At 48.8% G+C, this 71,067-nt stretch overlaps 3 long non-coding RNA genes across 6 annotated transcripts in view; 2 read left to right on the forward strand and 1 right to left on the reverse strand.

The window, feature by feature from the left end:
* Positions 1 to 12,059: 12,059 nt before the first annotated feature.
* Positions 12,060 to 24,795, reverse strand: LOC148006040 (uncharacterized). Of its 4 annotated transcripts, XR_015621451.1 has the most exons (5): positions 24,520 to 24,697; positions 19,667 to 19,748; positions 18,272 to 18,407; positions 16,587 to 16,985; positions 13,283 to 13,771 (listed from the first exon to the last, which is right to left on the reverse strand). It is a non-coding gene; the product is annotated as an uncharacterized LOC148006040 (long non-coding RNA). The 4 variants fall into 4 exon arrangements; XR_015621450.1 differs by lacking the exon at positions 18,272 to 18,407 and having other exon boundaries at positions 12,060 to 13,771; positions 24,520 to 24,713; XR_015621448.1 differs by lacking the exon at positions 18,272 to 18,407 and having other exon boundaries at positions 12,060 to 13,771; positions 16,847 to 16,985.
* Positions 23,705 to 28,550, forward strand: LOC148006041 (uncharacterized). Its single transcript, XR_015621452.1, has 3 exons — positions 23,705 to 23,944; positions 25,900 to 26,000; positions 26,346 to 28,550. It is a non-coding gene; the product is annotated as an uncharacterized LOC148006041 (long non-coding RNA).
* Positions 28,551 to 70,162: 41,612 nt separating this feature from the next.
* LOC120103126 (uncharacterized) overlaps positions 70,163 to 71,067 on the forward strand; it is a 10,493-nt gene continuing 9,588 nt past the window's right edge. Inside the window, exon 1 of the long non-coding RNA XR_015620485.1 lies at positions 70,163 to 70,339. This is a non-coding gene — a long non-coding RNA (uncharacterized LOC120103126). The remainder of the gene's footprint in view (positions 70,340 to 71,067) is intronic.

The following is a 71,067-nucleotide window of genomic DNA, read 5'->3' on the forward strand; positions in this document are numbered from 1 at the left end:
CGCCTCTCTCCTGCCCCGCCCCCCGGTAGGCCCGAACCGGTCCCGCCCCGTTTCTGAACAGATCCCGCCCCAGCATCTCTAGCCACGCCCCCGGCCACGCCAAGTATGGGCGGCCTCAGGCTTGTACCGCGACTGCTTAAGGCAGGCGCTGCAGAAGCAGGTTCCGTGCACCGGGCAAAACCGGAATAGAACGGCCTTGCAGGTTCACTTCAACCACTTGACAGGTCCACCCGCCTGGTCCAGGCTTCCAGTTGCACAAGCTGAGGCCACAGCCGTGGGAGGTCACACCTCCCTGCCTGGTGAGGAGCGGGACACTCCAGTTCAGTGACATAGGCTGTGAACTGAAGCCGGTTCAGAGATGGAGTCACACTCAGGTCCAGGGACACTTTTCTTGAAGTAAATACCTTCCCAAGACAGGAGTTGCACAGTGGTGGAGGAAATGCCAGGGAAAGAAGGGACATTGACACCAGTCGCTATGGGGGAGTCCATGAAGAATATTATTAAGCACACTGCAGAAAAGCATCCTGTCTCTTACTCTCAAGAGGTGACAGGTCACTGGTCACCATCCCTCAGTCGAGCACAGCCCTTTACACTATCAACCTGGGGCTTAGGTGATGGGCAGATCTTTGTGCTCGTGAAGCTTTATTTCCTTTGGCTTTTGTTCTTTCTGACACAAGGTCAAGCTACATAGCCCAGGCTAGCCTTAAACAACCCAGTGGCTCCATCCCTCGACTTTCTGTGTGCTGCAGTTACAGGGTCGAGCAATCATGGTGGCTCCATTTATCGCTGAGAAACGCAGAAAAAAGCTGAAGGGCCTCAGACAAACAGACCAAGGCCGGAGCTCCCCTTCCAGAGCACCAGGGACTACACTATGAGCATTCTGAGGGCCACTAGTGACCCAGAGCAGAGAGAGCCTGGCTGTGTGTGTGTGTGTGTGTGTGTGTGTGTGTGTGTGTGTGTGTGTGTGTGTGTGTATGCTAGAGAAGAGAGAGGCGCAAAGGAGAGGGAGAAAGGGAACAAGGGAACCCAGGACCTGCACCCAGGAGGACAAAGTCTTCCTTCTTTGCATAAAGGGAAACTGAGGCTCAGGAAGCTAAAACACTCAGAACAAAGCGCTTACTACTGGGTGCCAATACTTTGGTCATGTCTCACCTGTCTAAGCAAATGCAGGTGTCTTCTAAGGACATTGGTTGTTTCAATAAAATGGTTTTATAGTAAAAGACACCACCAACATAACTATATACCTTTAGCCTAAAAAGTGATAATATTTTTATTGACTTTATTTAGTTTTTAATTACCTTATTGATGTGCATGGGCATTTTGGATGCATGTCTGGTGCCCAAGGAGGCCACCAGGGGCTGGAATTGGAGTTATAGATGGTTGTGAGCTGTAATGTGGGTGTCGGAAACCAAACCAGGATCCTCTGGAAGAGCAGCCAGTGCTTTTTTTTTTTTTTTTTTGAGCTGAGGACTGAACCCAAGGCCTTGTGCTTGCTAGGCAAGCGCTCTACCACTGAGCCCCCAACCCTGTAGCCAGTGGTCTTAAACACTGAGTTCTCCCTCCAGTTCCCAATAACATTTTTTAAAACCGCGTCTCTGTCACCTCTTGCATTGTTTTTAAAGGTTTATTTTTATTTATGTAGATGAGTGTTTTGCTTTCATGTAATTTTGTGTACTACGTGAATGCCCGGTGCCCTGGGAGGTCAGAAGAGGGTGTCAGATCTCTGCAGAACTGGAGGATGGATTGTTGTGAGCTGCTGTGTGGGAACTGAACCTGGTTTCTCTGTACGAGCAGCAGGTGTTCTTAAGGGTTGGGCAATCTTTCCAGCCCTGTTTTGCTTTTCGAGACTGGGTCTTATGGAGCCTAACTTAGCTTTGAATTTACTATGTAGCAGAGGTTATCCTTGATTCTTAATCCTCGTCCCCCCAACTCTCGCATGCTGGGGTGACAAGAATGTGCCACCATGCCTGGCTTTCCATGTGTCCATCATCTAACTAGGTGCCTTTGAGGACTTCTGGGTGTCCCTACCACAGTGCCTTCCCTCTGGAGGAAGTGGTGTCTTGAATCTGTGCCAGTCATTCCCTCACGTTGCTGCCTTGTGTTGACACTGTATTGTTTAGAGTTTTAGGTAAATAGACTCCTTCTATAAGGACATGGCTTCCCTTTTCACACAGGCTTATGATGGTAAAAGTTCATGTCTGTTGCCTGCATACTTTTTTTTTTTTTACTGCCAAGAATCATCCTACTTCGTGGAGAAACTCAGAACTTTGTCCCTTCGATTATATTGGATTCTGTGTCTATGATTTGGATATTATCTGTCTTACTCTTGGGTTTGTTTCATTTTGTTTTTTTATTTATTTATTTATTTTTTAAAGACAGAGTCTCACTACACAGCCTTACCTCAGCAAGGACTAATTATGTAGGCAGTCTGATCTCAAATCGCCGAGACCCACCTCCCTCTGCTTCCCAAGTGCTGTGATAAAAGGCTTGGACCACACGCACACCAGCTTCCTTTCTTGTCTTATTTGCATATTAATCTATCGAAAGCGTCTTGCTGTGTAGATAAGGTTTGATTCCAACTCTTGGTCCTCCTGCCTTTGTCTCCCGAGTGCTGGGATTGCTGACACACGGCTTGCCCTCAGATAACTGAAGAGTTGAGAAAGTGTCACTCAGAGGTTGGGAAGGGTAAAGTTAAGACCTGGAGTTGGTGGGGCTGGAAATGCTGCAGCCTTCCTTACTACATCCTTAGATTCCTAGTTGTAGAGGCTTTGGGAGGCTGCAGGGAGGAAGGACGTGGGGTTAGTGGGCACCAAGACACACAGGCATGTGCTTGGTTGGTGCCTGGCGCTGGAGGGTGGAAGCAGAAGAGGGAACCCGATACATCCTTGTTGAGTGCCAATCTCATGACTGGTGCTGAGCACGTGGCAAGCTCATGGTTAGTCCTGCTGAACTCAGTGCACTGTCCTGTCATCTCCCCACTCCCCTCTTGTATCTGTGCTCAGTGTTAATAAGCATCATTCTCTGTGGCGAACCACCTTTCAGATGGACTATTAAGTGACATGTCTGAGTTAAAAACCACTTTACCTGCCTGGGTCCTCTTCTGGTGAGGGCACTAGACAGGAATTCCACCAGTGTTCCCAGGCCCTGTGCTGTCCAGCACTTAGCAGAGGCAGCTGGCAGGGCCAGTGATGAGTCATGCAGCAACCCGTAAGCCACAGTCTCCCTCTCTTCCGGTTTGTGACGATGATTCCTTCCTGAGACACCCTCTTCTGCAGAAAGCCCTGGGTCTTCCTGAGAAACCAAGCTCCATTTACAACTGGGTTTTGCAAGCTCTGGCCCGGTTCCCAGGAGCCCTATGGATCTGATGATCCCAAACCCACACCCACATGCCTGTCTTGGAGACTAGGCTTCACAATTTCCTTCCTAGATTCTTCCTGTCCTTTGTCACCTGGAGAAGGTCTAGGAACTTCTGGACTCTCACCACTTAGGGCTAAGTGGACAAGACTGGAGAGGGAAAGTCCCCAGAAACGACCCCAGCTTGGGGATGACGAAAGAGCTGGGCTCTTTCTACAGAACTGAACAGTGACCCTCATGCCTTAGTTAAGTGGCTATAGAGCCACCAGGCCTCCTGTAAGCCTCTGTGTTTTGAGTCTTTATGTAGGATCCAAGGATTAAATTTAAGTTGTCCTACTTGTGCATCAAGTGCCTTTGCATGCTGAGCCATCTTGCTGGATCTGGTGTATGTATAATTAAAAATAAAAAAAAACAACCAAGATTTTGTTGTTCCTGCTGTTTGAGTATTTTGCCTGCATGTAAGTCTGTGCACCACATGCATGCAGTATTCAAGATGGCCAGTAGAGAGCGCGATATCCCTTGGAATTGGTGTTACAGGCTGCTCTGACCATGTGGGTGCTAGAATTCAAATCTTAACTGGCTAAGCCTTCTCTCCAGCCTCTGTTTTAAAAAGAAACTGAACAATTAAAATTTTTTTATCAAGTTTTCAAATGTGACACAATATTTTTGTATTGTAAGTTTGTTTTTTCAAAAGGTTTCTTTTTGTTTTAATTTCTTGGTTCTTTTGAGACAATGTTTCACCTCTGTAGCTATACCAGTGGTCCTTGCCCGTCTAATGTTGGGACCCTTTAATACAGTTCCTCATGTTGTGGTGACCCCAACCATAAAATTATTTTCATTAGCACTTCAAAAATGTAATTTTGCTACTATTATGAACTTTAATGTAAATATCTGGTATAATGCCTCCAGCTTGAGAACCACTGCATTATATAGACCACGTTGGCCCCTAAATTGTGACAATCCTCCTGCCTCTGCTTCTGTCTCTTGAGTGCTGGGCTCACAGGCATATGTCACTATCTATGGCTAAAAGTATTTGTCTCTTTGGAGCAGTGTCTGATCCTAGGGCTGGGACAGGGAAAGGTGAGCCTGTGGTACTTTCTAGAGCCAGACGCTTAGGATAGCTTCAACCATGGAAGAAAGGCACAGGGTTAAGGGCCCTGGACTGGTCGGGTTTCAGCAGCTCCAGCTGGAGCAGTGTTCGCAAGGGACACAAGGCAGAACGGTTTGGTTCTAGATTCAGCTATCTCAAATGATAAACTGAAGGGGGCTGGAGAAATGGCTCAGGGGTTAAACTTTTGTTGTTGTTTTCCTTTTTTTAGACTTACTTATTATGTATATAGTCTTCTGCCTGTATATAGTCCTGTAGGCTAGAAGAGGGCACCAGATCCCTTGACAGATTGGAATGAGCTACCATGTGGTTGCTGGGAATCGAACTCAGGACCTCTGGAAGAGCAGCCGGTGCTCTTAACCTCTGAGCCACCTCTCCAGCCCAGCTCAGGGGCTAAAAGCACTGGCTGCCTGTTTGGAGGACCTGAATTTGATTACCAGCACCCACATGGTAGGTCACAATCTGTAACTCCAATCCCAGAGAATCTAATGGATTGGACACCCTCTTCTGCTCTCTGTGTATAGTAGACACATACATGGTACATAGATATACATGCAGACGAACACCCATACGCATAAAACAAATCCTCTTCTTCTTCTTCTTCTTCTTCTTCTTCTTCTTCTTCTTCTTCTTCTTCTTCTTCTTCCTCTTCCTCTTCCTCTTCTTCCTCTTCCGCCTCTTCCGCCTCTTCCGCCTCTTCCTCCTCTTCCTCCTCTTCCTCCTCTTCCTCCTCTTCCTCCTCTTCCTCCTCTTCCTCCTCTTCCTCCTCTTCCTCCTCTTCCTCCTCTTCCTCTTCTTCCTCTTCTTCCTCTTCTTCCTCTTCCTCTTCCTCTTCCTCTTCCTCTTCTTCTTCTTCTTCTTCTTCTTCTTCTTCTTCTTCTTCTTTTTCTTCTTCTTCTTCCTCCTCCTCCTCCTCTTCTTCCTCTTCCTCCTCCCCCTCTTTCTCTTCTCTCTCTCTCTCTCTCTCTCTCCTCCTTTTCTCCCCTTTCCCCCTCATTTTTTCTCCGCCCCCCTTCTCCTCTTTTTGGAATAGGATATTTCTATGCCACTCTGGTTAGCCTAAATGTAGACCAGGCTGCACTTGAACTCACAGAGTCTGCCTGCCTCTGTCTCCCGAGTGCTGTGATTGGAGGCATTCGCCACCTCTTGATCCAAAATAAATAAATATAAAAAAAGGAGATGGAGAGCAGTTGAAGAAGATATACAGTGTGTTCCTCACACATGCACAGGGCTTGGGTGTAGACACTCAGTCGCACATGCACACACACACATGTACACACACATACACACACAGGTGCACATGCACACACACATATACATACACACACAAGCGTACATGCACACATACACACACACACACACACACACACACACACACACACACACACACACACCGGAAAAAGAAAACACATATTTTCTGACTTGTACAAGAGGTGTGCTTCAGTGATTAGCCTGAGATGGTCATGCCTTCACTGATGTGTGCTGGTTATTTTTCCTGAACCTGAGTCAGACCCATGTCGGGAACAACATCTAAAATCAATACTTGAGGCCTATATCTGGGGTCTTTGATTAGATGACCCTTCTTTTCCCTGCCCTCCTCCTTGCTACCTGGTCCATTTGCCTCAGCTTCCTCCTTCCTGACCGTTGACTGGCCCAGCAGACTGGGAAGTCCCTGCAGGGTGGTCCACCGGAAACTGTTTTATAGACCAGGGGTTGATTAGTGTGTATTGGAGGCCTTGCCCTGGCTTGCTGGGTTCGTTTAGGTCATGCTGGGAACAGGGCGAGGCTGGATTTCTCCACCCCTGGCATCCCTGGCCCTTTTTGTACAAAGGTGAGCATCAGTTTCATACTGGGCCCATGTCCCTCTGACTCTTCTTGGACTTCCCTACCCTGCCCTACCCTACCCCACCCTACCCTACCCCACCCCACCCCCAAATAACAAGTGCTGGCTGGAAAGCAAGATTGAAGGCCTCACATTGACAACAGTGAACAGCCTTCATAGGGGACTTTCACCTGTTTGAACCTCCAAGAAGGGGTGGGCCTTAAGGCAGGTAAGAGGCTTTCACCCAAATCACTGCCCTGAAGGGTTCAGGGAGGATTGTGGGAGTCCCGAGTACCCACAACAGGGTTGGGCCCCAACTAGAGGTTGGATTCTCTAACTCTAGTAATATATAGGAAGCTTCCAGAAGACATAGTGTCCTCTTAAGAGCAGTTAGGAGGGGTCTGGCTGAGTTGCCCTATTGTGGAGAGATCTGGCTGCTTGGAGGATTTCCTTGCTGACTTGCCGGCCAAGGCATTGCCCTCTCCCTTCTGCCTGTGGCTGCTGAAGATTGGCCAAATCCCTGGTGAATTGGTGTGGAGAGTGCCCTGGTAGCTTTCATGGTGCTTGGCAATGGAAACATCTGTTGCCCATCCTTTCCGGCTCAGAGTTCCTGTCTGAAAACGCTGTGCATGTTCTGAGAACTCAACGCTGAAAGGGCGCTCGGGGGTCAAGGGGGCTCCAGCTTAGCTGTCTGTGAGGAAAGCCACAGGACTGGAGGACGGAGTGGGGCTAGGAGGACAGGTTGCTAGGCTGTATTTGACTGCCTTGTTGGATCTGAGGGTGTCCTGTGCTGACATCAGCTCATGTGAACCTCTGTAGCACTCTTTGTCTCACCCCGTCTACCAGGGGATTTCCTAGCCATGGGACTTGGTCAGAAGTGACCTACTCAAGGGAAGGGGTCTGGTCTGCAAAAGCAAGTTAGAAAAATCTCATCCTTCAGGCTATAATCAATGGTCCGGAAAAGATGCAGACACAATTCAGATGAGCCAGAGCTCATCAGTGTGACTCAATTCTGGGTCTTTTCTTTTTGATAACCAGGAAAACAAATTGTTTTCTGCTCATCGCAAATGAGGAAAGCCAGTGAAGCCTGGAATTTCTAGCTTCTATGGAGTCATCACAGAAGATGAAGCCAACAGTCTGAAAAAAAGCACGGGTCATTTGGAGCAGCTCCTGGATCAAGCTTTACCTGAAGCTATCACTCTTCTAGGTTTTTGGGCACTGTCTACTGTAAATACTGTTCCAGTTTTAAAATCCTTTCTAATAGTAATTACTTAATAATTATTGAGTGTATAACAATTATCTAAATAGAGCTTAAGGTAAAATCTTACAGACTATGGGGTCTGTGCTTGGAAATATCACAACGGGTATGCAGTGAAAAGGAGCAAAGTGTGCTGGTTCAGTTCAACCATAGCTGTTTGGCATAAGGTCACACTAGGAAAGTCACGAGACTTTCTCAGGGTTTTATAGCTCCTAGTAAGCCCTCCTCCTTTTCCGATTATTATTATAATTGCTGTTGTTTGTGTTATGTATCCCAGGCTGGTCTCAAGGTCATTATGCAGCTCCAGATGAACTTGAACTTCAACTTCTGATCCTCCTGCCTCTACCCTTTAGATTACAGGTCTAAACCCATGCTTTTTTTTTTTTTTTTTTTTAACGTGGTACTGGGGATTGAATTCAGAGCTTTGAGCACCCTGGGCAAGCAGTCTACCAATTCACTGGTATCCCCAGGCCCCCAGCCACTAACTATTACTATTCATTGAACTTCTCCACAGCCCCAGAGGAACCCTGACTGCCCACTTCCTTTCCTTTGGGTTTTTCCAATAGGAGGATGATCACGATTCCTTTTCTTTTCCAAAACGGGAAGCAGAAGCCCAGAGAGGCTGAAGGTTGACCAAAAATCACCCAGCATGTTGGTTGTAGAGCTGCTTAAGGTCCCAAATGCCCTGTAGGCATTTTGCCCTGCCCGCCTTGCTTTAGCTGCTTCTCCTCCATTCAGGTGGTGCTCAGGGCCTGCTGCGGCCTTCCTTCCCTGCACCGAGTGATTGAAGAGTTGCAGAGTTCAGAAAGGGGTTGTGTCACTGTGGCATGGGAAAGGCAGATGAGCCCTTTCTCACTTAGAAGGTCAGAACTTCTAAGCGAGCCTGGCTTCTTAAATCTGAGAATTTAATGTGAGGTTTCTAAACACACAACAACAGGGTTAAAACTCAGAGTCAAATTTGTCGGGGATCTGTGGTGTTTCTGGCAAAGCTCTGAGCACAGAGCTGGTGGGCTTTGCGCCTTAGTATATCTCTTCCTGAAGCACCCTGCTCAAATTCAAGAGCACTGTGGACAACAGATGTGGTGTGGAGTAGGTTCAAGCCTTTGTGTTCCTGTAGAAGCAGGGTAATTTCCTTATGGAAGCCAGAGGCTGTTGGCACTGCCCAGCAAGTTATAGCAAATCAGGCTGCCTTTGATTTGTGTTGTGTTAGAATGTTTCCTTTCCTTTCCTTTCCTTTCCTTTCCTTTCCTTTCCTTCCCTTCCCTTTCCTTTCCTTCCCTTTCCTTTCCTGTGTGGCACAAATGTCACTTCTCTCCTCTTCTCTCTCTCTCTCTCTCTCTCTCTCTCTCTCTCTCTCTCTCTCATTCATTTTATTTATGAGTACACTGTAGCTGTCTTCAGACACACCAGAAGAGGGCATCAGATCTCATCACAGATGGTTGTGAGCCACCATGTGGTTGCTGGGATTTGAACTCAGGACCTCTGGAAGAGCAGTCAGAGCTCTTAACCGCTGAGCCATAGCTTCAGCCCAGAATGTTTCAATTTAAAAGTTGCTGCTTGGAGGCAGGCATGGTGGCACATGGTTCTAATCCCAGCAGAGGTAGGGAGGTCTCTGGGTTTGAGGTCTGTCTGGTCTATAGAGTGAGTTCCACGCCAGGTCTACACGTTGAGATCCCATCTCAGAACTAATAATTCATTAAATTGCAGTCTGGGTTGCTGGCTCAAGTTTCACAACAAGTCCTTAAATGAATCCTGGATCGAGATTAGGACATGATGCTCTGTAGTTTCTGAAATGGCCCTCAGCACACCTCTGCCGTCTTGCACAACGCTTTTATGCAAAGTGATGATAAAAGGAAAACTGATTAACTCTGAAAAATATTGAAGAAGCCCCTTAGCCTGTCATGGCAGGTGTTTAATCAAGACTCAAGTCTTCACGTGAAAGTCAGCAAGCTCATCCGTCAGGGTAATGTGGGATTGCGTCCATCTTCAATAAGTGATAAAATTGTATCAATTTAAAATGTTTATCATATTTAGTCTCTCTCTCTCTCTCTCTCTCTCTCTCTCTCTCTCTCTCTCTCTCTCTCTCTCTGAGCTGGTGCCACATGAATGCATGTGGCCGTGAGACGATAACATATGGAAGTTAGTTCTCCTTCCACAATTGTTGGTCCTGGGGATGGAGAATCAGGTGTTTAAGTTTGGTGGCGAGAAACTGCCCACTGAGCCATCCCGCCAGCAAAAAGATCACTTTGTATTGTTTTCTGTTTAGTCAGTGAAATTTGCTGCTTGGAAGACGTTATATGAATTTTTATGAGGAGAAGCAGGGCTTATAGACAAGTGAATAACTGGCCACACGGGGTTCGGGAACTGAGCGGGTGCTGACATTCTCATTAAAGATTGAAACCGCACACCTAAGGATTTAAAACACGTTAAGGGTTTCTTTTCATACGCAGGTCTGGGATTCCTGCAAAGCATTTCAGTTCTGTGACCTACTCCTGTTGTTTCTAGATGAAGAGATAGGAGAGAGGCTGTGGCTTCCTCAAATTACCCACGTGGCTCTGAGTGGCTGTGATTTCCTAAAGATGTTTCCCTGCCCGGTGGCCCTGTTTGAAGTACTAGAGATACTCCGATGTTCTCCCGGAAAGTTTCTAAACGGATGAGGAATTAACAAATCAGGTGCACAGTGTTTGCAACTCCAGCTTCTATTTCCCAGTGTCCTTTAACACATTTCTGCTGGATAACTGGGGAGCCGAGCTCTCCAGGAAGAGTTCCCGTGGACAGACATGTGTGCCCTCATGGCAATTCTCCTGCCTCAGCCGAGAATTGCACTTTGGAAAGTGCAGGCATGAGCCTTCACCCCTGGCTTCCGCTTTTATTTTATTTCATTAAATTTTTTTTCGTAGTGTTGAGGACATTTGCACACTTGTTTTATTTTTAATTGTGTGTGTGTGTGCGCACACACAGAGTGCAGAAGAATGCAGGATCCCCATGGAGTGAGAGTTACAGGAAGTGATGAGGTAATTCTCTACAAGGGCAATAAGCACACTAAACTGCTGAGCCATCTTTCTACCCCCTGTTTTGGTGTGCTGTCTAGTTTTATGTCAACCTGACAGGGGCTAGCGTCATTGGACAGGAGGAGCACAGTTGAGAAAATGCCTTCGTAAGTCTAGCTGTAGGAGCCAGGCATGCTGGCCCACGGCCTTTAATCCCAGCACTCAGGAGGGAGAGGCAGTTGGATCTCTGTGTATTGAAAAACCAAACCAACCAACCAACCAACCAACCACCACCACCATCACCACCACCACCAACAAGACAAAACAAAACTGGGCTGTAGGCAAGCTTGTATTTAATTTATTAGTGATTGATGGAGTAAGGCCCAGCCCATTGTGGGCGGTGCTACCCCGGGGCAGGTGATCCTGGGTTCTATAAGGAAATAGGAGGAGCAAGCCATTAGGAGCAAGCCAGTAAGCAGCACCCCTCCATGGCCTCTGCATCAGCTCCTGCCTCCAGGTTCTAGCCCTTTCGAATTCCTGCTCTGACTTCCTCTGGTGGTGGATGTGAAAGAGTAAGCCGAGAGCCCTTTCCTCCCTAACTTGCTTTTGGTCTTGGTGTTTCATCATAGCAAGCCACAGCAACTCAAACATGCACATCTGTGTGCATGTATAGATGTGCACGTATGTGTACACATGTGAAAGCTAGAGGATGAACTTCCTTGGATGTCATTCCTCAGGAACCAGGCAATTTTTTTTTTTTGAGACAGGATCTTTCACTGGGACCCAGGGCTTCTGATTAGGCTAACTGGCTGGCTACTGAGCCCTGGGATCTGCCCGTCTCTGCCATACCAGAGCTGGGATTACCAGCACGCATGGTCCTGCCTGGCTTTTTACATGGAACTTCCCAGTGAACTCAGATGTTTACATGACAACACCAACAGAGCTGTCTATTCAGCCTCTAATGAGAGTCAGTGTACACTGGGTTTTCTTATCTGAAAACGAGCCACTGAAGTGCTTCTATCCAATCCCGGTTCCTCAGCTGAAACACACTGTAGACAAGGCTGGCTCTTCTTTCTCTGGCTGAGCTCTAGGCTATCTCTGGTCTTCAGTTGTCAAGAGCTCATCACTGTTCAAAGGCAACAGAGCACAGCAAGTCACTACGGCAACGCGCCTGAGACAATCAACCTGTCGGGAAGAGAGGCTGGCTTTCGGTTGGAGGTTTCAGGCATGGTTACCATGCTCTCTCACTGTGGGGCCCGTGTCAAGGCCATATAGGACGGAGGGAGCATGTATTGGTCAGGGTTTTCTAAAAGAATGACTGATAGAATGCATTATGTGTATTCATTAAAAGAGGGATTGTGGGGTTGGAGAGATGACTCCGCAGTTAAAAGCACTGGCTGCTCTTCCAGAGGACCCAGGTTCAATTCCCAGCATCCACGTGGCAGCTCACAACTGTCTCACAAGTCCAGTTCCAGGAGATCCAGCACCCTCACACAGACATGTACGCATGCAAAACACCAATGCATATAAAATAAAAATAAATCTTTTTAATAAGAGGATTTATTTGATTGGCCTGCACAGTGTGGTCCAGGTAGTCCAGCAGAGGACTTACAAGGGAGATTCTGAGATTCCAGTTGCTCAGCCCATTGGGCTGAATGTCTCGGTGGTCTCAACCTGATGCTGAGGACCTGGGGGATTCCTAGAGAGCTGCTGGTCTTCAGTCTAAACTGGAAGCCTGAAGAAGCCGTATCTAATATCAGCAAGGGACGAAGCATCAGGGTAGATGGACTTGGTAGTGAGAGTGAGGCCAAACAGGCAAACAGTTTCCTTCTTCCGTACTCTTTTATCCAGGGACTAGAAGGTGCCATCCACTAGTTGAGGTTCCTAAGAGGTATTGTCCATTGTCTCATCAACGACCTTTAAAATTCCTGTTGATTTCTTTGTGCTCGAAAGGAGTGAAATCTTTTCATCCAAACTGGTCTCCCCCATTCCCACCCACACTCAAAGAAATGACCAGGTGAAAGTAGCCCTGACATCCGTTCTGCTTGTTAGGTGAGCTTTTTAATACCGCGTGCTATCTTAGTTTCCCTTCGTTGTTTATACTCCTGGCTTAGCCTGCTCTGATTTCCTACTCCCTCCGCCTATACACACAGAGGTGTAAAAATTGTGTTCTAGGATGGCAAAGGCTATTGGACGTGAGGAACTCTTGCATATTCTATCCCCTGCCGAGGTAGCGACTTCTTGCTTTGACAGCTGCTAGTTCTCACACACGAAGGAACCAGATCTAGTGGTAGCCGTACTGTGTCAAGAAGGGCATCTCAGCAGCTTGATCTCTGGACTTCCCTGACTGACAGCTTGCTCAGTAAATGGCTGGTATTGGTTCGTTTGACGTTAGACCTTAGAAAACAAGGAACTAAGGCTTTTTTTTTTTTTTTTGCACGATGAAAGCATTGTATGCAGTCAGAATATGATTGTTCTCGAATGTACAGACAGAATTATACCTGAACATTTTAAATTTAAAGATTCTCAGGAGTCCTCTTTAAGGGAATATGATAATGCATGCTATGACAAATGAACGTGACTCCTCTAACATGAGAGGAATTATTTGGGTCCCTCCCCGTCGAAATGAAGCATTATTCCTGTGTGTCTTAGTTTAGCGATGGTTTCCTTTGTACTCATCTATTTGTATCGTAAGTTTTTGGTAGCACCAAATGAATCTGTTATGTGACAGACTTTTAAAGTAACGTCTGTATATTACATATATGTGAAATGGGTTTTATTGAACAGCTATCTTCCACTTTAAATTTATGGCACTATGATGTAAAAAAAAAGTGGGAAGAGTCTTTACTGTAAAAAAAAAGTGCCATCCACGTTTAGGGTGGGTCTCCCCACTTCAAATAATCTGAACAAGAAAACCCCTTTTATGAGTTCCTTGAGGCTTGTATTTTAGTTCATTTCATAGTCCAATTGACAACCAACGTTAACCATCCAGGGGTATGAGCATCTGGGGAGCAGAGAGAGACAGGCAGGACAGGGTCTCAGCAGCCCCCCTTTCCCTCAGTAGACCCTGCTGAGGTGCTAAAGGCTCCACCAGTTACCAATCACAAGGAGCCTCGGTGCAAAAGGTGGTGCGTCTGCTGGAGTCTAGCTTGCATGGGGCTCCAGATTGGTTGCTTTTGTTTGGTATCTCGCTGGCTGTTGAAATATTGGTCTTTAGTACTTGTTGAGTCCCAAGGAGCCTTTAAAGACGAGAAAAAAAATTAGCTCTTTATGTGAGTTTTCAAGTATTTTCTTCTGGTAGGTATTTGTTGTTTGACTTTGAATACGATTTCTGTTTTCTTAAGCAGTAGGAAAATATTCAGTTTTGTATAGACACATATGTCATTTCCTTTGGCAGTTTTGGGGGTCATGTGTACTGAAACCTGGCCTCTCACATGCTGGCCAAGTTGTCTTAGTTGGACTTTCATCGCTGTGAGGAGACACCATGACCAAGGCGACTCTTATAAAGGACAACACTTAATTGGGGTTGGCTTACAGTTTCAGAGGTTCAGTCCATTATCATCATGGTAGGAAGTGTGGCAGCATTCAGGCACACATGGTGGTGGAAAAAGAGCTGGGAGACCTACATCTGGATCTAAAGGCAGCCAGAAGGAGGCTGTCCTGCAGGCAGTTACAAGGAGGGTCTGTACCTGTACTGCACTGGGCGGAGCCTCAACCTAGGACCTCAAAGCCCACTCTCCCAATGACACACTTCCTTCAACAAGACTACACCTCCTAATAGTGCCACTTCCCAGGGGCCAAGCATCTTCAAACCACCACACAAGTGCTCTATCATTGAGCTAGATCTCAAATCCTTTAAATAAGTAAAATAAAAAACCACACGTGGGGTTGGGGATTTAGCTCAGTGGTAGAGCGCTTGCCTAGCAAGCACAAGGCCCTGGGTTTGGTCCCCAGCTCCAAAACAAACCAACCAACCAACCAAAAAAAAACCACACACGCTTTGTTTAGTTACTGTGTGTCTGTGTGCTCGTGTGTATGTGTATATGTATATGGGTGTGAGGTCAGAGGATAACTTTTGGGAGTCAATTCTCTCCTTCCACTGTGTGGCTGCTGGGGACTGAACTCAGGTCATCTGGCTTGGTGGCAAAGTACCTTTATATGTTGAGTTATTTCCATGATTACACACACACACACACACACACACACACACACACACACACACACAAATATGTAAAATCATATATATATATGCAGATATATATATGATTTTGATTTCAGGAATTGGTTTTTCCCTCCTGAAGCATCCAGGGATTAAGCTCAGGCTATTAGACTCATACTGCAAGCACTTTTACCTGCTGAGCTAGTGGGGTAAAAGCTCTGCTGGTAGTGGGGTAAAAGCTCACAGAAGCCAGGCTGTCCTCGGCATACACTGGAGCTGAGGAGGATGACCTTGAATGCCTAAGTCCTTTTAATGCCACCGCCCAAGTGTGGGGATTACAGGCAATTAAACACCACACCAGGCATAGATTTCTTACTTTTGTCTTTAATCAATAATCCCTTATGGGTATAAAAGCAATTTAGAATTATTTGACATAGCGAATGGCTCTAGGCTGTGTTGTACTGTATGTATCAGTGGATAGAATAGCGTGAGTCTCCTGCTGACAAATACGGTCTCCTATGGTTCAGTTGGAAAGACTGATAGTAAGTGCTTACTAATTGATTATAATGTAGAAACAGAGGTTAGTACTACCCGTGAAGGCAGGAATGCAGCTACTGTCCTGGAGCCTCAGGCTTCATGAAAGGGCTTGGGGAGTCCCACCCTGACCCCCTGACCTGTCACCTGGTCAAACTGACTTTCTCTCTCTCTCTCTCTCTCTCTCTCTCTCTCTCTCTCTCTCTCTCTGTGTGTGTGTGTGTGTGTGTGTGTGTGTGTTCTCTTACTTACAAATGGGTGACAACAGAGAGATTTTTGTAGTGCCAGAAGCTTATGGAATTTAGAGGGCACTTTTTTTTTTTTTAAAGACTTATGCTCCCTGGTGGTCTAGTAGTTAGGACTCGTTGCTTTCACTGACACGGCCTGAGTTCAATTCCCGGTCAGGGAAGCCTCTCTTCTTTGTCCCTCCACTTCTCACCTCACTTCGGTCCCTTTTCAGTGACACTTTTGCACAAAACAAAACAAGACAAAAAGATTTATTTATTTTCTGAAAGAGCAGACAGTGCTCTTAACTACTGAGCTATCTCTCTAGCCCCAGGTCACTTCTTGCAATATAAAAATAGAACTGTGGTTATAGCTTAGTGGCAGAGTGCTTGCCTAGCATGCCCAGGGCCCTGGGTTCAACCCTCAGTATTGCTAAATGGAACTAAAATTATAAACATAGCATGTATAAACCCTGGATTCAAACCCCCAGAAGGTCCCTGGCTTAATGGTTAAGGGCACTGGCTATTCTAATAAAAGGACCCAGGTTCAATTCCCAGCATCTACATGGTGGCTTTCAACTGGCCTCTAGAGGTTCCAGACACACAAGTAGGCAACACACACACACACACACACACACACACACACACACACACACACACGTGCATAGAATAAAATATCAATTTTTTTGGTTTTTTTTTTTTCAAGACAGGTTTTCTTTGTGTAGGTAGCCCTGGCTGTCCTGTAACTCACTCTGTAGACCAGGCTGGCCTCAAACTCAGAAATTTACCTCTGCCTCTCGAGTTCTGGGATTAAAGGCATGGGCTACCACTGTCCAGCAAGATAATAAATTCTTTAAAATGGGGTTTGTGGATATGGTTCAGTTTGTGGAGTGGTCACTGGACATATGTGAAGCCTAGATTCCATCTTCAACACAACGAATTCTAGACTTGGGACTGAGTCTTGCTATCTTGACACGTGAGAGAGTTGGAGGCTAGAGGATCAGGAATTCAAGCTCATCCTTAGCTATGCAGTGAGTTTGAGGCTAGCCTGGGCTACATGAGACCCTGTCTCAAAAAGGAGACAAACAAAAGCCATCTCTGAAGTTAAACCTTTCCCCTGACCTGGATTTAACTCACCCAGCTTTAGTGTCAGTCTGTCTGAGGATGGCTTTGGAGTTGGGATCAGCTTGTTGACTCTGCCCACCTGAAGTGTACAAGAAGCATGACCTTTGCGTGTGGCAGTGTGCCTGGAGTAGGCACACTAACATGCTAAGGCTCCCAAGCTTGAAGGAGCTGGCAGACACCTCCCTGCAGTCATCCTTGAAGGGTGACCCTTCTAGCAGGTCAAGATGGAGGGGAGGGTACCCATCTGCTTCTCTTTTCTGATCAGTGATCACCTGTTCTTCATGGTTCAGGCCCCTGGTGTCCCTTTTTTTTCTCCTCCGACCTTCAGTTCTTTTCTGTTCTGAGGGTGCTTAGAGCTGCTTAGAAAGGAGGTCTGAGTTGGTGGGCCCGGCAGCTCTTCCCTAGGCACGGCTGGGGAGGGAAGAGGTGGGCATGAGACATTGCTATGCTCCCCCCCAACCCCCGAGCCCCCTGTGGTGTCTGTCACTCCGTGCATGTCAGCTGTTCACTGAGGTTACCAGTGCACTGTTGTTCCTCACACATGGATGGGGGATGTTCCAGACACACTGGCTAGCTGCATCCGGGTCACCATGCCATGTTTTCTTCAGCAGAGGTAGCCAAGGTACAAAAGGCATGTCCATGTTACATGCAGTTAACTCTCACCACATGGATTGCTCTCTGGAGGTAGCGAGTTCCCCAGTGTCAGGGGAATGCAAGGAGAATGAGGACAGGGTTCCTGGCTGCAGTTTCAGGTGGCTTTAACATAAAAACTAGACCCTCCTCATAAAAATCCCCGTTGTATAACTAACTGTACGTATGAACATCCGCAAATATGGAGTCCACAGTTCCTCTATTTTAAGGTTCCCTTTAAAAATAAGTGGTTGGGGGGCTGGAGAGATGGCTCAGCAGTTAAAAGCACTGACTGCTCTTCCAGAGGTCCTGAGTTCAAATCCCAGCAACCACATGGTGGCTCACAACCATCTGTAATGGGATCTGATGCTCTCTTCTGGTGTGTGTGAAGACAGCTGCATTGTCCTCATATATAATAAATAAATAAAGTCTTAAAAAAAGTGGACCTGTATTATCTTTAAAAAAAAATAAAAAAAAGTGGTTGGAAGAAGGACATGATGTCATTCTTTTAGAAAGTTTTAATTTACTTTGTGGTTATAGGTGTTCTGTCTGCATGTATGTCTGTGTACCTGTACCTGAAGAGGCCAGAAGAAGGCGTGTGATCCCCTGGAACTGGAGTTACAGAGAACAGTGAGCCACCATGTGGTTGCTGGGAAATTGAACCCACGTTCTTCGGAAGAGCAGCCAGTGCTCTTAACCACTGAGCCATCTCTCTACCTCCTTTTTAAGGGGCCTCATGTACACCAGGCTGGTCCCATAATGTTTTTTGTTGCCAAGGATGACTTCGAACTTTGATTCTCCTGCTGTCACCTCTATGTGCTGGCATGACGGGCAGGCCCTGCTATGCCTAGTTTATATAGCACTGGGTATCGAACTCAGGTCTTTGTGTATGCTAGGCAAGTGCTTTACCAACTCAACCATATCCCGGACTCCCTTTCGTCTTTCTTTGACAGGGTCTCACATTGTAGCCTAGGCTGGCCAGGGATTCACTATATGGCTGCAAACTTGCCACAATCCTCCTGCCTCGTCTTCCTGAGCACTCAGACTGCAGGTATGAGCCGTCGCACCTGTTGTTGTCTATGTTGACTAGCTCCTTCCTCTTCCCCGAAAGGTTGTTTTTGGATGAGGTAAAATGGAGCAGGCCACTGGAGAGGTCCTTTGACAATCTGTTTCCTCTCATACTTGTGTTGTTAGGGTATGTGTCTTGGATGTTGGGAGAAAAAAAAGATCTAAATAAATAAAAAAGAATGCAGCTTTCTCTTCCTCATGAAGTCTATCCAATCTATTGAATCCATCAGTGGTGGCCTTTCACCTTGAGCCCCCCCTTCCCATCTGAAACAGAATGGAGAAAGGCTATTAAACTGTATTTAACAAATTCAGAACGGCAGGTTCTTGGCTGGGGGAATGAATTCCACTTAGAAGAGCCATTCTTCCTCAAAGGAGGCCAGGCGGGCTGGAGAAGAGAACTTGGAGGGCCTTTTGTTCTGAGGGGACTGCATCTGGATCTGAATATGTCTCTACTCAAAAGAGACTCCTCATAATGGACCCAACTCCAAACACTCCGAGGACAAGGACCGGCCAGCTTTTCAAAGGGAGAGAACACTTGGCTCCTGCAGGAGGCTGGGAGGGCTCAGGTTCCTGCTGGCAGGCGCGTGGGCTTTGCAGGTGGGAAGAGGGCTCCTGGGCCAGGCTAGAGTCACCTTCCTACTGAAACGCTGGTTTCCTCTTTCTATCCGCCCCTCCTGGGAGCCTGGGGCCTGAATTCATTTGCAATCCCCCTGTGAGTTTTTCTGCCAAATGAGTTAGGACCATGAAAGGCATTTTAGGGGAGAGTGGGCCAAGGCCAGCCAGCTCATCTCCCAGTAGCTTCTGTGCAAAAAACAAACAAAAACAAAAAACCAAAACCAACCAACCAAACAAAAAACCCAAAAAACCCGAGGGGCAGAGTGGCCACCTGCAGGCAGGGAGAGTGGGGCGAGTGTGCGCTGGGCTCCACTCTCAGCTCTGCTGGTGCCTCCGCTGTGACCGGAGGGGAAGTTGGGTAACTTTGGTTGGTCCCCGAGGCCTGTCTTGCAGCAGAGGGCTGCAGCCCAAGCCCTGACATCAGAGGTGACACAGTTACTGCAGTCATAGCAGGTCATGACTCCGCTGAGGACACGTTCCTGCCTTCTGGTTGTGTGGGTGTGCTGCCTTATGCAAGGCGTTCTGACTTCCTCAACACTCTAATTTCCTCACATCCACAGTGGGGAGGGGTCCAGAGCCAGTAAGGACTCTACTGGTGACACAGCCAGCCTTCCACAGATGGGCAGCCTGCGGTGTCCTCTCCTGGTGACCACAGGGAGACCCGGGAGATGGATAGTCTGAATCCAAGGAAGTCCCTCCTACGGTGTGACCTTCTCCTTTCCAGGTGTTCTTTTGATACACAGAGGGGTCGACCCGGGGTGGCTTGTTGTCTTCCTCACCTTAGAAAGTGAAATTTCATGGGCCTTTAAGCAGCTAGGGATCCTCAGGCTGGTCGTCCTGAGGCCAGATGGAGAGAACAACCTGCAAGGAATTTCTATGTGTAAGGACCGAGACTGTGAGGATGGGCTTGTACCTGGGCGGGGCAGAGCAGGACTCCTGGGGAGGGATCCGTATGCGAGGGGTTACAGGTGAAGGGTGGGGAGCATGAGCCTGGAGGATTTTTGGATCTCGATGCCCGTTTCCTCCTTGGGGACCTGAATGCCCGTTTCCTCCTTGGGGAAGAGTGTTACAACCAAGCAGGGCACCGGTTGCAGTCTATTCTCCCCAGGTGGTTGCCTGGGAGCGTGGGTGTGTTCAGCCCCTACCCTCCGCCAAGGCAGCAGTTGAAGGTCCTGTAGACAGACCTTCTCCGAGAAAGCCAGAGGGCGCCAGAGAGGCAGTAATATTCATGGGAGGGGAGGTCAGGTGGTCCTGAGAAGGTCTGAGGGTAGCATGTGGGGGTATATTCCCCGGAGGACCAGGATTTGGAGGCCTCCGAGGTTCTTGGCAGCTGTGACTCTTCGGGCTGGGATGATCCTGACAGGTGAGAAGGACATAGGGAGAATCTGGGGACACCCTTGCCATCCTGACACTGCTCTCCTGTTATATTGCCTTTCTCCTTTCACGGCCCAGTGACAGAACATGCTGCTTCCTTCTATGCTCCCACTGTACTCCCTGCTATGTTCTCTTCCACATGCTCCCATCTATGTGCTCCCCCATCCCTGTGCCCCCTGTCTGCTCCCTTCCCTGTACTCTCTTCTAGGTGCTCCCTCAGTGCTCCCTCAGTGCTCCCACTGTGATGATGATGATGATGATGATGATGGTGGTGGTGGTGGTGGTGATGGTGGTGATGATGATGATGATGATGATGATGATGATGACGGTGATGATGATTATTTAAAGTGGGATTTCTGGGCTCTCATGCATGTGCCTCACTCTGAGCTCTCTCTGTGTTCCCCTCACTGGACTCTTTATTGCACTTAGTCCGCTGTACTTCTTTCTGTGCTCTCTTCTCCGTGCTCCCTCAGTGCTCCCATTGAGCTCCTTTTAGTGCTCTCTGTGCTCCCTTTCCTGCACTTCCTTCCACATACTCCCCCAGCGTTCCTTCGTGTGTCCCATGGCTATCTTCCTCAGAATCTTGGGTGCCATCATCACCTTTGTCCTCCCTGCTTGGATATGCTCCACAATCAGTCCTAGTGCTCAGGGGACATTGTAAAACGTGAAGTAACCAGGGCAGGATCCATGTCATGCTTGGTCTATTCAGTGTGGCTTTAGAAAGGACCCAGCAGGGTGGCCTTCTCCCTTCTCAGCCCTCATAGCTCTCTTCCCTGGGGGATGTGAGGATGTCTGCTCACTTGGCAGTCTGGGTGCAGGGGCTCAGGAACAGAACAGAGCACTGTGGAGGGTTTGTGCAAGAGAATCAAGATCAGACTATGTAAACTAGACCTGCTGGGCCAAGGAGGGTGGTGGGGGAAAGAGGGGAGAAGGGAAGAGACAGGGTGGGCAGAGAGAGGGGAGACACAGGATGTGGGGAGGGAGAGAGGGGAAAGGGGAGAAAAGAGAAAGGAGAAGGAGGGAAGGAGAAGGAAAAGAGATGGGAAGAGAGAGGGGGGAGGGACAGGAGGACAGTGTCTCCTTTCTGTCTCTCCCTGTCAGACTTCAGCTGCAGGTAAGCCCTAGGGGTTCCTTTGGGAGATGCGGAGAATCAACCCCTCCCCCGCAACACACCGCCCCAGACAGATGCTCGACCTGGAGTGCATGGAGGGCTGGGGGTCTGAGGTGCTGGGTTATCTTTCTGAGGCTGGGGCGGGGGTAGCCTCGGGTCTGCCACGGCTGGAAGTTCTGGAATATTCAAACAGAGAATTCTGAGGACACCCTTGTCTATCCTCCTGGTGCTTCAGGTTCCTCAGCTCTGACCCCTCCATGGTCTCTCCAGAAGAAAGACCTGGGGGAACCCACTTTGCCCCGACTTCCTATAGTCCTCAGATTAGAGTTCTTTGCAATTTCTGGAGAGATCTACTCCCCCTACCCCAGAACAGGGGACTAAAGGTCAGAGGATCCCACCCTCTCCCTTCCCCCAGACCTTGCCCATTAGTGCATTGTTTCCCAGCTGAACTAAAGCCAGTCAGGACCCTAGGAAGCACTAGGAGATTGAGGGTTGGGGTAGCCTGGGGTAGGAGGACTCCTAGATTGTAGAGTGGGAAGGTATGCACCCGAGGTTGTTGTAAGGGCCAATGAGATGGCTCAGCAAGTGGATGTGTTTGCCCCACAAGCCTGATGACCTGGTTTCAGCCCCCAGATCGCAAGCTTCCTAAAGTTGTTCTTTGACCTTGACTCATATGCTGTACCCATGCAGGTGCATACACACATACTCTCCCTCTCTCTAATTAAACAAAACCGAGTTCAAAAGTTGGTTTAAATGTTTTCAATCTATTATTCAATTTTTCTTTTTCTCTTTTTCCCCTCTGTCTCTCTGTCTGTCTGTCTGTCTGCCTGCCTGCCACCCCACCCCCTCTCTTTCTCTCTGTGTGTGTTTACTATGGTGCACACACGGAGATCAGAGGACAATCCTGGAAGTAGGTTCTCTTGACTTCCCCCTGACTTGATTGAGATGGGATCCTGTTGGCTGATTTGTAGGCCAGCCTCTCTGGCCTATGGGTTCTGGTGACTCTTAGGTCCTTGTCTCCCACCTCACTGTAGGAGTGCTGGGATTAAAGGCAGACACTGTGCATCTCACTTTATATGAGTTCTGGGGATTTGACTTCAGATCTTCATGCTTGAGAAGCAGCTACATCACTCACTGGGGCCATCTCCCCAGCCCATTTTCAAACTATTTCATCCTCATAACAACCCCCTTGATCAAGGACTATCATTATTCCCATTTTGAGAGTGGAGAAAACTGAGACCATTTCCTCCCCCCAGTCCCCAGAATGTAGCTGGTGAGCGATACAGCTGAGCTCACCTACAAATGCCAGCCGTGGGACCTGGCTTATCGGACAGGTAGGAGTCCTACTGGGGAAAATGCTGCTGGGGTTGGGGGGCAGGGTCCCCTCTTCCTCAAACATCTGTGGCTGGTCAGCATTCAGTGAGCAGAAAGCCTCCTGGTCTCCACTCCCTGCTTGGCTCAGCTCTGTTGTGGCTCCCCCAGGAGGTTTAGGACGGCAGCAGGGATGAGAGCTGGGATCCCCGCAGCCTTCTGCGGAAGCTCATTTCCATTCATTTTCTTTAAATGCTTCTCTCTCTGTGTTTTTAAATCTAATTTTTCAGCTTCGTTTTTATCTTCACTCAAGTTGCTTTAATGAAACAACAACAACAAAAAAAAAGTGTGTCTGTTTCCCTCTGCTGGAGCTGCCCGGGGAATTTCAATATAAAACAAACAAGTTGGCTTTTAAAATTAAAATTTTATGGGTGGCATTTCCTCATTTAATGGAAGGCACAAAAGGCTGGAGTAAAACCAATTAACGTGGGGTCGGGACTCGGTGTTCAGCAAAATTAAACAACAGGACCTCTACGCACCAGGACGGGTGGAGTGTGGAAGGAAACTGGGAGGTAGGAAGAGGCAGGGCAGTGGTCTAGGCACACCGTCAGTATCCTTGCTATTAGATCCCTACACCCAGGTTCCGGCGTGCACATCTGCCCTGCACAGAGGTAGTGGGTGATCGTGAGGTTGAAAAGAAGGTCCTGGACAGGGGTCTGAATGGGGCTGAGACTTGTGCCAAGGTCAGCATCCACAGGAATAGGGATCCCTTAGAACAACTTGGGTCCCCTCCAAGAAAGTGAGGTGTAATCTTCATACAAGCTGTGCTCCAGGTTCTGTACAGTCCAGGAGGTGGCAGGCGCCTCCTGCAGGCTTCAAGACTGAGTAAAAGGCCAGCTGAGGTTAATGGGACTCTTGCTTCGCTGGGAGTCCCTTGGGGCACCTGTCACTCAGTGAAGGTTGCGTTTGGAGAAGTGGGAGGACCCAAGACTGGAGACCCAAGAAAGGGGGAGGGGAGGACTGGGCAGAGGATGGTGGGGAGAACTGTTTTGTGCACTAGCAGCACCGAAGGACAGGTAGTCAGGCTCAGGACTGGACAGAGGAAGGAAACCTGAACAGGCAGATCTGCAGCAGCGGGACTTACTCATCACTGGGGCTCCCGGGAGTACCATAGAGGGTCACAGAGGCCCCTGCGAGACCAGTGGGATGTACCAGCAGGAGGACAAGGAAGATTCCAGCCAGGGGTGGACAAACCTGAGAGGTCTGGATGCCGGGGTTTGGAAGAAAGGGATGCAGGAAAGGTGGGGGTCTTCTCTGCCTCGGGGCCTACAGGACGGGCAGGTGGGAGATGGAAAGTCAAGAGGTTGGTGTGGTCGGACTGTGTGGGGATACGGAGAGCAGACCTCAGGTACATGGAGGGACAGAGAACCACCGCCCACAGGCAGTCTCCGGGCAAACCACTGTCTTCTGTCCCCTCCCCCTCATCTCTCCTTGCAAGACCTTTCTGTCCTTCACTGTGCTAACTTTCTTCCTTGACTTCTTGCTTTATTTTGGATGTACAGAAAAAAGCCACTCTGATTACTAAATGGAGGTCCCTCGAGTCAGGCATCGAGCTGGTCTCTATGGCCGTAGCCAACATCTTTCATTCACCTGCTGGGCCTTCAGATGAGAGTCAGAGACTAGAGATTGAGGCTGGGCCTCGGATAGACATTAGGTACCAGAGAGAGGAGAAGAGGGGTCTATGAGGGAGATAGCGCTCAGCCCCATCTCCACGGGAGCATCCGTCCCTCTTGACCTGTCTGAGGGACCCAACTTTAGAATCTGTCTGAGGCTTACCTGTAAGTCTCATTCAGATCTGTGTGAAGGCTGAAGGATTGTGCTGGCCTGAGGATCAGTAGCAAACCCATACACAGATGGCCCCTGACTTCTCTCTCCGTGTCACAGAGGAGGTGGAAGTGACGGAGCTTGAAGTGGGTTCTTGCAGTCAGGCTGCTGGCACGTTGCCTTTGGTGACAGGTGGAGTCTCTTTCAAACGCAGTTTATTGGTGCAGAAAGTTGGCCAGCTTTGCCAAACCTGACCAGTGAGTGGCCAGTCACCTACCTGTATTTCACTGGGGAGGGAGGTAGCATCCTGCCTGTGGTGGGTTTTCAAGCATGAATGGAAGCTCACGTGAGGAGCAAGACAGGAGAGGATGGTGCTACAGTTTAAGTGGGAAATGTTCCTCATGGGCTCATGGGTGTGAATGCTTGGTTCTCAGCTAGTGGGGTGATTGTGGAACCTTTGGACATGAAGTCTGGCTGGCTGATGTAGCGATTCTAGGCTTAGATTTTTCAAAACCTACTTTAATAAGGGTTTTCTCGTGCTTTGATCCCCCTTCTAGTCCACCATCCAAAGGTAGGGGAGAAAAGATGGTGAATAGGACCTGTTTAGAGTAGTTCTTTGGGAGGATTACAAGCTCCGTTTGTCAGGATCCCCGCAGTCCTGCTCACTAGTGTCAGGATACCAAACACGAATCAGCAGCAGTGGCACGATCCAGCAGAAACAGCCAGGCCTCCACCGAATCGGCAGGAGTCAGTGAGAGTGACCAGGACCAGCCAGGACGCCAGGATTTCTCTGCCATGCCTCTCTCAAGGAAGTGAAGATCAGCAAAGATGTGGGACCAAGGAAGAATCGCACAGCTAGCTAGGCAAGCACCTTGTCACTGAGTCTTTATAGTCTCTCCCGTGTCCTCCCGTGGGCCTTGCTTCAGCAAAACACCCCGTGAGTCTGCATCACATGACACAACCAGAAACTTCCACTTCAAGGGACGGACTTGCGGGTTATAGCTGGCCCTACCTCTGGTCCTAGCTCTGTTTCCTGATGCTCTGAGATGACAGCGTCTGAGGCTCCCATGGCTGCCATGAGCTTCCATGGTCTCCCTACTGCGACAGACCACACCCTTTCCAACTATAAAGCAAAACAAATTCTCTGAGCCGGGAATGTGACTGTCTACTTGAGTGTGTGCCCACTGCACATGAAGCCCTGGGTTCAGTCTCAGCACCCCATACACCGGGTGTGATGATGCACACCTGCAATCCCAGCCCTCAGGAAGTGGAGGCAGGAGGATTAGAAGTTCAAGGTCGTCCTTAGCTACACAGGGAGTGGGAGACACGAAACTCTGTTTCAAAAAGAAACAAACAAATAGATAAATGATCCCTCCTTTAATGTTGTCTTAGGAGGCATGAGGTCACAATGACGAGGAACAGACCTGACTGATGGTGTCGACCAAATGACAGCAGCTGAATGAGGGATGGGAGACAGGTCTCACCCGAGAGCTGTAAGTGCACAGTTTTTATTGGGACTCGACGTCCCTGTGCCATGTGAAATAGTGTGTTCCAGTGCCGTATAAACCGCAGTGTGCCCACAGTTACCTGTGAAGTCGCCTTATTTATGAAAACGTTAATTAAGCTAGGAGTAGGTAGATGAAGTGTGACTGGGTAAATACAGAACAGACAATGAAAAGACCTGCTAATTTCTCTCTTGAATTCACATTTTGGGAAATGTTTATAAACTGAGAATTCTAATTACTTTTCTTACTCACGTTTCTCCTCAGACAGCTATATTGCAACGGAATGATAGTCCCCGGGAAAATATCACCTATTTTTTTTTTTTTTTTTTACAGTATTGGCTTGACTGTGTGCTAATAACAGAGACTCACCCTTAACCAGAACAGGAGTTTGCACGCATGTGGTTTAAAGGTCCTGAAGGAGATTTAGCCAAGGTCTCCTCATTCATGTTGAATGGAAGCAACATCCAGAGAGACGCTCAGGCTTCTTCCAAATCCTGGTCTTCTCTTTGGCGAGGCCAATCAAAAAGTCTGAGTTTCATTTCTGACTGTCTGTAGTCAGGTGCATTATGGGTAGGGCTTTTAAGTATGAACAGGAGGTCATGCTGGGTCATGCAGATGGGGATCCCTGGGTCTGTTTGGTTTAGGTCTGGGTAAAGCCCAGGATGACAGCTGTCACCATGGTAACAGAGATGCCATGGGTGCTAGGAGACTACGATGGTGCCCAGTCATGCTGCTGGACTTTGGAGTGCGCAGACCTGGATGTGTGATCAGATGGTCGACCATGCTGTGCATCCCTGGGGAGCCTCACGGGCAGTCCTGGCCCCACCACTCCATCCTCTGCCACTGCTCCAGGCTGTCATTTGCCTGTTTACTCAGTCACTTGCTTCTGCTAATATTCCAACCCCTCTGTTCTCCACTGTCGCTTTGAAGCCTTGCATGTCCAGGCACAGCAAAGAGCTCCAAACAGCCGAGGAGACAAGACAGAAAGCAGCAGGACAAAGTTTATGGGAGAATTATCGTCATTTGCCAGAGATGTAATCTTATTACCAGGAAATCCGATAAAATTAACTAGAACACTTAATTATGGCAAGTAAGAGAGCTTAGTGAGACGTCACAACCCAAAATAATAAAGGGTTAAAGCTTTGGGAAAACAACAGCTGCAATCAGTTTAAAAATGCTGTAGACTGTTAGATTATTTTTACATTAATTAATTTAAATATTTTATTTTGATTTTAAAGTGCATGTACACATGCATGTCTCTGTGTACCTGTGAGTGCAGAGGCCAGAAGAGGATGTCAGATCCTCTGGAGCTGTGAGATATTTGATGTGGGAGCTGGGAACTGAACTCAGGTCCTCGACAGTAGCTGCACATGCTCTTAACGGCTGAGCCATTTCTCTTGCCCTATTTATTCATTTATTTATCTGTGAGTGTGGGTGTGGCTTTGACTGTGTCGTAAGGCACATAACGTACACGTCTCGGGAGTCAGCTCTCTCCTTCCACCATGTAGGTCCCAAGAATTGAACTCAGGTCACCAGGACATCTTCCCTGTCCCCAAAAGAAAGTCGTTTATTTCCCCCCTCTCTCTTCTCTATTGTCTTCTTTTAGGCAGCTTTTTGCTATGTAGCTCACACTGGCCTCAAACTTATGGTAATCCTCCTATCTCACTTCCTACATGCTGGGATTATAGGTATGTATGGAAACATCTGGCTTCATTTAATTTTAAAAGTGTCTGTCTGTCTGTCTGTCTGTCTGTCTGTCTGTCTGTCTGTGACAGGGTTTTACTGTGTAGTTCTGACTGTCCTGGAACTCACTCTGTAGACCAGGCTGGCCTTGAACTCAGAGATTTGCCTGTCTGTCTCCCGAGTCCTGGGACTAAAGGTGTGCATTACCACTGCCTATCTTCATTTAAAATCTTTTTTTTTTAAAAGAATCCATTTGTGTTTCTGTGTTTCTGTGTCTGTCTGCTTGTGTATATGCACATGTGTGTGCAGTTCCCCTTGGAGACCAGAAGACGACATCGGATCCCTTGGAGTGCATCCACATTGACTGTAGCTGTCACACCATCCATCAGAGACATTTCCTAGCCATCACTAGTCACTAAGTACCACCAGACTCGAGCCTCTTCCCGTGACTGTGAGCTCAGCGGCTCCAGGCACCTTTCACGATGGACTCATGTGATGGTCGCCCTTGTGCAGCTGGCTGCTTTCTTTCACTTAGCACAGTGACTTCGAGATTCATCCACTTTGTAGTTGAGCGGGAGCTAACTTCTTTTAAATCCGTGCTGTCCCCCCACCACATGGAAACACAGTTCTGTGCTGGCCCAGGCATTTGTTGATGGATGCCTTTAGCTTCTGCCTCCTGGTGATCGTGGCTCCCTCTGCTAATGTAGATCACGGCACAAGAAAATCAGTTTGAAACTGCTCGCAATTTTTTTGGGTCTGCCTGCAAAGAAGAGTTGCTGGACCAGGGGGCTTTGACAGTGTGTGGTGCTGCTGAAGACTGGTGCTGTGCAGTTCAATGGATATCCTGATCATGGCTCGGCTGGCGTCTCCTGTGGTTCCTTCCTCAAGAGTTCATAGCTTCACTTTGGAGAGTGTGTAGTCGTCCCTGGCTCAGCCCTTCTGCGCATGTCCACTTGGACTTGGTGGTGACTTGGGCTGACTAGGCTGATGGTTTTTTGAAAGGGGCTGGGGGCAGCAGAGGGAGAGGGGAGAGGCACGTTTGGGTCAGTCAGGGTTAGCTGGGGCCCGTCCTCTGTCACTCTCAGAGGAGGCGGTGACGAGGGTAGGGTGTTAATGAGAGCAACCGCTTCAGTCATTTCTTCAGTTTGGAGAGTCAGGGGTATGGCCGCTGGCTCAGTGTGAATCATGGTGTTCGGGAAGAGCTGGCTGCACTGTCACTGTGAGCCTGGGTCAGCAACAGCCCGCAAAGGCAGAGGAACAAGAAGCCATCCTCTCATTCCCTCCCTTCCACCCTCTCCGCTGCTTCCTGCCCCTTCTCTCTGCCAGACTCAGCCCTCCTTCCCACTTCCGGCTTTGCGTGTGCGCCAGGCTGGAGACGTGGTGGAGCCAGGTTCTGCCTATTCTCAGGGACTTTCAATGAGCCCGCCACGAGTGGCATCCGAGCTGTGGAGCTCTCGTGCCAGGTTTTGGTGAGTTAGGGAAGGCTTCCTGGAGGAGGCAGAAGCACAGCCATCAGGTGATGCTTCTCAGAGGGAAGCTGTTTCCATGGTTTCTCCAGGTGAGTATGGGTTTCTGGGATGGGAGGATTCCAGGCTGAGAAACAGCATAGGTCAGGGCTGAAAGGAACACAGGAGACAGGAGATGTCTTAGGGTTTCTGTTGCTGTGATAAAATACGGTGACTGAAGGCAACTTGGGGAGGAGAGGGCTTATTATTACGAGTCTCAGAACACACTCCATTGTTGACAGAAGCCAGGACAGGAATTCAATGGAGCAGGGATGTGGACTGGAGCTGCCGTGCAGAGGCCATGGAGGAATACTGCTTACTGGCTTGCTCAGCCTGCTTTCCTATAGTCTCCAGGACCTACAGCCTAGAGATGACACCACCCACAGTAGGCTGAACCCTCTCACATCAGTCACTAATTTAAGGATCACACCATAGGAGAATCTGGTGGAAACATTTTCTCAGTTGAGGCTCCCTTTTCCCAAATGTCAAGTTGACATAAAACGAGCCAGCAGAGTAGCACAGGGGAGGCAGCAGGGGAGGGAGGGGGGGTTGGCTGAACTGTGTTGAGGTACAGACCTGAAGCTCGATCCATAACCCATGTGCCTGTGTGTGCTTGTGTGTGTGCGGGTGTGTGTGTGCGCATGTGTGTGTGTGTCTTGAGAAAGGATCAGGAAGCCTCATGTGGGTAGTAAGTACAGGCATGCAGGCAGAGCACACTGAAGTGACTGTCCCAGTTGATGCCAAACATGATCACAAGGTACTGAGTCAGCAGCCATCATCCAGGGCATGACCATGATTTTTGGAGACATGGGAGCTAAATTATGCAAAACACAGAGAACCAAACACAGTTACTGCCCACCTTACACCTTCCCACCCAACCCCACCGGTCACACTCAATACGTGAAATTCACAGATGTAAACTCATCTCAGAGAGACCTACTAAGGCTAGATGTGTGTCCAACTGTGTGACCAGACCTTTCCTGGGGAACACAATATACACATCTACTCACCCCAGATAGGGCGCCCATGAGCGACCAAAGTACAGACACCACCAAAGACCTATTTGGTGAACCAATGAGTTTTATTGGGGTTGCCTACAGGAATATGGGTGAGAAGTTACTCACAGGGACAGAAATAGCTCAAACACAGCTGCATCACCAAGGCACACCCCAGCATGGATGACAGCTCACAAAGCTGGGAACCCAGAGCACACTGCGCAGCCTACAGGCAGCTCAATAGGTTAGAGAGTTTCCTCCTCAGGTGGATCAGTTGGTACATGCCTCTTCCAGGCAGTGAGGCTGGTCTGTCATTTTTTTACAGCTTAGCTTGTGTGTGAGTGGGGATTTACAGTTTTACTTACTCACTCTGGGAGGGAGGGGCCTAGTGAGTCTGGTAAGTTTCAGGGTCTTCCTGAAGCTATTTTTGAGTTGTGTACCTTCTGCCCTAAGGAGCTTCCCTGCAGGTAGGAGTGTTTCAATCTCTGGAGGAAATTGTTATACAACACTGGGCATTGTTTCTTTGCTCCTTAGAGCTGTGGGTTGCAGGCCTGGGGCCGAATCAGAGAAACATACTTACAGATCACCCCTGGAGTACCTCTGCTCCATACTTGGCACAGTAGCTGGAGAGACAGAGGCCTGCTCTAGGGAGAACTGTCCAACCATACTTAGAGTAACTTTCTGTACTGGGGCGAGCTTCTTAGACTCCAAACTTGAATGACTGGTGAGGCTGACATACCAGGCATGGAGCAGAAAGTTGACTCACCCCAAGAAGAACTCTTACCTCTTCTAAGACCTTTGGCCTACTAGGGTGAGCTCAGACAGAAGGGACCTAAATAGTGTGGGCATACTCGACGTGCTAAATCTCTCATCTGCTGTGGATGGTAAAGAGGGCCTTGCAGCAGGTACAGTGGGGCTTAGACCTCGGGGTATTTCAGGGTCTGAGTCTAAGGTAGGACAAATGAATAAGGGGAGTGAGGTGGGGGCAGGGTCCCTGGAGCTAGCATTCAGTGTGCTCCTGGGGGCTGTGAGTGGGAGAAGGCACTGGTCATGTGCCAGGTACTACTCCACAGTGTACCACATGGGTTATCATTTAAGCCGTTTAACACTGTGGAAGCAAGAACATTAGCACCACGCCATAAGGGGAAGGATATAGGTGCCTGAGTGGTTGGCATGGATCATCTGTGGTAAAGGCTGCTCTCTAACAGATGGGCCTTAGTGTCTGCACCATTGTGGAATCAATCGTTGAGTCTGCCTGGCGGTTTCCCTAGCCAGGATGTCCTTGAGGACAGTGATGGACCTGTCTTGGCCTTCTGTCCCCAGAAACTGATGCAGGCCCAGTGCCAGGAAGTTGATGAGAGACTGGAGGGAAGGGAGAGGGGAAGAGGAGAAGGAAAATCGAGGGACAGGGGCTTATGCAGACCTCCACCAGCATCCAGGAACTCCTGTCCCATGCCTGTACCCACCCCAGCGTTCTGGGACCCCATCTGTACCTGTCACCCATGGGTGCTCCCTGTCTCCTGAAACTCAGCCGTCCCCTTGTCCAAATCCATTTTTCCACCAGACAAACGAGCTCTGGGCCCGCCTTCCCATTCAACCCGACAGGCTGGCTGTCAGCTGCTGTGGCATCTGCTCTTGTCAGAAAAATTAAGAAGGAAGCAAAAGATTCCACAGCCCCTGAGCTGCCGGTCGGGCAGAGACTCCAGGCTGACTTCCGCTGGGAAGGGACTGGGGAACCAGCCTGGGCCAGTGGGGACATAGATTCCCTACTGATTCAGCATGGAGCTGGAAGGCAGAACCCGCGTAACTTCTACATTTTTATACTAAGATTTCCATTGTGGCTACTTTTGAATTTTTGTTTATTTTGAATAATGTCACAATGATCATTAGGTTCAGGAGTCTTCTTCAAGATTCCCTTTAATATTCTTCCCAGCCTTTACTCTCTCTCTTGAAACATAATCTCACTCTTAGTCTATCTCAGTTGACTTAGAATAACCTTTAGGGTATTGGGACACAGATTCTTTTACTGTTACCATGTACACAGATTTGTCCCGAACTTGGCATTTACCTGATTCTAGCTACATAATTCTTGGATTACAGATGTTCATCTCCATGCTCAGTTTATGGTTTAATTTTCTCAGGTCTGTACTCAGAATGGAAAGGTGGATCATACAGAAGGTCTGTTGTAAGTGTTTGAGGAATTTTTGCATTGTTAGTCATCATGACTACCAACTACAACTCCCACCAACATTGCACAAAGCTTCTGCTTTCTCCTTTCTTGTCAGCACTTGTTATCTTCTGGTTTTGTTGTAGCCATCCTAAGGGGAATGTAGTACTATTATTGTATTTTTATATGCATTTCCATGATGACCTTATTTCTACCATTGGTTTATAAATTATATGTGTTTTGTCTTTTAAAAAGGAATTATTGACCAAGGAATTATAATATATGATTCAATTAGTCTTTGTCTAGTTTCATGAAGTGAAATGTTCTTGGATAGTATATGAATCTGTGTCCCAGTACCCTAAAGTTTATTCTGAGTCAACTGAGAATAAAAAGGGGGCATTAAATAGAATTAAAGAAATAATGATCAAAAATGTCCAATTTTGTTCAAAATATTTTTTGAAAACCTTTTGTATCTAAAACCCCAAGAATAACAAAAATAAATTAGGCTACTTCAGGCACACACAAAAAAAAAAAAAAAGAGGGAAGGGCAGTTAACAGTATGGTTTCCTGAGCTAATCCCTGGGATGACCCTACTTTGGGTCTCACTGAACCTCTCTGGGCCTTGGTTTTCTAGACTGTAAAACAAAATAAGGATAATTCTGTGCGAGTGAAGTGAATTATTACTAGTGAAGTGCTCGGAACAAAATGTGTTCCTGGCATGTAGTGTGGTGGGTGCCCCTGGTAGTTTACTGGGGAACCCCTTGCCCTAGAGGTTGAGTATGAATGAGAAGTCCTGCCTTGGCTTGCACAGAGCCAGAGTAGTAGGGAGCCACTGCAGCAGGCTTGCTGCATTCTCCAGACCCCTGCTGACCCAGGCCTGTTCCCCCTGCTCTGGGGATTTCCAGCGAGGTCAGGGAGACTTGGTATAAGAAGTAGGTACTTCAGAAAGGAGAGGAGCATAAACATAGTGGCTGTGAAGAGGGCTTTATGGAAGGCTGGGGGAGGTCAAAATTGACAGGAGAGTGTAAGAGTGTGAAGTCTCCCCTACCTTTGTTTTAGAAAAATTCTTTTAAAAAAAGATTTATTTTATTTATATGAATACACTGTTGCTGTCTTCAGACACACCAGAAGAGGGCATCGGATCCCATTACAGGTGGTTGTGAGCCATCATGTGGTTGCTGGGAATTGAACTCAGGACCTCTAGAAGAACATCCAGTGCTTTTTTTTTTTTTTTTTTTTGGTTCTTTTTTTCAGAGCTGGGGACCAAACCCAGGGCCTTAGCGCTTCCTAGGTAAGCACTCTACCACTGAGCTAAATCCCCAGCCCCACATCCAGTGCTCTTAATCCCTGAGCCATCTCTCCAGCTCATTTTTTTTGGGGGTGGGGAGATTTCTCTGTGTAGCCTGGCTAGAACTCACTATGTAGACCAGGCTGGTCTTGACTGAGACCCACCTGCCTCTGCCTCCCAAGTGCTGGGATTAAAGGCGTGCACCATCACTGCCCAGTTTAATTTTTGTTTTGCAAGGCAGGATCTGTCTTGGAATTCATTGTGTAGATCAAGCTGGCCTTGGATTCACAGAGGTCCGCCTGTCCCTGCTCCTGAGTGGGTCACCAGGCTAGACCTAGACCTTTGTTTTGAAGACAGAGTTTTCTTACGTAGCTCTAGGGGACTTGGAACTCACTAGGTAGCCTTCCTTGGCTTCTTACTCTCTCCTTGATTCTTTGCTTGTCTCCTAAGTGCTGAGCTTGAGCTCTCATGCCTAATTGTCTCCTTGAAAAAAAAATCTCCTTATGTTACCCAAGTTAGCCTCAAAATTCTTAGGCTCAAGTAATCCTCCTGTCTCAGCTCCCGAGTAGCTGAGCATGCTACCAAAGCTATACTAACGCTTTCTCTAAGAGACTCTAGCACCCAGTTTACAAGTCACGCAGCAGCAGAGCGCCGCAGGCTCCGTCCAGCAGGGGGCAGCCGCGGTGCGTGGATGTGTGCCGGCTTTGCTGCTCTGGTACCTAGGGAAGGGTCTAGGTACGAGGTGGGGAGATCAATACAGGGTGTTCAGGTTTCCAGGGCTGGAGCGCCACTGTCACATCTCACGATCAGTCCTGCCAGAGAGCAAGGACACCAGCAAGAGCAGGGGTCTTTAGTCCTGGAACAGTGTTAAAATCACTCCTGCAGTGCTAAAAAAATCTCTGGAGCCTGTGCCTACCTCAGTTTACTGTCAATCAGTGTCTGGGGGCGGGGCCCAGAAACCTCAATTACAACAGTCTCCTGACATACTAAGCAGATCGGGTCGTCAGGATTTGAGCTTGAATAAACACAGCCCTGGCTACCTTTTCCTTTCTGAGAGGGAAGTCCGGGGTGGATGACAGTCCTAGGAGTTGATTTGGTCACGGTTGGTTTGGAAGGTAAGAGTTGACAGAATTGTCAGTACACAACGGAAGTCCCTCTCCCACCCTTGGAGGGGGAAGTTCTCAGAGGGCAGGGAGAACACATGCGTTCTTGAGCATGCGTGAACAGGCATGCTTGAAGGTTCAGGGTGACTACGTGCTTGCACACACATTTCTCTGACCTGTACAGGTGCTACATATGCATGTTGGTACAGGAGAGTTATTAATACTCAGAGCTGCTAAACAACTCCTGGGCTCATAGGCACAGATGTGGGTGTGTGCGCACGTACACAGGCACACGCACACGAATGTGAAAACACACACACACACACACACACACACACACACACACACACAGAACTGCGCTTTTTCTCTGGCTCACATATCTTACAGTGTGTGGCTACCTCAGGGAGGGAAACCTGCATGCCCTGTATCTGTGGGTTTTTTTCCAAGCCTCTGCAGAGGCGAGCTTTGCTGTTTGAAAGTCTTTTCCTTTCTTCTCCCGTCCAGCCTGATCGATATGCCTCCCTGGTGCAGCCTCCCCACAGACCACACACAGGCGGGATCGGTGTGGACAGAGTCAAGTGTGGGCTTAGAAAAATCCACAACCTTCCAGGCACAATTCCTTCAGCCAGGCTCTAGGCTGGCAGCTGGCCCTGCTGGTAACAGCCTTCTCATAGCTGATGCAGCTGGCACCAGGCACTGGATACCCACCCAGCAGGCCAGGTTCACTATGTTGGAAAGGGCATGGGAAGCTACGTGGAGCTGGATAAGCACAGAGAACTCCTAGACAGACCAGTTCCGTTAGTGAAAATGGTGTGCATGCTTATTGGACTGAACGGTTGATGGCGTGGGCTGAATGTAACACAGGCGTTGGTTTATTCGGTTGCCTTTGAGATGAGAGTTCAGACCTGATGAAGAGTGAGCCGTCTTCATTGTCACCTGGGTGGGATGTGGAATCACATAGGAGGCACTTCCGGTTGTGTCTGGGAGAGCGTTTACTGAGTGGGGAAGACCTTCTTTGAATGTGGGCAGCAGTATACCACTGTCTTACTGCTCTTGTAGATGGCCTGGGTTCTTTCCTAGCACCCACACGGGACAGCCCAGAACAGCCTGTAATACCAGCTTTGGGAGACCCAATGCCGTTTTTTTCTGGCCTGTGAGACCACATGTACATGGTCCAGTCATCACGTGGTCACATAGCAGTGGAGAAGGCAAATCCATGCCGCACAAATTTCTGCATCGTGAGTTTGAATCTCTGTGACCACCATGCTTTCTTTGCCGTAATGGGATGTGTCCCCTTACAGTATGCCAGGGTAACCCCTTCAAGTTGCTTCTGGTGAGGTGTCTTATCCCAGCAAGGAGGAACATAATGAATATAGCTTTGACCTTCATTTAGGATGGAAAGAACGTACACAGCCCTGACTACGGACAGCACGCCCGGCTGGGCATGGTCTGGGTTGAGAACTTTCTCTCTGTAAGAGAGGCCAATGTGCCTTTCTGTGAGGCATATGCAGACCGCACTCCCTGGACATGTGGCTTGGCATGGGACCTCATCGCCATGCTACATGGGGGAGGGTGGGAGCTCAGCAGTCCATAAGCTTTGAGGCAGTTTTATCTGATGTTGGTAGGTGGTGCTGAATGGTGGTGCAGGAAATGTGGCTTGGTGTGGGGCGTGCTGGACTGAACGTCTGGTGCCTGGGTGTTGGGTGGGGTAGGATGAGTTTGGGTAAGAAATGCTTCTTTTGGAGGGGGAGGGAGTGCATCCAGGTGTGTAATGGGCTAATGGGAATGCCAGTGTAGGTGAGAAAGGTGCTCCATTGTTCTCTATCGGTCCCGGTGAATCAGGTATATCCCTCTGTGTACATTCCGGGAGCTGCCTGGGTGGGGCATTCCTGAAGGCTGGCTCAAGGCTGAAGCATTTCAATCAAGTTTTTGCATTCATGGGTAGCCCTCCCCAAGGCTCCAGCCAGCCTCAGGCTGCATGGATGGGGTGAGCTGGGTTCCATCCTGACGCTGTTTTAACTATACTGCCCTGGGGATGAGAGGCTAGCAGGGCTCTGCCTGTGAGCTTGTCCTGGAAGTAAACAGGAAGGTTGGTTGGTGGTTCCTACGGGAGCTCCATCAGGAGTCTCTGACCTCTGACAGGCTTGGACCTCTGTCCAAGAAGGTCAGCTCAGCACTTGAGGCCAACTGCCCTCTATGCCAAGGGACATCACTTCTTTGGACCCCAAGGCTAGGCTACCTCTTTCCTGTGCCTCTAGCTGTTAGTCCTCGTCATCTAGCCAAGCCAGCCTTCTACCTTTCTTCCCAGCACCAACTTCAGTTTCCACGAGGCGATGGCTAGTGCACATGTGCCCACCACACTGTACTTCCCTCGGGTGTCGCAGGGAAGCTCCTGGGAGAGCTTGGTACCTCAGAGTCTGACTCAACTGCTTTGTGACCTACCTGGGTAGATTCCAAATGCTAACTCATGCCACTGAGGATGGGGAGGGGGAACGGATTCTCTGTCTGATGCTCAGTCTGCTGGCTCTCTCGACAGAAACGAAAGGGTGTCCACAAGCAATGAAGCTGTCGTAGCTGAGGCTTACCCTTGGGATTTGGTTGGGTGTCCCGGCAGGAGGGGTGAACATTGCCAAGGAAAGAGATGAGTTCCCTTAAAATAAAATCTTTCCTGTCCCCAGGTTTCACTCTGTCACTCAGGCTGGCCTTGACTGTTTTTACTCAGACCCCCCCCCCCCAAGTGCTGGGGTAACAAGCATGTAGCCATTTGCCTGGTTTAAGGAGGACCTTTATGGTCTTCAGGTTCTAGGAGAGAGGGAAACTCCAAGCAGAGGGCACTGCTACTTGCCCTCTGACAGGGCCTGTGTGGTCCCCAACCTTGCTTAGTAGGCTGACAGGGATCTGTGGGACTCGGAATGTGGGCGTCCTGCAGTGTGCTTGTTGAACAGTGGGCAAACAGCTTCCTGAGATGTTTGCACACACATACCACACACAGACATAGAACAGACAGACAGACAGACAGACAGACAGACAGACAGACAGACAGACACACACACACACACACACACGTATGGTACCAGGGATGGACCTCAGGGCCTCACACACAAGTTGGACTGTCAGCTCTCTGAACCCCGGCACAGTGGTAACAGGAAGAAGTCAGTCAGTAAAGTCATAGTTGACGTCAGAATCTGTTAGTCATCCTTTTGATGTCAAGACTTATGGCAGAGTGACAGTCAACCCTTAGTGGATCCTAGCTACCAAGCTCCACATGTTCCACCTATGACATTGTGGAACTGTAGTTCCCACATATCCTGAGAGCGGGCATCCTTTGTCTTAGGGAGAAGAGACCCAGGCATGAAACAGGGACTTGCTCATGGCCTTAAGATGGTGACTGGAGGCAGACAGCCTGACACCTGGGCTTTAGCTCTTTGGCACTGGGTGCTGGCTGGGGGACACTGAGTTCTTGAGAACAGTGGGAGGCTGGGGGACAGAGTCCTTGGAAAACAGTAAGAGCAGAATAAGTGTTAGCATGATACGAGGGATCTGCCCATCATCACCGGCTTCTTTCTAGGAGGTGTCAGGACAGAATGCTATACCCGGGTTTCTACCCCTTTTTTGTTCATTCAGTTCCCGGATAAAAAACACACGACTTTTATTATTTACAATAAATCTTAAACAGCATAAGAGATGGGCAGATATCTACCCTCTATGCTATTAGAATCTACTTTCCTACAGATATCCCGGAATTATTATGTACTATGGTTCATCTGGGCTGCTCTTAACTCCAATTGCCCAGCCTTTGGGGCCATGTTTTCATGACTCACCCAACCCACGTCTTCCGGTGCCCCCCAACCCCCATATTTCCCCCAAGCCTGGGAATCTTAAACCTGCTTCTGTCTCTTCTGCCTAGCTATTGGCTGTTGGCATCTGTATTCAGAAATGACTTTGGGAGCAAGGTCACATAGTGTCACTTGGGTCTCTGTGAGGACTCTCTAGTCTCTGGAGCAACCAGGTCTTGGGGTCCCCGCATTTAGCATCACAAATCTCAACAGCACAAGTGTTAGCATTGCACAGGGAAACTGCCCACCTAGGAGGTATCAGAAAAGAATGCTAATTGTCACAGTTGGTATGGAGGCTCCTCAAGAACCTAAGATTGAATTACCTGTGTGTCCCAGCTGTACCTTCTATGGGTGTGTGTTTGAAGGCCTCCAAGTCCTACCTTAGAGAGACACGTCGGTGCCAGGAAGGAAAACATATCGTGTTTATTGCAGATCCCATTACAGTAGCCAGGACCCAGAAGCAGCCTCAGTGTCTGTCAACAGATGAGGAGACTAAGAAAATGCCCACGCGCTCATGCATACACACACGTGTTCTACACACGTGTCCTTCGTTGTAAAGTAAGCGTAATCACGTGGTATGCAGGCAAATGGCACCAGATAGTATCCTGTTAAGTGAAACGAACCAGGCTCAGAAAGACAGGCATTGTATGTTTGCTCTTGCATGGGGAATCTAGATAAATATAGACGCGAATCTGTACATGACAGTGAAAGTAGAGAGCTGGCTGTAGACGGAGAGGGGAGGGTCTGAAGCAGGAGTGGAGAGGGGACAAGATAAGGAAGTGGGGAAGAAAGACCAAATAGATTTTTTTCCCCTCATTTGAAGAATCTAGACTTAAATAGACACACACATGCCTGATAGCAGAGGGGACTCTGGGAAAGGGGGGCTGTAGAGAGAATCTCTTGTGCATTGTATAAAAGCATTCACCTGTCAATCAAGAAGTCTGCGGATTGGAGAGATGATGGCTCAGTGGTTAAAAGCACTGACTGCTCTTCCAGAGGTCCTGAGTTCAATTCCCAGCAGCCACACGGTGGCTCACAACCATCTGTGATGGGGTCTGATGCCCTCTCCTGGCAGGCAGGTGTACATGCAGATAGAGCACTCATGTACATTAGATAAATAAAAATAAATCTTAAAAAAAAGTCAATGAGCTGAGGTGGGGGTTCTGGCAGAGAGGGAGAGGGAGAGAGAGGAATTCTGGGAAAGAGCCAAGCATCAGAGATTTGCCCTGAACTCTGAGGAAAAGAAGGACACTTAAAAACTGAGGACTGAGAACCAGGCAACAGCCACATGGTGGGACTTAGGACAGAATAAATGAAATAATTAAATTATACACTAGTTAGGGAGCAGGACAAAGCTTATGGTCTATTATTCATAATGTAATTCGTAGAGTTGTTATTTCAGGGAACTTATGCATATGGGTAGAAGAGCCCATGGTGACAGAAGGGGACAGTAGGGTTGAGGGTGAGGGTCATGGGGTAAATGGGAGCAAGGCACTAACGATGAATATGTATACACCACGTGTCATGGTGAAACCCATTGTTTTTAAAAAATATGTATGTATGTATGTATGTATGTATGTATGTATGTATGTATGTATTATGTATACATTGCTCTGCCTCTTTGTTTACCTGCAGGCCAGAAGAGGGTGCCTGATTTTATTACAGATGGTTGTGAGCCATCATGTGGTTTCTGGGAATTGAATTCAGGACCTCTGGAAGAGCAGTCAGTGCTCTTAACTTAACCTCTTAACATCTCTCCAGCCCCGAAACCCATTATTTTAAACTGAAATAGCTAAGGAGGGGTAGATTTAAATACTTTCTACAACAGAAGGCTTTGTCACAAGGGTCACCCCACTCACTTGGGTCACTCCCCTCCCGCCCCCGGCTCCTCCCCTCCCATGGACTCAGCTGGAACTAAGCATCTGCCATCTGATTGGATACCGACTGGCTTGTCAGAGAGCACTGGCTTCTGCCCTGTGAAGGAGCTCTGAACTGGGCCTTTCCTCTCTCTGACGTTGGTATCTGGGAGTGGCCCCTGCTCAGGCTGGGAGGTGGGTGTCTCTGCAGAAGGCAGGCCCCTGACCTGTCAGTGTTGGTTTTGTTTGCTCTGATACTATTTATTCCTGCTTGTGCTGATCTTCGTTCTGCTCTGAGGAGTGTTCTCCGTGATTCAGGAGCCTCCGCCTACAGATTGAGGTGTGCAGGAAGCACCCCACTGTTTTTCTCCTTTCTTCCTGATTTCACTTGCCACGAGGGGGCCCCTTCCTCAGGCGTGTGGATGTGAGGGTGGCAGATGTGAGTGGGGGCTTCTAGCTCGTGGGAAGATGGGAGGGGACAGGTCCCTAGGGGGGCACTGAAGGTTCCTGACACAGAGGGATAGGTAATGAGGACACAGTGAGTCAATGCCCTGAAAAGGCTGCTGAGTTCCTGAGCCTAACGCCCTCTCCTGCTTCTATGTGGCCAGGACGGCCTGTGCAGATGCATGTGCCCTTCAGAGTCATCCTGGTTTATTCTGACCTCCTCAGACCTCTTCCCTGGGGCCCCTGTGAGAGTCCCAGCCACAGTCTGTCTTGGGGGCTGTGTTCTCAAACTATGGGATCACTTCTCCCTGATTCTGTGCAATCCCACAGTATTAGGCTGTGTGAGATCTGGAAGTACACTTGGCTCTGGCCCTTTGAAGCTCAGGCCACAGTGAATAGTTCTAGGGCTTAGCACTCTAAGCCAGGATGTCTTGTGAGGCCTCATGAGGGGTCCATGTGTGGTGGGGGATACAAGGAGAGGCAAGGTCTTCCAGACTGATGGGAGATATTAGACCACGAAGGATCTGTAGATGACTCTCTAAGACACAGAAGATTCTGGAAGGTCATGATCCTGGAAGAAGTGAGTGAGGTGGACTAGGACTGGGGATGTGGGGAATTTAAGTGTTTATTTTATTTTTTAGGATTTATTTATTTATTTTATGTATATGAGTGCTATATGCAAATACATATGAGCCTATCTGCAGATACACTTGCATACCAGAAGAGGGCATCGGATCTCTTTACAGATGGTTGTGAGCCACCACGTGTTACTGGGAATTGAACTCAGGACCTCTGGAAGAGCAGTCAGTGCTCTTAACCAATGAGCCATCTCTCCAGCCCCGTTTATTTTTAATTTTATGTGGATGTTAAGGTTTATACCTGTAATTTCAACACCCTGGATGTGGAAACAGGAGGATCAGAAGTTTGAGCTCATCATTGATTCTGTTTCAAGTTCAAGGCCAGTCCAGAGTAGTTGAGAGCCTATCTAAGGGGGTGGGGTGTCTGGTCTACGTAGGACAAGGGGAGGAGGTGATAGGGATGAGAGAGAATATACGTGACATGCAAATAGGAGGGAGGAAGGGAGTGTGGAGAGGGAGGGCAGAGAGGAGGAAGGGAGACTCACGTGTGTATGCAGGTGTCACAGAAAACCCACTTCTTTCTTTGTGAACCAAAAATTCATCATGAAAAGAAAGCGTTCGTTTGGTGTTTAGCCGTGGCGACGCAGAGCACTGCAGAGATTCTTTTATTTGTAGTTTTTAAAGAACACCTCGGGTAGGTTTGAGAGTGTGTTGGCAAGTGTGTAAATGGTGTCGTTCTGGAACAAAGGCTTTTTTTTTTTTTTAAAAAAAAATCAATTTCTTTGGTGTAAATGCCCATCTGAAGCCATGGGTTACATTACTGAGTACAGAGCTGTGGTGAGGGGCTGCCAATAGCTCTCCTGGTCTGGGACAGGTTGGTCACCACATGGATCAAAGAGGGAGCCAGTTGACATGCACGTGCTCTCTCTCTCTCTCTCTCTCTCTCTCTCTCTCTCTCTCTCTCTGTCTCTTTCACTATCTCTGTGTGTGTCTCTGTCTCTGTCTCTCTCTTTCTTTCTCACTGTCTCTCTGTCTCTCTCTCACTGTCTCTGTGAATCTCTCTCTGTCCCTCTCTCACTGTCTCTCTCTGTCTTTTTCACTATCTCTCTTTGTGTGTGTCTCTCTGTCTCTGTCTCTCTCACTGTCTCTGTCTCTCTCTGTCTCTCACTGTTTCTCTCTGTGTGTGTCTGTGTGTCCTCTCTCTCTCTCTCTCTCTCTCTCTGTCTGTCTCTGTGTGTCTCTCTCTGTCCCTGTCTCTTACTGTTTCTCTCTGTGTGTCTTTGTGTGTGTCTCTCTCTCACTGTCTCTTTCTATGTGTCCTCTCTGTCTCTGTCTCTCTCTCTGTCTCTGTCTGTTTCTCTCTGTCCCTGTCTCTTTCTCTCTGTCTCTCACTGTTTCTCTCTGTGTGTGTCTGTGTGTTCTCTCTCTCTGTCTCTGTCTCTGTGTGTCTCTCTCTGTCTCTGTCTCTCTCTGTCCTTGTCTCTTTCTCTCTGTCTCTCACTGTTTCTCTCTGTGTGTCCTCTCTCTCTCTCTCTCTCTCTCTCTCTCTCTCTCTCGTGTGTGTGTGTGTGTGTGTGTGTGTGTGTGTGTGTGTCTTTCCTTTTCCTTACATATTCACGACTAGCCTGACACTCACAGAGATCACCTGCCTCTGCCATCTGAGTGCTGGCATTAAAGGTGTATGCCCCATCCAGCCCGGCTTTCTTTATTAGACACAACCAGTATGCAGATAAGAATGTTTCTCTCTGGGGTTGGGGATTTAGCTCAGTGGTTAGAGCGCTTGCCTAGGAAGCACAAGGCCCTGGGTTCGGTCCCCAGCTCCGGAAAAAAAAAAATGTTTCTCTCCGGAGTCTGCCTGTCTCTTTGTCCTCTAAAGTTAGCACACAGGCCAGACATGTTCCAGAAGGACTAATGGACTGAAGAACCCTTTTGAGAGTCTTGTCCTGTTTCTTGAGGGGACCTTGAAGACAGGCTCTTGGAGGAAAGTGGGTGTCAGGAGAGGGTGCTCATGGGATCAGGTTTCAGAGCTGCGGACGACGGGAGGAGAGCATGCTGGGATGAGAGGCTGATGAGCTGATGATAATAATTATGACAATTATGCAAAACACACAAATAATAATTAGGGAAAATCATGATTATTATTTGTGGGTGGGAGATTCTGTATCTTTTTGGAGCTTCGTGCCCCTTTCCAAGTGGGTGGCTGAGTGTCACAGCCAGGCTAGGGGCTGGTTGGCAGGAACGGGACTTTTCCTCCCCAGACAGCTGTCCCGGGTCCTGGGTCTTGGGGAATCCTGGTGGTGGCACTGATGGCCTTCCCCCTGCCATCCGCCTAGTGTCTCTAGTCTCTCAAGGTGACTTCACTCAGCTTTTATTCCCTTGTGAGAGATCGCAGCTCTGGCCACCCTCATTTCACAGAGGGTGTAAACTAGGTTAAGTAACCGGCAGAGAGCCACACAGCCATCAGGGAAGGCTGGGCTGGAACCCTTGCCTGTGGACGTCATGGAGTCATCAGAACCTGGACTTTATAGCTTTCTCCTCATGTTTGATAAGACATCGGACACGCTCCAGAGGAGGCAGGGTGAGCATTCATGAAAGACTCACCTGCTGGATGCCAGCAGTTTATATTTAAAACTCATTTATCTCCGAGGACAATTCTGCTAGCCAAGTGCCAATCACGTGTATTGACAAGAATGAAAAAGATAGATTATGCTCAGATCTGGGTATGATGCAGTGAGCGGGCTGTTCTCCACCTCACTGGGGAGTGAGAGGCGTGTTAGACACCGGAAACAAGACCATCTGAACCAAGGAATTAATAACAAAACGATGTGTTTGTGTTGAGGGAAGGGGTGTGTATGCACACTATGGCACGTGCGTGGGAGGCGGAGGACACCTTATGGTACTGGTCCTTGCTTTCCACCTTGTTTGAGACAAGGACTCTTGTTTGCCACTGAATGCCAGGCTTGCTGCCTCGTGAGCTTCCAGAGCCTCCCATCTCTGTCTTCCATTTTGCTGTACTGGGATTACGGACCCTGAGCTAGTGTGATTGGCTTTACCTGGGTTCTGGGGTTTGAACTCCAGTCCTCATGCTCTCCTGCCGAGTGGTCTCCTCACAAAGCCATCTCCTCAGCCACCAATGAGCTTGAAAGTCTCCATCCCCTGTGAGTGAAACACACGGCTCCAAGCACAAGGAAAGCTCCCTCTCCTTCTGGGGCCTGTCAATTATCGAGCCCATTTCTTTTTGTGTGTGTACATGTATGTGTGTACTCATGCCTGTGGGGTGGGGGCAGAGGTCAATCTGTCAACCTCAGGTGTAATTCCTCAAGACACCCGTCGTGTGTGTGTGTGTGTGTGTGTGTGTGTGTGTGTGTGTGTGTGTGTGAGAGAGAGAGAGAGAGAGAGAGAGAGAGAGAGAGAGAGAGAGAGAGAGAGAGATACTAGCTTGGAACATGATGATAGGAGAAGACTGACTGTCTACGACACCCCCCCCAGGAACATGATGGTAGGAGTAGGCCGACTGTCTATGACCCCCCCAGGATCTGCTACTTCCACCCCCACAGGTGGCTTTAAAAAAAGAGGGTCCCAGGGATGAAATTCAGCTCTTCATGCTTGATGCTCATGCCTGAGCTACTTCCCCAGTATCATCCCTCATCCCCAGCTCGACACCTTTCCTTTCTTTAAATACGATTTTGTATTTTGATACATAGTGTCTCAGACTGGCCTCAAACATACTACGCAGCTCAAAGTGACCTTGTACTTGTGATCCTTCTGCCTTCCCTTCCCAAGTGTCGGGATTACAGGCATGTACCGCCATCCCTAGCTTTTAGGCGGTGTTAGAGATGGAACCCAGGGCTGCATGCATGGGAAGTCAGAACTCTACCAAATGAACTACATCCCTGGCCCTTCACCCACGACTGTTTTCAACCAGGAATTAGAAACTGGAGCAGCATCCTGTCCCTTGGGAGGAAGGTGGCTAACAGGTGACGCTCTGACAGGTGATGTGCTAATCTAGAGGCTCATCTAGGAAACCTTATGGGAAGGAGGCGAGTCCGGTCAGGATCGGAACTAGTTCTCACCATTTGGGAACGTCTCTCTGCAGCTGTGAAGATGAAATGAGAAAATGCTGGCATCTTGCACTGACCTTGTATTCTCCTATCTCCCTGCTTTCAGCCTGGTTTTGGGGGTAAAGTTGCACCTCTTGGGCCCTCTGCCATCCCTTTGTTCAAGGGGCTTCCGTCCTTCGAAATTCCTACTGGACCTTGATTTTCAGATTATCAGCAAGAGCCAACATGGTAGAGGCAGGCAGCTCTGGGTCGGTGGAAAGGTGGCTGTAGCTGGGCGGACCCCTGGGCGGTGGCATGTGGCAGGAACATCAGAGGCCAGAACTCTTGGCAAAGCTCTTTCCTCAGTACCCTCAGGGGTCCCTCCTTGGCTCCAGGGATGTATGTAAAGGATCCTAGGAATGGGATGTTTTCTAAACTGTTAATAGTTTGTCCCTGATAGATCTATAAACAAGCCACACTCCCAGCTCTGTAAAGTGTGTGTGGTGGCAACTCAGTGTCACTGAAGGCCTCGCACGTGACTCTAAATGACTGCATCAGCATGAGCTAAGGTCATTACTAACAACCCTGGCAGAAAGGCACGAGGGCACGAGGGGAACTGGGACCGAGAGGCAGATCTGGATTCGGCAGACCTAGGTGTGTCTGCTCGGTGTCTTCAGGGCTGGGCGATCTGACTCTGTCTCATCACTTCTCTGAGCCTGGGCTTTTCATTTATGAATTCAAAATGCTAATGGTCTTTCTCCGGCAGGGCCAAGGCGCTATTGTCTCCCTGTGCCTCCCTGCGTGCTCCCTGCAACAATGTGGACACTTGCCACTGTCTCCCTGTGCCTCCCTGCGTGCTCCCGGCAACAATGTAGACACTTGCCACTGTCTCTCTGTGCCTCCCTGCAGTGCTTCCCGCAACAGTGTAGACAACTTGCTGCTCTAGCAAACCTCCCATGAGCCTGAGGTTCCTCGACATGGCCTACTCTTCTCTCAGGTATCTGGGCAGCTTGCCCCAGCTTCCGGTGCAAGTCTCTGCTCACAGCTGCTGAGAGGCACCCTTGTCTATACAGTACCCCGTGCTGTCTCCTCCTTGCTTAATTCTCATTCCAAACTCTTCTGTAGGATGTTTAGGCATTTCCTTTCTTTCTCATCTACTTCGGCCTCTAGACACTGTCACAGGACAGGGACTGGGTCTCACTTGTGGTGGACCCTCCAGCACTAAGCACTTCTCTCAGCTCACAGTGTCCTCAGAGTGTTTGCTGATAGAAGGAAGGGGGAGAGCGGTGTGACAGGGGATCAATTCCAGCAATGAGACTCAAGCTGTGCATTCTGAGAAGTGGTGCCAACATGGAGAAACTTTAGGATGGACTCCCTCTGAAGCACTGCTTGGAAATCCTTCTGCCTCCTTCACCAGGAGGGGCAAACAGGAGGCTAAGATATTAACCTTACCACGAAGGAGCTGTGCTGCAGGGGGACTGCCAGTGTTCCTGTATTGGCAAAGAATGAGGGCTCGCAGGAGTGTTCCTGTCAGATGTCTAGATCCTCCCAGGCATGTCCGGCTTGTGGTCTGTGAGCCATGACAGCAGACCAGCATAACCAACATAAAATGGTAAATTTATTTCAAACCATGTGAGATTTTTGTCTTGAAACTGGATCACATGGTTCTGAAGAACTTCCTAGATGACCATGTCCTGTCCCAGTGTCAGAGGTTGGGCACACTTGTTGACATGTGTCCACAGATAGGTCATGAGGTGTGTCTTGTGTTGGCTTGCTATGTGAGCCTGGACCTGGCTGCTTGGCATGAATTGAGCATACTGTTCATCCTAGGCTGAACTAGACACAGATGCTGGTGTGAACTTGTTTGAGTGGTAGGACCCTGGGGGAGCGCGGGTGTGAAATGTTGGGGTGATCAGTGGCTATGCTGTCATGTGGATCATGGGAGGATGTGTATGTGTTTGTATTCCAGGTTTGAACATGTTTCATGCATGGCTTCTGGATTCATGTGGGAGGGTGCGGATGAGTATGCATACATGGATTGTGTGTGAAGGTCTGGGTGTGAATATATCTGTGGCTGAAATTTGGTCTGCTTAACCAAGGAGTTTCGTGATCAAGAGAAGTTTGTTAGCAATGACTCAGTAAATATGCCAGTGGTGTGCGCCATTTTGTTTGTGCCCGTGTGACCAGGCAAACGGACGTGTAGCTGTGGAGGAGAGGTGAGCATCCCAGGATGGTTTCTGCTGATTGTGGCTGTCTCATTAGAAACATGATTACTTCAGAAGGCCAGGCACACAGGGGTGGGGATGGGGAGGTGGAGGGATGCAAGCAATGGTGTGCAGGGCCGTAGCGTGAGGATCACATCCCATTTGATACTAATTGGTTTGATGATGGTAATTGTCCCGTTGCAGACAGTGTATCTATCCCCTCATTTAGTATAATCAATAAGGTAGTATAGCTCGATGCAAATGAGGTGTGGGGAAGCGTGGGGCCATTTGTTAAGTCGTGTTCTAAATGTGTTTTGCTAATTAGCTGTAGCAGGGCTCCTCCCCCTCCCCCAGAGTAGGAGTGGGTGGTCACCTAGATGCCATGTTCTCTTTAGAGGAACCCAGGGAAGACTCATCAGGGAGCTTCAGGGGACTGCGAGACTTTGTCAGGACCAGCTGAAGTGGTTCCATGAGACACTGCCCCTCAGCTCATGATTCCCCCAGCTTGAACCTCTGGAAGCCATTGCCTCTTCCATCTGACTATGAAAGGTGTCAGGGGCACCTGGGGCTGCAGCCTTTTCCATCTGACTATGAAAGGCGTCAGGGACACCTGGGGCTGCAGCCTCTTCCATCTGACTATGAAAGGCGTCAGGGACACCTGGGGCTGCAGCCTCTTCCATCTGACTATGAAAGGTGTCAGGGACACCTGGGGCTGCAGCCTCTTCCATCTGACTATGAAAGGCGTCAGGGGCACCTGGGGCTGCAGCCTTTTCCATCTGACTATGAAAGGCGTCAGGGGCACTGGGGCTGCAGCCTCTTCCATCTGACTATGAAAGGTGTCAGGGACACCTGGGGCTGCAGCCTCTTCCATCTGACTATGAAAGGTGTCAGGGACACCTGGGGCTGCAGCCTCTTCCATCTGACTATGAAAGGTGTCAGGGGCACCTGGGGCTGCAGCCTCTTCCATCTGACTATGAAAGGTGTCAGGGACACCTGGGGCTGCAGCCTCTTCCATCTGACTATGAAAGGTGTCAGGGGCACCTGGGGCTGCAGCCTCTTCCATCTGACTATGAAAGGCGTCAGGGGCACTAGGGCTGCAGCCTCTTCCATCTGACTATGAAAGGCGTCAGGGGCACTGGGGTTGGCTGACTGGGGAGGTGCTCAGTGGCTAGGACTGTGCTTTCTCCATCAGAGAGCTATCCCTCTTCTCGAGACCCTCACTGCATCAAAGACCCCGATACCCCTGTTCTTTTTCAATCATTAGCGCAAGATCCCATGGAGACCACGGATGCTCACAAGTCAGGGTGTCCTCTAGAGCAGGGCTGGGATGCTCAGTAACTGCTCAGGTCTCATGTCTGCGTCTGTCACCACGTATGCTACAGCATGCTGGGGACAGTGAGGCAGGGATACTGCATGCTGGTAGGCAGCTCAGTACAGTGATCAAGACACTTTGTATCCGGACTTCGTGGGTTCAATTCTCTGCCCCACTACCTACTTCCTATGTGTCTTAGCCGAGTCCCTTAGTCCCCCTGGGAGGCATCTTCTGCATCCCTAAGTAGCCATTCAGAGGGGAAGTGTTCACTCGCAGGTCTCTTGTGAGATTTCACCAAGTTAATATATTTACTTAATTAATAAAGTGAATTGATCTACTCACTTCAATACTTTCTGTATGCCTGTGTATTCATGTGTATGTAATGGCCAGAGGGCAATCTTAGGCAGTGTTTCTCAAGAGTTGTCCACTTTGGATTTTTTGTTTGTTTTGTTTTTTAAGATTTATTTAATTTGGGGTTGGGGATTTAGCTCAGTGGTAGAGCACTTGCCTAGCAAGCACAAGGCTCTGGGTTCGGTCCCCAGCTCCGGAAAAAAGAAAAGAAAAAAAAAGAAAGAAAAAGATTTATTTAATTTTATTTGATGTGTCTGGGTATGTTGCCTGCACATTTGTCTGTACACATGTGTATGCATTGCTCAAGGAAGCCAGAATCTCTTGGAATGGGAATTACAGACGTGTGGCTTCTTACAACAACAACAACAACATCAACAACAACAACAACACAGATTCTGGGGCGCTTCATCTTTATCAGCCGAGCCATCTCCCCAGTCTTCCTTTCAATATTTACTAAAGTAAGTGAATTTGTCACCTTATCAGCCATCTTACAGTTGTTCAGTGGTTTCTCGTGGCTAGTGACTAGAGCCTTGGACATCAGAGAGAGAGATTCCATCATTCCCGAGAATTCTGCTCGATAAGGAAGCTATAGGACTGCAGTGTGAGATTAATGGAGCTCCGAGGAGGCCCTGCCCCTCCCAGGCTTGGGAGACAGGAAGGCCGAGACCTGTGAGAAGGTCCCCTCTGTGCTCCGAGCCACCCCTGCGCTCCCGATGCACCTGGCGCTCAGGTCTGAAAGCCCCCGTAGCTCCCGTTCCAGATGGCCTGGGAGTGATTAACGAGAGACTCCGTGTGTGCACATGCAGGGGCCGGGGCTGTGTGCTGCCATAATCATTTTGGAGATTTCTTTAGGGAAGTGACAAATGGCGTCCCAGCCTAGGAGTCCTTAGTGGGGCCGTCTCATAAATCAGAGTGAAAGCTTTGCTTGCTTCTTGACTTGTCCAAAGGCCGTGTGCCTTTCATGGCCTTGTCTCCCATATACTCTCCCTGGGTTCTGGGGACATTTCATTGTTTGGCTTGTGTTGGCTTTGTTCTGACTCTGCTAGGGAGGCCAAGTCTGAATTTGGCAGAATTTTCCTCCCTAGGCCTCAGTTTTCCCATCTGCAAAGTATGTATGGAAAGGATACCCTTTGACTTCTGTGAGGTAGAACATGGGTTGTACCACCTGTCTGTCCATACTGGATTATTTGGGATCTACAGTGAGGACTACTTCCAGCTCACAGCAAAGAGCCCTGGACTGGCATCGAGGCAGCCTGCACACTGAAATTGTACCCTCGGACATGTAAATTGCTAGACTCTTCCAGAGGGACTCCAGCTCCATGCAAGGACTCCACCTTCTCGTGATGCTGCCTTGGGGATGCCTCTGCTTTGGTTGTTTTTACGGTGCTAGGGAACTCCAGGCCTCCAGCATGCCTGACTAGACCTTTGCACAGAGCTCTGTCTCTGTCCCTGCCCTAGTAATCCATACACACCATTGTTTGAGGTCCTTCTTCCAAGGGCATAAACCGAGCCCCATTGTTCTTGCTTCTGGGGAGAAAGTGGTTGGGCTATGCTATGGAGAGTGGCTTGAGGGAAGAGCCTCGGACGGGTCGGTCATGAAGTCTCTGTCTTATTTAAGACCAAGTTTCAGGCAGTTTGGCTCTGGTCTGGCTCTGAGCCAAAGCTCAGTTTTATGTCAACTTGAACAAGTTACAGTCACTGGAGAAGAGGGAGTCTCAGTGAAGATTTCTCCATAAGATTTGGCTGTAGGCAAACCTGTAGGAATTTTCTTAATTAGTTATTAATGAGAGAGGGCCCAGCCCATTGTGGGTGGTGCTGTCCCGGGGCTGGTGGTCCTAGGGTCTATAAGAAACAGTCTGAGCAAGCCATGGAGAGCAAGCCAGTAAGCAGCACCCCATCCATGGCCTCTGCATCAGCTCTTGCTTCCAAATTCCACCCCTGTTTTAGTTCCTGTCCTGACTTCCTTTGATGATGAACAGTGATGTAGAAGTGTAAGCCAAATCAACCCTTTCCTGCCCAGTTGCTTTGGCCATGGTGTTTGTTCATTACAGCCATAGTAATCGTAACCAGGGCATTAGTCAAACCGTTTCACTTCTGCGGAGCGATTGTAGCAACATCTGGCTCATGGCACGGGTTCGTCTCCCTTCCCGGGCAACTTTCAGAGTCCCTTTGAGTAACACAGAGACTGAAGATAGTTGAGATGCTGACGGTAACTACTCCTTCCACTACACTGTATGATTTATCTAACATTCTTGCTTCTGTGTGGCCTCTGGTAGGGAAAGCTTAGAGATTTTCGGCAACACACTCGTAGTCACTGGGACATAGGAAAGGGGAAAGCGATGTGTCCCCCCCACCCCGGCACCCCTTCCCCCATTTTTTGTCTTTTTTCATCTTTCTTTTCCTAATTAAGACTGGCTTGATTTGGCTTGTGCAAGCTTCCTGAGCTCCTTAAAGGTAGGAAGTTTGGGGGACAGAGTAGACAAGGTGTAGATGTAGTGAGACTCTGGGGGGAATGTGCAATTGGGCTGGGCTTCTGTTATCTCCAGGTTTGTTTCCTTGGCGGGTAAGTGTCACTCGGCCACTCTGTTTAGCACACCGGAAGGGTGCTTCTGGGTCTACTCTTGCCATCTGGTGGTAGCCAGCCAAGGCTCAGTGTCCCTTCCCGTGGCTGACTCCCTACCCACAGTTGTGATTTTAGGATCCGAATGGCTGCCAAGCTGGGAAAGGCTGGCTAATGGCGCACACCAGCAGGCAGAGGTTACCGACGCCGCATGGCTTTGGGTAGGTGGATGGCAGAGATGTTAGCTGGGCCGAGCCAGGCGGGAGCTGGAGCAGGCTGGAAGGTGGTCACGGTCAGGCAGGAAGCAGAGACGGACAGGCATCTGGCTCTGCAGTTGGCTGAGGTCACACAGGATGTGGCCTGGGTGGACAGCTGGTGTGGAGGATGGTGTCAGTCAGGCCAGCCTCTGGCAGAGGCTGCTAGAACTGTGGACAGGGCCAGGATGTGGCTTCTGGGGTGGTCTGGAAGCTTTTAGAAGCTGAAGTTTTTATTAAATTATAGAAGCCTGGGTAGCTCTGTGGGTGGTTCTGGCTTAGCTTTTTAGAGTTCCTGCAACCACTGGTAACTACAATCCTAAGGCAGCCCTGGCCATGGTCTGCTTGTGGGGCTTCCTGGGGAATTCATCCACCAGGGTCCAGGTTGTTGGTCCTTTTGCTTGTTTAGGGGCAGCCCAGGATGACGTTGAATTTATGACAATCCTCCTGCCTTAACCTGCTGCGTTCTGGCGTGCACTACTATATCTGACACAAGAGATAGTGTTGTGTGTGTGTGTGTGTGTGTGTGTGTTTGTGTATATGTGTGTATGTGTGTGTGTTTGTGTGTGTGTGAGTGTGTGTGAGTGTGTGTGTTTGTGTGTATGTGTGTGTGTGTTTGTGTATATGTGTGTATGTGTGTTTGTGTGTCTGTGTGTCTGTGTGTGTGTCTGTGTGTTTGTGTGTATGTGTGTGTGTTTGTGTGTGTGAGTGTGTGTGTTTGTGTGTATGTGTGTGTGTGAGTGTGTGTGTTTGTGTGTATGTGTGTGTATGTGTGTGTGTTTGTGTGTATGTGTGTGTGTTTGTGTGTATGTGTGTGTATGTTTGTGTGTATGTGTGTGTGTTTGTGTGTGTGTGTGTGTGTGTGTGTATCTGTTCCATGCTCACTTGCATGTGGTTGCATGTGTGGGTGCACATGTATATGGTGTCCAGAGGTTGACACTGTTTCTTCCTTGCTTACTTTTTACCTTATGTATATGAGGTAGGATACATGAAGCTAGAGCGTACCTGTCCTGCTTGTTTAGTTAGCTTCCTTGCTTCAGGGATCCCTGTCTTCTGTGTTTAGGATTACGCTCAGGCCATAATGACAACCTTGCATTTATATCGATGCCAGGTATCTGAACTCTAGTGCTCATGCTTGCCTAGCAAGTGCTTTAGCCACAGAACAACGAGCCCCGGAAACACTGGCTTTGTATGATCAAGCCACCAAAGCATAATGTGGGAGGGAGGTGGGGGTTTGTTGTTTCCTCTTTGCCAGTCACGACTCCACTCTGTGTCCCCTCTCCCCCACTATACAGACTAGTCCCTCCTCCCATAGCTCCCCCTTTTCTTCTCCTTTTGCATATGACTGCTTTAGTCATTGCTGTTGCTCAGGAGTCCAAGAGCTTTTCCCTCTAATGAGCTCTCGAGGGCCTCAGTCAGTCCCTCCTGTGCCCCGCCCTACTTTGATTGCTTATTTATAACAAATGGTACCAACCTCTAAGTCACCAGAGGAAAGGGGGCCAGTCAGCAGCTAGGATGCTCAGTCAACATTGAGAAGGAGGAGGAGCTGGAAAGGACGGCCCAGCCAGAGGCATATGTGGGGGCAAAAGGCCTTCTTAAGTGCACACAGCCAGTGATGGCCAAGCCAAGAGTCAGAACCTGGGCTTCGTGATTCCCAGCGCGGTTCTCTTTTTCTGAAGGCATCTGTCTTTGGAATTGAAGCGACGTCTCCGTTTCGTTTGACAGCTTGGCATTTTTCTGTCTGCCAACACTTTGATAAATTTAGAAGAAATGGACTTATTTTGGCACATCTGGTGACTAGCAGAGAGATGAAGACTGCCACTCTGACGATGTCTTCACACCACCACCTTGAAGCGCAATGGCAGCTGACACGAACGCTTTCAGAGGTGCTGTCTTTGAGTTGGAACAGATTCTGATGTCATTTGACTTGTGGGTGGAAGTTATCAGACTCTGCCTGAGCCGAGCTGACCTGTGGATTAGAATCATTGTTCCTTATGTGAGGCACAGAGCCCCTTCTACTTGACAGGACCCACAGAGGCTGCCGAGATGCCGTCTGTCTGTCTGTCCATCCATCCACCCATTCTCTTCTTAAAAATTAAAATGTATATTTTATGTGTGTCAATGTTTTGCCTGCTTGTATGTCTGCACCATGAGCATGTCCAAGGAGGCCGTGGAGGGCATCTGATCCTTTGGGACAGGAGGTACAGATGGTTGTAAGCCACGATGTGTGCTGAGAATCAGGCCCGAGTCCTCTGGAAGAACAAGTGCTCTTAGCCACTGAGCCATTGAGGGGTTTGCTTCGGATCTTCTAAAGACATTTGGTTTTTCCATAGAGAAGTGTTTAGTACCCTGGCTAGCCAGAGGCCTATAGAACTGTCTGGCATCTGACATCTAAGACCTTCCTTTCTTGTTGGTTTAGCACTTTTCTTCTCACCATCAAACCCAGGAAGGATAGAGAAACCCAACTGTCCTGGACCTGAGGAAGCCACTATGACTCTAATCCAATTCCTTGTTCTTCATAATCAACCCCAAAGGTCAAAGGGTGGACTTCTCCCAGGAGTCTTGGGGGCTTTCTCTGGACTCACCTAGAAGGGTCAGTGACTTTGAGCCTTGAAAGAGCTGAGAAGAACAGCAGGGGCCTGAGTTCAGAAGCCTTGTGTGGGAGAAGGACCAGAGGCCTTCTGTGACGGAGAAGATTCTCTGTAAACTTCTTTTTAGAATTATTTATTTATTTTATATATGTGAGTACACTGCAGACACACTAGAAGAGGGCATTGGATCCCATGACAGATGGTTGTGAGCCACCATGTGGGTGCTGGGACTTGAACTCAGGACCTCTGGAAGAGCAGTCAGTGCTCTTAACCACTGAGCCATCTCTCCGGCCTCCGAAGATTCTCTTTATATGATCTTTATACGTAATAGGAATCTCCATCCAGGCTCATGGACCAGATGGTCCCCGAACATTCACAAACACATCTAGAAATCAATTCATTACCCCGACCTTGCACTGTATGCCTCTCCAAACCACTGCTGTGCAAATCTGCTTGGTGTGCTCACCGGATTCATCTGAACCCTGGGCAGAACCACCAGTGCCTCATCGGGTGATAGTAAAGCCATCTCTTCCCACTGTGGCCATCGAATCGACCATCCATGCATCCAGGCACCTCGGTGCCCACCCCATGCATGCATCCTCTCTTCCTTCCTTTTAAAAATTAAAATATGCATTTTAAGTGTATGAGTGTTTTGCCTGTAAGTATATTTGCATAACGTCCATGCCTAGTGCCTAAGGAGGCTATAGGAGGGCATCTGATTCTTTGAGACCCGAGATACAGATGGTTGTGAGCCACTGTGTGGATGCTATGAATCATACCTGGGTCCTCTGGAAGAGGACAACAAGTGCTCTCTTAACCGCTGCACAATCTCTCCAGTCTGTCTGCTCGCCTGCTGGCCTTACTTCCCTTTTCTTCCCTCTCCCTCCTCCCTCCCTCTTTCCCTCCCTCCTTCCCTTCCTTCTTGGGTCTCGTGTATCTCGGGTTGTTCTTAAACTCATTGTGTGTGCTGAGCGCAGCCTTGCCTTGAACTCCTGGTCCAGTTTCATCTACCTTTTCAGGGCTAGGGCTACAGCTGAGTGTCACTATGCCCAGGGTGAGTGGTACGGAGTCAGGTGTGGATGGAAGCAAGGGCTTCATGCATGCTGACTAAGCATTCTACCAACTGAGCCCAACACTCAGTGTTCTCGAAGCTCTCATTGCCTTCTGTTGTCGTATGCTTATGTCATCCATTTTGGTTTAGTTTCTCTGACTTGCCATCTAGGTTGTCTTCTGGGTGTTTCATTTAGTCAGTTTACAACTGGGAATCAGGGACCACTGGTACCCTCAGTTTACAGATGAAGAAACTGAGGCATAGAGAAAATGAATGTATTTAATTAAAATGCACATTTATAGATGTGTGTGCACGCGCGCGTGTGTGTGTTAGTGTGTGTGCGCGTGCTCTCATGTCTTTGTGGAGGACAGTGGAACGGCCTTTAGTATTGGTCCTCAGATGTCATTTGGTCACTCACCAGGACCTAGAGCTCACTGGTCAGCTAGGCTGTCAACCTGTCTCTACCTCTGTGGTGTCAATGTTACAAGTGTAAGCCACCATGTCTTGAGAGAGAGAGAGAGAGAGAGAGAGAGAGAGAGAACCAAATGCACATGGATGTGTGTGTGTGTGTGTGTGTGTGTGTGTGTGTGCGCGCCCATGTGCGCACCATATGCTCCTATATGTAATACATGGTAGCCAGGCCAGGTATAGGCTGTCATCCTCTATCACTCTCTACCTTAGTGCCTTGAGACAGACTTTCCCACTAAGCTGGGAGCCCACCGTCTGGCTAGCAAGCTCCCAGAAGCCACTTTGCCTTCTGCTGCTAGCCTTATAGGCACACATATGCAGGACTGGCTTCTTGTTATTTTTTTTATTATTTAGAAGATTTATTTATTTACTTTATGTTAGTACACTGTAGCTGTCTTCAGACACACTAGAAGAGGACATCAGATCCCATTACAGATGGTTGTGAGCCACCATGTGGTTGCTGGGATTTGAACTCAGGACCTCTGGAAGAACAGCCAGCCCTCTTAGCCGCTGAGCCATCTCTCCAGCTCCCTTCTAGTTATTTTTTAATAGACATGTGAACAGTGTATCTTCATCAGATACACCATCACCCCAATCTGTGTCTGGCTTTTTCTGTAGGTACTGGGGATTTGAACTCAGGTCCTTAGGTTTGCAGAGCAAGTGCTATTATTCATGTCTCACATCTGACTTTTAAAATGTGGATTCTGGGAACAGAATCCCCATCCCTGTACTTCTAAGTACTTTACTTAGCCATCTCTTTAGTCTCTAAGAACATGCTTAGAGGGGAAAAAAGCCTCTTGGATTTCCAAGAGCTCCAGTATTCGTAAGTAGCCCCAAGCTTGCACTCCAGATTGGAGGACAAGTTTCGCAGACAGGGTCTCATTACATACCCCACACTGGAACTCATGATGGCCTCATCGTCCTGAGGGCTGGGATTGCAGGTGTGTGCTGCCGTGCTGGGGGGGGGGGGAGGACATTTTTAAAGGCTGAGAAGATTGCATTGTGGAGCAGTCAGCTGTTCGCTCCAGAAACTCACCTCCTGTGGAGAGACGTCGGTGCTTCTTCATCCAGCAGGATTCAATTAGACCTCATTACTCTCCCTCATCTCAAGTGATGATTGAAACCTTTCTGGGGGTTATAGATCTCTCTGAGAGATTGCAGAAAACTGAAGACCTCCTCTGAGAAAAAGGCTGTGCTTCAGCCATGGGTGCAGGGCGCAGAAGAGTTTCCAGGCTGGCTCCTCACTGGTCCCAAGAAGAGAACTTTCTACCTCAGAGATCCTCTTTTACAGTATCTTTTTTTTTTTTTTTTTTTTTTTGAGGCAGGGTTTCTCTATCTATCCCTGGCTGTCCTGGAACTCACAAGCTGTCCTGTAGTGGCTTTGAACTCAGAGATCCTCCCGCCTCTGCCTCTCAAATGCAGGGATCAAAGGGGTGCCTCACCACCGCTGCACCCAGAGCGTCTGATTTAGTGCTTGAGTGGTTTTGACTTTAGGTATGTATGCACATCCTGTGTGATTCGGGCTCTCAGCGGCCAGAAGTGGGAGTTGGAGCCCCAGGACCTGAAGTTACAGGTGGTCTTTAGCAGTGTGTGTGTGGTGGGAACCAAACCCAAGTTCTCTGTGAGAGCAAGCGATCTTAATTGCGGAGCCACCTCCCAGCCAAGTATATACTTGTGGACATGAATGTCATGCCTCTGGAGACCTGCAGTCAGTTGGAATAGTCAGGTGTCTTCTTTGCTTTCTTATTTCTTTCCTTATTTTTAAAAAACAACAACAACAACAACAACAATAACAATAACAACAACACCCCCACACTTTTTTTTAATTATAAAATGTAGCAAGGAAAAGAAATGAAAAATCACACCTTAAAATTGATTAACCAGACCCCAGGTCTACACAGCTCAGTTGGGATGGTCATTTGGAGTAGAAGATGTGGGGTGTCACGTTTGATTTTATGTTCTTTCTCCTCATAGAGAAGCAGGATCTCTTGAGGAGCGATTTCCTGATGGTCTAACCAGCCAGCTCGCCTTGAGGATCCCTGGTTTCTGTCTCTGCAGTGCTGACATTTCATGCCCGCCATGCCCACCTGGCCTTTTACAGGGGTTCTGAGGACCTAAACGTTGGTTCTTACACTTGGGTGAAACGCCTTATCCATGAGCCCCCAGGTCCTATGGATCCCGTCTCTTCTTGTGACCTCTATGCATGTGGTATTATTAATACTCTAATACTCCGTTAATGTCTAGGGGTGCCATGGATTTCCCAGGAGCATCTCTAAGGTGCCATTTAACTCTAGAGACCAACATGTTATCTCATGCGTCTCTGATGTTTTGTTTTGAGACAGGGTTTCCCTATGTACCTGAGGCTGACCTTGAACTTGTGATTTTCCTGTCTCTACTAGGAGTACAGGTGTGAGCCACTAAGCCTAGTCTGATACTCTTCTAGATGCCCCAGATGGAGGTCAAGGACACATCCTGGGAGCTCCTCCCTCACTCTGCATCTGCTGTCTCTCCTAACTGAACATGAATCTTGATAATCCTGGGCAGGGAATCTACATATAGACTACAGACAAAACAAGTAGGGGACACGTGTATCATCCCTCCTGACCCTGCACCCATGACAGACACTGCTAATAAATCACAGCTCTCTTTCTCACTGGGCCCAGCCATGGTCTCATAATCCTTTTCAAGTAGTAATTTAGGCAGACATCACCAATCCATCAAGCTCATGGGTAAAGGGAGTATATTTGCTGTCCTGGTTGTGAGAATATGGTTGGCCCTTGGGTTCCTGACAACCTCTTGTCAGTCTAGGATCTCAGGACCCATATTTCAGCTGGTCCAGATGCTTAGACATCTGGCAGTCTTGGAGAGTCCTTAGCCACCATCCATGTCATTGGCTAAGCTGTGTGTCCCTGGTCTCTTGCCTATTTCTCCATATCTACTTGCCCACCCTTCCATGGAATAGCGTCCTCATCCTTTGCTTTCCTCCTGTCTTACTGAGAACCTCTGATATGCTCAGTATCTGAAGTGGAAGAGTCAGGAATCTGAACCATTCCCCATCTCCATCCTCTTTCACAGTGTCCCTTGTCACCAGGCCCTGTCCTCTAGCACAGCATTGTTTCCCAACACTTTGGAGCTTACACACACACACACACACACACACACACACACACACACACACACCTGCTCACACTGGCCCACACAGGTTTACTCACACTGGCACACAATGCATACATGCCCCCCCCACTTGCCCACACTAGCATGCACACACGCCTGCTTACACTAGCACACACAGGTTTACTCACACTGGGAAACACACACACACTAGTGCACACACACACACTAGCACACACAGGTTTGCACATACACCTACTCAGACTTGCCCACACACAGCTGCTCACATTAGCACACACAGGCTTATACACATTCTTACTCACATTGGCACACTCATGCAATGTACATGCAGACCACACATGTACACATGCCCCCCCACACTAGCACACACACAGGTTTACACACACACCTACTCACATTGACATACACATGCAATGCACACACATACCACACATGCACACATGCTCCCCCCACTTGCCCACACTAGCACACACAGGTTTACTCACACTGGCAAACACATGCATGCATACGCACGCGCGCGCGCGCACGCACACACACACACACACACACACACACACACACACATCCTGTCCTAGTTCATACTATCATATCTGCCTGCCTTTCTGGGTAACCAATATCCTTCTTGGCAGTACTGGGAATTGAACCAGGGGCCTTGCACATGTTAGCTTAACACTCAACTCTGAGCTATACTCACCAGGAACTCCTAGTCTTCTTTCCAGACCCTTCTTGAATGCTCTGTAATGGTCTGCGTGTCCCTTTCTGGGGTTAGGACTCTCATGTTCCCATCTCTCCCAAGTGTTCGTATCTCTACCCCGGTACCTTTACTCTGTCTGGTGATGGTTTCTTAGTGGCTGATATTCACTGGGTGTGGACCCCACACCTTTGTCCCTCTTGAGCCATACTTATAATATGGTTGTAGCTTCCAAAGCCCAAACCAACCCTTCCCATTTACACAGTGCATTCCTTCCTCCTTGTGGAAGGATCCCCCATTGGAATGCACAGGGACCCCGCAGCTTCTGCAGGTCTGAACTGGCTGGCAATGCCATTGCCAAGCCTAGGGAAACCCAGAGGGTGCGTTGTAGGACGTGAATTCACTGCTTCTTCCAAGTCCCCAGGGTTCCTCTCTATTAGGTAGGAGGGGCTGGAGGCTTGAGACTGAGCTCAGTGGGAGACAACAGGCGGCTCCTGTCTGTATGCCAGGGCAGAGAATGTGTTCCCCAGGGAGCCCACATGATCTACAGGTACAAAGGTACCCTAGGAGAGCCTACAGATAACATTATTACTAAGAACAAGTCCCCATAGATTCCAGGCTCTGGTTCGAAAAACATGCAAACCCTTTTGGGTTGTCAACCCGATACTTCGTGGCTTTATTATTCCCATTGCACAGATGACAGAACAGGCCATGGAGGCTGCCTTATGCTCATCTCTCTCTGGGTAAATGGGGAAGCAGCAGCGGCCAATGATTCTGGAGGGGGCATGAACTTGAGAAGAAGGGCACTGCTGGCGTTCTGACTGTAGCCTTCCTAAAGCTCTGCTTGGCCTCTGAGTGGAGCAGCAGGATTGGCATGTCTTCTTGGAAGGTTCAATGGAAAGGGTTGGGGAGCGTAAGTGTATAAAACCCCTGGAGCACTATGGAGGATCGGTAACCAGGAGTCGAGGCTGTTAATTGTCTAATTGCTCATCTGTTCATGCTTTTCTTTTCGGTCCACTTTCCTCCTGAGCCTTATCAGGTCTCGTGGTCTTTAGTAATGATCTGACACACACACACACACACACACACACACACACACACACACACACACACACAGCAAAAGCAATCAAGACCTCTTCATCTCCCAGAGGGCCCTGGTGGAACAGAGCCTCGCAGGTGACTGTGTTTCCCAGCTAGCTGCCACTTGAGTCCTAACTGTGCCATTCTGCCTGATGTGTGGGTACTGAACAGAGCGCTAGAGCCAGGAACGCTATTGTGGGGGCAGAGGACAAGTTCCAGTTCTGGTCAGGACAACACATTTGTGAGTGACCCATTGTACAAGGGTAAGAGCAATCAGTGCGGAGCTCAGACCAAGAGAAGGCCCAGATTACCCACTCCCCTGCCCTGTCTCTCTCTGCTTCTGCCTTCTGAGAGCTGGAGTTACAGGCGTGTGGCACGACGTCCAGCTTGGCACGTGGTATCAGGAGAGTTCCTCATGCTGGCTTGCCTGGCGCTCTCTTGGCCTGCCTTCTTCACGACAGAACCAGGATGCCTGGTGTTGTGTCCCCTCCCCAGACCCCTCCCCCGTCTCCTGACCCAGGTTCCAGGGTTGCACGGTGCTTGCTTGAGCATAGCCTGTCCTAATATAAATAGGAGAGAAAACAGAGCAGCATAGATGGGGGAAGTCACGTTCTGTTCCTGCTGCACTTAGCAGAGTCTGGTCCTAGACAAGCTGCTTTCCTCCTCTGGGAGTCTCCTAGCCTCAGCACCCATGGGACACACCCACTCTGGAAATCAGAGTTTGGCTGCGAATTGGTTCAGCTGAGGCACTCAGCCAAGGGTACATTACAAGAGGAGGGGGTTCACCCCAACCTTTGGAAAGGAAGGAGAGGCGTCCTTCCCTGGACTGTCTGCTGCTGTACTTCAGAAGCTAGTGGGGGACTTCTGAAGGTGCCCTCTGGCTCGGAGAGACACTGACACCCACCGTACATTTTGCAGGGTGACAAACTCTGGTCACATCCGTGCTGCAGACTGCCTCTGAAGCTCTTCCCAGTGATTCTGTAAAGATCCAGGTTTCCATTCTGCTGCAAAATGAATGAACTGCTCATCTCGCCTGCTCGGAGCGCGCCCGGGCCAGACTTCCCGCTTGACTTTTATGGGGCTAATACATCTGCAGAGTCAGTTGCTCTCTCTCTGCAGACCAAATGTATTATTTTGGAAAACTTTCTTTTCTCTTCCTCCCCCCATCCCCACACTCCCCGTCGCCCGGAAAAAACTTATTCCTTTGGTGGAAATGGTTTCATCAACGTCTTTAAAAAACCACTCAGATCTTCTTGGCAACCCCGACTACCATAAGAGAGTAGCAATGAGAATGCAAACGAAGCGGAGGGCATTAAAAACTCTCCTGCTCCAGCAGCTCAAGTGGAGAAGGGCCGGATGATGGATGGTACCTGGTTTTCTGCTGAGCGATTTTGCTCTTTTTACAGCTGCCAATGGCTGATGTATTTCATCTTTTGTTTCCTTTATTGCCACTTAAGCAGCCACCCTCAGGCGAGGGGTATGTCTCTGGGTACCCACTCATCCCACCCCCCACGGGAGGACTTCAGCCAGCTGTTCTGCAATTGATGCTTGATTTGGGAAGGCTCAGAGTGGCCCAGCTGGACGGGGTCCCCAGGGAGCACCCTGCCTGCAGTGCTGAGCTCAGCTGATGGGTCTGCTGAGGAGGTGGAAATGCCCAGAGCTTCTGGGGACAGACATCTTGTTTTCTTGCACTCGAGGTAGGCGAGGCCCATTGTGTGCCAGCCTCTGGGCCATGCGTTGTACTGGGAGCTATGGAGATATGGAGACTTGGTGTTTCAGTCCTGTCTACAGGGTCTTTGTTAGGATCAGCTACTCTCTGTGTGGTGGGAGCCTCCCACAGGCACCTATACCCAGCCCCACACATGCAGGCATGTGCTTGGTCATGCACACCAGCACACATGAATGCACGCTTACCCACGCCATGCAGGTACAGGAATCAGCAAGCACCAAGCCCTACCCGCTCTCAAACCTGAGTCTACCCAGACCCTGTGCACATGCAGACACGCATGTTTCTGAACACTCCTAGGTAAAGAAATGAAGAGTGAAGCAAAACTGTGTTCTCCACAACCAGAATTCATGGGCAGGCAGGAAAGCATCCAGGAGGTAGCTGTAGTAGCAATGGCGTCTCCACGAAGCCTCTCATGGCTGTATGACCTTGGCCGTTGCTGGGAATTGAACTCATGACCTCTGGAAGAGCAGTCGGGTGCTCTTAACCGCTGAGCCATCTCTCCAGCCCCTTGGCCACGATTCTTAACCTTGCTGAGACTCAGTTTACCTATTTGAAATGGAGTTCTAGATAGAAGAAGCTGGAGAGATGGCTCAGTGGTTAAGAGCACAGACTACTTTACCAGAGGTCCTGAGTTCAATTCCCAGCAACCACATGGTGGCTCATAACCATCTGTAATGAGATCTGATGCCCATTTCTGGTGTGTCTGAAGACAGCTACAGTGTACTCACATATAATAAGTAAACAAATAAATAAATCTTTAAAGAAGCCATGGTTTTGTGAAGTGAAAAATTCAAAAGCCAGTGTGGGTTGGAGTGATATTCAAGGTATTAACTTAATAATAGTTAACCAAGTATTAAGTAGTAGGTCCTATGGGTGATACTATGTTAAGTATTTTGTATATATTATTCCTTTTAATTAATCCTCTCAATACATTTAAAACTCAAGTACTATTATTAACTGTGTTTAGAAACTAAGTGAATGGGGGGCTCAGAGAGGCAAAGGTATAAGCCCAGGCTCACAGCGGGTAATGGTGAAATCTGTATTTGAACCCAGCCTGGTTGGTTGTTGAGTCCAGACTCTCAGCGGCATCCTATACATACGAAATGGGATTGCTGCTGGCACCAGGGATCAAAAGGGGGGCCACAGACATCAGCTGACCTTGAAGGACATACTACTCAGTGAGGAGCTCTCTAGGGGCCACACAGTTAGAACGAGCTACTTGACTGATGTGGGGGAGATTTGTGCTCTGTGAATGTCATACCCGCTAACAGTCACAATTCAAACAGTTTGGAATCATACAGTAACCACTGAAGCCATTTCCTTAGCCCTTTAGCCCAACATCTGGAGATGAGCCAAAAGGGGCCAAGCCAAGGGGAACAGATCTTGAATGCCAAAAAGAGGCTTGGAGGTAGGAGAACCCAGAACTGTGAAGACCTGACCTTGAGTGGATGGTAGCAAAGTCATACATAGCTCTGGTTGCTGGTTATGTCTGTCATAGGTCAGTGGTGTCTGGGGATGTGCCACAGAGAGTTGGGCGCCTGAAATTGCCCCCATCTGGATGAAAAGGCCAGTTCTATTAGCTTCCCCGGGGCATTGAGTCCTATTAGGACATCAAGGGCAGGGTTGAAACTGTTGCTTTGGGATTTGGCCTGCTCCTCTCTGACCCTCTCCCACAGGGCAGGGATGCTTCTTCATGCCCTGTTCCCTGGGTAACCCTCTAAGAATCATCTTGCTAGCCTGGTACCCAGGACTCCAGGGATCCAGAATTGTGAGACCAAGCAAAGACATGGTTGAAAGGAAGGGCTGGGCCTAAGGGTCTGACAGACATGACCAAACTATGGCCCCCAGGACTGCAGGTATCCCAGGATAGTGAATGTGGCCTTTGTAGATCATCACACAATGACATCAGAAGGTTGGACAGGCCTGGTAGATGCTGTCAATTGTAGGAATTCCTTTGTGAATGGTGGGAAGGGAAAAAGGGTAACAACAACAACAACAACAATGACAACAACAACAACAAAAACAAGCCAGAAGCCTGTCGCCACACTTCCCTCCATTCTGCTGTGGAGGACAGAGGAGAGATATACTTGGGTAAGGTGCAGGGAGGGGGTAGGAGGGGGGAGGCTCTGGGAAAAGACAGAGGGAGAGGAGAGGGGTTGGGAACTTTGAGAGATTCCAGGAAAGATCAGGGTTCCTTTTTAATTGCTTTTGGCCACCGGATGGTATCTTTGAATGTAGATTCAAAGGCCCCATGGGCAGGGGAATTCACTTGTGTTGTTCAAGCAAGGCTCCCCAACCCCTTCCTTACCTTTTGTTTCTGGAGACAGGACACAGGAGGCACAGATGCACACATTGTTAGTAAATTAATGATGGCGTTTAAGATTAATAGAGTCAGAGAGAAAGAAGACACAGGCTTCGCACCTGGGCTGGAGGGACGGAAACCTGTTCAAAGCTGGGGGCTCATAAAGAGGACTTGACTCTAAGCACATGGGGGTGCTCCTTAGAGGGGAGACTTGAAGTTGCAGCTAGGAAGCCCCAGTACCCCTTGTCTCTGTCTCTCATTACCCTGTCTTTGCATCCTTGTAGCACAGGGCATTTAACAGTAAACAATGGCTGTGTGTCTTCTTCTTTTCCAGTTCTGAGATTTTTGAAGAACATCACTGTGACAAGTGAGGGTGGGGCAGGCTCAAGGTCTCCAAGCAGGGAGTCCCTAGCTCCAGCCTGGATTGTGACAGGCTTCAAAGAGCTGTTTCCACTCAGGCAGGCAACCTGGTGGTTGTTCAGGGAGATAGCTCTCCTTGTCTGAGTGCTTAAGTACTACGCCAGCCTGAGAGTCACAATAAAACTCTGATTTTCCTTGTACTTGAAGGCAGAGCCCAGAGCATCCTTTGACTTAGCCCTGTCCCACACAGCCCCTCTTCTGGCCCAACCTGGACCTACCTGGGGTCTTTGAGTCCCCTCAGTGCTCTTAGCATTCTCCCGCTGCTCCTGGTGGCGACTGCTGGGCAGGAAGCAAGCCCAGGAGGGTCCTGTGCTCTGCCGCTCCTTAGTGACTAATTCCTTACCCTAGGGCTCATAGCTGTGGCCTTACAGAGGCATGCTGGGATTGCTTCTGACAAGGGAATGACCTTGGTTCTCCCCATACCCCTAGTTAGAGGCTGATTGCTTCAAGTATAAACTTTAGGACCCTAGAAAGGGTAAAATCCTTTACCTACAATGAATGACCTCTTCCAGATGTTTCTGAACCCAAAATCCAGAAAACAGATATTTAAATATGAAAAATGTATAATGGGTTGGGTGTGGTCCTCTCAGGCTGAGGCTGGAGGACTATGAGTTTGAGGTTAGCCTGGGCTACACAGTAAGACCCTGTTTCATTAAAAAAAAAAAAAAGAAAGAAAAGAAAAGAAAAAGAAAAGAAAAAAGACTATAATGATATTTAATGGGCTTTGGCTCTGCACCAGTCTTTGTTCTAAGTATTTGATTTATTCTTTCTTTGTTCCTAGCCACCTTGTGAAGGCATATTCACACCCATTTTGAAGATGAGAAAACTGAGGCACAGCACCCAGGTGATGTGCCCAAAGCCAGATTTAAATCGCAACAGCTTGGCTCTAGAACCACCATATATGACCTTTGTTAGTCCTGAAAGTTTTGTGTCATTAAAAACAAATGTTATTTTGATGTCACAATGGGGGAGGATAGCACAAAAGGCCTCAGGGGTTTGTGGGGGAAGAGCATCCAAAAACTCCACCTTGAACTCACTCATTTTTTCCCTCATTTTTATTTATATATGTGTGCCGGCCTGTGTAAGTGCTACATGTGTGTAGAAGAGGGTGTTGGATCCCCTTGTTAGAAGGACCTGAAGATTTTTACCTCTGGCTCTCCTCACTGTGCACTTAGAATATTCTTGATCTGGTTCAAGGTCCCAGTCAGGGCCTTACACCATTCTGCCTGGGCCTGGCCTCCAGCCTCTCGACTTGGCATGAATTCTAGGCTAGCACTGACAGTTGGAACTTCAATCACATGGTGTCAGGACCTTCTGGGTCTTCCTGGTAGGTGGATGGGGGTCTGACACAGCTCTTTCTCCTACTCCTGCGTGCCAGGAGAGGCAGCAGCTTCTGGAAAAGAGGATCACAAAACCAGTTCACACCGCCTCGCCGGCTTGGGCTCCCTCCTGACAGCCCCAGGCTGGCGGCAGATGGCTCAGCTTCTCAATTGCGGAAGAGGTGTTGCTGCATCGAAAGCAGATTTAACTTTGGGTTTCAGAGGCTGAGGGGCAGGTGTCGGCGGAAGGGGCTCCATTTGATTAAACACCCCTCAACTGGCTGCCCGCGAGGGGCCTGTAGTGGGAAGCAGGAGCTTAAAACAGGGTCAGGTCTGCCCGCCCCAACTCAAGGGGACTTCTGAGGCAAGCCACCTCTGGCCTTGGGGAACAGCAGTCTTTGAGGAAGTGGGAGACACAGGGATCCTAAGAGTGAAGACTTAATGGTTGCCAGTATTAAACCCAGTGGTAGGAGCTAAGGGCACGTCATCCACTCAGCAATTGCCCATTGTGTCTACACAGTGTTCGGTGCTGTTTGAGCAAAGCTACGGAAAGTCAGGCGGCTCTTGTAAGCACTTTCTGTATACAGTAGTCCTCCCTTCGCCTGGCTTGGTTTTTCTGCAGTTTCCCTTCCATGGGGTGTCTGGTGCAGCAGAACATCCCTGTACTCCCGGCTCTTGGAAGGGTGAGAGTGGGGACGCAATACTCTGAAAATATCTCTTACATTCTGAGAGACTGGAGCGTTTGCTGGAGTGCCTTGGATTTCGCATGTAATCAACTTTTATAACCCAAGCCAATGCATATCTGCAATTTTAAAGGGATAGGCTCCTCCATGTCTCTGACTGATGAACGTGTATCATTTGCTGAGGGCAGCAAATACAGAAGCTGAACGCAACTGCCTACAATCTTCAATGGAAGTTGACAGCATCCATTATGGACATCCGTTGGTAAACAACGATGTTTGTTTTCTGGGTCAGTTGGGATTAGTTGGAGCCAGCGACTTAATCCCATGTAAAACTCTGATAAAGTCTACCGTAAAGTATTGACTCCTTCCCCATGTGCTTTCTGTGTGGTTCAAGAAATGCTGAGCAAAACCCTTTGTTAGGAACAGACATACCGCTCACAGGCTGAACAGACACACACAGCTCACACAACAGACAGGGCACTCATACACACTCACACACACAATCACACAGACAGAGATATGCAGATACCACTCACATTCACACAGACATATACCAGACAGACAGACAGGGGGACAAACACCAGCCATACAGATAGACAGACAGATACAGCACTAACAGTCAGAACAGAAATACAGATTATATCAACAGACAGAACACATGCACAAACACACACACACACAATCACATACACAGAGATAGACAGATACCACTCACATACACACAGACACATCTACCAGACAGACACCACACACACACACACACACACACACACACACACACACACACACACATAATCACACACACACAGTCACACACACAGAGATAGACAGATATCACTCACATACACACAGACACATCTACCAGACAGACACCACACACACACACACACACACACACACACACACACACACACACAAACCCAGGGACAAGCAGATTCACAGAGCTGCCTTCAGGAAGCACAGATTCAGACCCAGGGAACAGGACAAGAGGAGGAAAGACACAGGGATCATGAAATAGAGAATTCAAACCTGAACTCCCTTTTATTTCTCTCCTTAAATGGGACACCTATGGATTCCGGTTGACTTGGAATAAGTCACTAATGCACATGGTCTATGTAGGTGGGGATGGAGGAACAGGAGCACAGGGTTGGCCTCCTGGACAGAGCAAGTGTGAGGCCGGCCAGGGCTCCACGAGACCCTGCCTCAAAGAAACAAAAACTGACCACCACCACCAAAACCCACAACAGCATCAACTGCGAGTTATTTAAAGATTTAGTCTCTCTCTCTCTCTCTCTCTCTCTCTCTCTCTCTCTCTCTCTGTGTGTGTGTGTGTGTGTGTGTGTGTGTGTGTGTCTTTACCTATAGAGGCCAGAAGCAATGGATCCCCTGCAGCTGGAGTTACGGGTAGCTGTGAACTACCTGACATGAATGCTGGGAACTGAACCCTGGTCCTCTGCCAGAGGAGCACACACTCTCTTTACCACTGACCCATCTCTCCAGGCCCTGAAGAATTAATTCTAACAACAGGTTTTAAGGTGGGTATGATTCTACTTCCTATTTTATAGGTGTCAAAAGAGTGAGACAAAAAGCGATTGAGTAATTTGTACGAGGTCACACAGGTAGCGTGGACACCCGCTTCTGGACCTGAGCACCTAAACGAAGCTCTGGAGTTCATGTTCTTTAACCTCCCACGTTGCACATGTGATTAAACCTGACCTATGTGTCTTACTATACACATGGAGGGAGACTATGTATCAACTACAGGGCAGGGGTTGTAGCTCAACTTACAGAGTGCCTGCCTAGCACGCTCAAAGCCCTCGGTTACAGCTTCAATGTGGAGCAGACTGGGTGAGGTACATGCCTATCATCCCAGAACTTGGGAGGTAGAGGTGATTGGGTCAGGAGTTCAAGGTTGTCTTACAGTTTCAAAACCAGCCTGGGAGACCTTATCGAAAAAAGCAAAACCAAATATATATATATACACAAGCAATATATATATATATATCCCTGCATATGTACACATATATAATATAGTTTAGTTTGCTGTTTTGGTAATACACAAATACCCTAGGGCAGAGATAAACTGGAAGAGAGAACACTTAAGACCACAGGGTTACAGTAATCAGTTCTTATGGGGTAGCCCATTTTCCAGATGCATATAGTGAGGTTTTGGGAGGTCAAACAGGGAGTCAGAAGGCCTGGGCAGCTATTTGGATTCAGGGAACTGACGTCCATCAGCTGTAACCTTGATCCCTGCTCTGAGCCTCAACTGTGCTGACTTTGTTCGGGAAATCTTCTTCCTGTCTCTCCCAGGGCTCAGGGTGTGGTGAATCTCTTCGTGGACCTGACCTGACTCTTTGTGTTTCTGCACTGGGAGGAAACTGCCTTTGTCTCTGCCTCTCTTCTTGCCAGCCTTCAGTCTGGCGTGTGCACAGGTGTAGCATGTGCACCCGTGTGTGTGTGTGTGTGTGTGTGTGTGTGTGTGTGTGTGCGCGCGCGCGCGTGCGTGTGTGCGTGCGTGCGTGTGTGTGTGTGTGTGTGTGCGCGCGCGCGTGCGCATGAGCATTCCCCTGTTCACTCATGTGTGATGGTGTGTTTGCCTCCTTCTCTTTCCTCAGCCTCCTGCTCACACAGATCAACTTGACCTTTCATTAGGTCACTTCATAATTGATGGAAATGTCCCAGGTACCTTCTCTTAACTCCAGGGTGATTATGACAATTATGATGATTATCAAGGAGAGAGAGAGAGGGGGGGGGAAGGGGCTGAGTTGGGGCTGGGGCTGGCGACTGGGGGTTGGGGAAGGCTGGAGAGCCAGGCAGTGCCGTCATTAAGAGACATTGTGTGAGATTGTTCCCCTTCAAAAGGCAGCTGTGAAAAGGAGAGAGTGTCTCTTTTTTTAAAAAAAGGCCCATTATGCAGGCGGCACGGGGTGCACAGTGCTGGCGGGAGGACCGTGGGGTGTAATTAGGGCAGTGACAGCTAGAATTACACAGTTGTCTCCGCTATGGTGCCACCTCTCTTGGGTGGGAGGGGGAGACGGAGCAGGGACAGGTAATGGCTAGGAAGCCCTGGACCCTTGCCAGGAACACAGGGCCCTTTGGTGAGGCAGAGTGACCTAGGATTGAGCAGAAGGGACAGGGGAACGCTGGGGTACCGCAGCTATTCATCTCGAGACCAGGGAGGCGGCCTCTGATTTTTAGAAGTCTTTTATGATGCTCACCGCCCCTTCTAGGCTTTTCCAGCATTCTCACCCCAACAGGGAGCTGGCAAAGGAAAGCCAATTGTGTGGAAAGAGGAGGCGGATAAATCATTTCTCAGCCTCCCAGCTCAGGGGCCTTGGCTCAGCAGCAGGAGGGGCAGCCTCAGCTTCCTGCTGGTCTGGCCTGTCCCTGCCCCTGGCTGGCCAGGGTGG

Source organism: Rattus norvegicus, chromosome 5 (assembly GCF_021556685.1).
Source record: "Rattus norvegicus strain SHRSP/BbbUtx chromosome 5, alternate assembly SHRSP_T2T, whole genome shotgun sequence".
In the NCBI taxonomy this organism is placed as follows: domain Eukaryota; kingdom Metazoa; phylum Chordata; class Mammalia; order Rodentia; family Muridae; genus Rattus; species Rattus norvegicus.